This window comes from Galleria mellonella, unplaced genomic scaffold, assembly GCF_026898425.1.
Source record: "Galleria mellonella isolate WM207_F2 unplaced genomic scaffold, CSIRO_AGI_GalMel_v1 utg33, whole genome shotgun sequence".
Lineage (NCBI taxonomy): Eukaryota > Metazoa > Arthropoda > Insecta > Lepidoptera > Pyralidae > Galleria > Galleria mellonella.
In genome coordinates, this window is record NW_026442079.1 from 1,318,090 (window position 1) to 1,375,746 (window position 57,657).

At 30.9% G+C, this 57,657-nt stretch overlaps 1 protein-coding gene across 2 annotated transcripts; it reads left to right on the forward strand.

Moving 5' to 3' along the window:
* The first annotated feature begins 9,086 nt into the window (after nucleotides 1-9,086).
* On the forward strand, nucleotides 9,087-57,234 carry LOC113521104 (gamma-aminobutyric acid receptor subunit beta-like). 2 transcript variants are annotated; one of them, XM_026906538.3, is made up of 10 exons: nucleotides 9,087-9,250; nucleotides 44,306-44,406; nucleotides 44,815-44,882; nucleotides 47,429-47,655; nucleotides 47,737-47,819; nucleotides 48,224-48,361; nucleotides 48,606-48,890; nucleotides 49,400-49,581; nucleotides 49,960-50,112; nucleotides 50,368-57,234. In XM_026906538.3, exons 1-10 carry the CDS (start codon nucleotides 9,162-9,164, stop codon nucleotides 50,530-50,532), a joined length of 1,491 nt encoding a protein of 496 aa, XP_026762339.1. In that variant the 5' UTR covers nucleotides 9,087-9,161; the 3' UTR covers nucleotides 50,533-57,234. The 2 variants fall into 2 exon arrangements, with proteins under 2 accessions (XP_026762339.1, XP_031767357.1); XM_031911497.2 differs by lacking the exon at nucleotides 44,815-44,882 and adding an exon at nucleotides 45,094-45,161.
* Nucleotides 57,235-57,657: the final 423 nt, after the last annotated feature.

Below are 57,657 nucleotides of genomic sequence, written 5' to 3' on the forward strand. Positions count from 1 at the left end.
AAAGTGGAGTGATGACCTAGTCCCACTTACTAGATAAAATAGTAATTGGTTGAGCCGCTAAGGCGGTATAAAATAATAAACAATTAACTTTATAATATAAGTCATATTTATAATATTAATAAGGATTGTAAGTATATTTCTAATTACAGCTAATTACTCTCAGTCCAAGAGAATTAGATAACGGAAGTTAGGTCTTTAAAGCCTTATCTATTATTATTTTGGATTACATGTACATTTTACGTAATTTTTTATCTAATACAGTAAGCGCTCTACATATATAAGCAATCTCTCTATAAGCAACATTCCTTGTATTTTATTTATTCTACCCAGTTTAGTTAGTAAAAGAAATAAGTAAAAAGATTTTCCAAACAGTAAAGTATTTTTATACTTTTTGCCCTATAAGCAACTGTTTTCAATATTTTTTTTTTTATTTAAATTGGTAAAAATGAGTTGCTTAAATTAGTTCAATGTATTAACGTCGTTTCTCTGTCAATATACGCTGAAGAAATAGGTACCAGTAAGTATTGGTAGGTAAGGGTGAAGTCAGATCAGTCAATATTGCCGAGAATAAACAACGATGATTTTTAGGGGTTACTGTATGAAGATCAACCAGATAGAGTATGTTGCTAGCAAAATTGTTAATGTTACAGGAAGATCAATTCACGTCATCACTTACAGGTGCGCCGGAAGAAAATTCTTATAGGAATAAGCTTACTTTTCGTCAATTTCTTTTCCTTGTCTTGTATATAATAAAGTATAAATAAGTAGGTCACGGACAAAAGTATGGAGCGGCTCTAATGCGCATTATGATAGCATTATTCTAAAATGAATAAATAGCCTAATAATATTACAATTGTGAAAGCCTGCAAATAAATTAAATGAACATCAAAATACCCAAATATCTTTAGAGACATATTAATCTGATATCTTTATGCATTCTCTTTTGTTTGTTACACAATCACGTTTATACAGTTGAATAAATTTGAATGACATTTGGTATACCGATGGGCCATGTTCACAATAAACATATAGTATTACATTAAATATATATAATTACATGAGTTAAGATAAAGCATTTTAGCTCATGTAAGCAAATCTGTAGGATACAGCTAGTACAATGGCATCATCGAAGTATTAGTCTCAGTACAAAATTAGGGCTCCCCCATAATAACCTTAATTCAATCCTGATTTTCAAAACCTGATGACAACACCTGTTAATGCAAAGGTAACATTATATCAATAATAAAGACCATTACGCCGAAATGAGACCGATATTAGATCAGAATTTTCCTTTTTGTCGCATTCATTTTGTCGCAAAGTATTTAATTAGGTTCGTAATTATGTCTTAATTCTAAGAAAGGAATAAAGCTGGGAATTTTATCTATTATTAATTTATATTCAACATGATACAATGAAAATTAAATATCTAGAAGTTATCTTTTATAAGTTACTTATTGCGGTCGTTGTACTATGTATACTTTTATTATGTATACATCCAAATATTAAAAAGAATAATAGTTAATTTTAAACATTCACGTTGTTTACACTTTTTTTAAATTCACGATCGGCATTTAAGCACTACTTGATTACAATTAAATAATAATAATTTTTACTTCAGTCCTACTACGAAACGTTGGCAAAAAAAACCGGTATGTAGGTATTATATACCCGTAATGGCGCCGCGTTAAATCTCGTTCGTGAATTAAAATATTGCTATAAACCATTGTTAAATAGTTTTACTTGCACTCATCGTAAAGACATATATATATATATATATATATATATATATATATATATATATATATATATATATATATATATATATATATATATATATATATATATATATATATCTTTACGATCTCTAAAAACTCAAAAGTCATATCTAAAGCCTCCTAAACCATTTTAATTTTTTAATATTGTTTAAAAATTATATCATTATTAAAGAACATTACGTTAATCAACTCTTGCGTTCTAGAAAAGTCCAACATACCGTGTGGCCCCGGTATAAAATGAGCCACCCCTTCTTTTCCCGTAGTTCTCATAAGAGGTGAGCATGGGAACATAATGGTCAAGACATGGGCAGCACACTAAAGCCTCCTAAAACATCACTAAAGCCTAATTGTGCCAATCTACTTACCAAGTGTGACAAATATTGGCAAAACACACCAATAGGAGAAGGCCTATGTTCAGTAATGTACAGTTAACGGTCAAAATAATAATAATGTCCAACATGACAATAAAAATTGTTGGTTTATTTTTATTTATACTTGAAGTTAAAGGTATCGAACTAAATTGAAATAGTTAGTCAATTAAAAGACTGCATGCAATCGAATTAATACGAGTGGAAATTAGGTTAGTAGGTAGTGTCTGCATTGTTTAATAAAATTTATAGTTTATTGTAAGAATAGTTAGATATTGCTAATATCTATTATACAAACTAGAATGCAGTTTTTAATATATTAAAAGCAATAAGCTATTTATGACAAAGAATACATAAATAAAAAAAATTATACCTAAAAATTGTTGGTTTATTTTTATTTATACTTGGAGTAAAAGGTATCGAACTAAATTGAAATAGTTAGTCGATTAAAAGACTGCATGCAATCGAATTAATGCAAGTGGAAATTAGGTTGGTAGGGAGTGTCTGCATTGTTTAATAAAATTTATAGTTTATTGTAAGAAGTGTTAGATTTTGTTAATATAATACAAACTAGAATGCAATTTTTAATATAAAAAAGGAAATAAGCTATTTAATACAATGAATTGTACTTTCTGCCATTATTTATCAATAAAACTACCTTTTTATGTCTAAAAAAATTGCCCCCTATCAAATATAATGGTAAAAAGAAGATACTTAAATTTAACGCACGTTATACGTTTTCAAATAGACATTGACCTACAAGTCCAATACTATAAAATATTAAACTTCCTGAATCAGTAATAAAACAAAGCGACTCTGAACTCTAACCTTCATGAGAGATTATATAAAATATTCAAGCGCTAATGCACATGCATCAAAGCTGCCAATGTGTCGATGAATATTAATAATAATATTTGAGTATACTTGACCTTGTGTCGGGATGGACCATTGTTTATTCAATTGATAAGCTTAGAATATACAATAGATGCATCTAAAGTAGGGTCTACATTGGAGGTACTCGGGGGAGCTCAAGGAGTCACCTCAATTTAAGGCACACTGCAACTTGAGGTAACGCGGGGAGACAAAGGAGAATAACTGGAGTAACCATCTGTGTACCCTCTAAATAAACATAAAAGTCTGCGCAAACCATGGAAATTTAATCCGCAGACAAAATTTCCCTTTGCGTAATCCCTATGCATAACATAACGCGTGTACGTTGTAGCATGCAATTTTAGATGTTTTATTATGACAGATTAAAATGTAATCGGAGACTCTCTCTCATCATACTTAAAAGCCTGAGTAGATGGAGCAAAACATAAAATGAAATGTCTGCACAGAAAATGTTTCAGGTCGTAAATGATCGAACGTGTAGTAATTAAATTTGTAAAACTAATAAATTGCATTCAACAGTTATTATTTTCATTAATACACTTATAAAAGGTAACTGCAATATTAAACCTTTTTCAGTTCGTATGAATATCAATCATGTAATGAATTATCGTTTTTAAGTAGTAGTACAGATTATTATTAATTATAAAATATATTATTTTTGATATTTTGCTATAATTAAATTTTAATTCTCCTATCATTGGTTTACTGTTATTTATCTGTTTATATTTATCCAATAGGTTGTTATGATGATAATGATGATGAGTTTATTTTCTTTTTCACTTATTTGCATGTTTTTATGATTCTTAGAATCGCAAATAAACTGACGGTCTACCTGAAAGAAAGTGGTTACCGTCACCTATAGATATAGACAGCACCATGGGCATCACAATTTATTCTGTGATGCCCATGACACCCCACATGCGTTGCTATTCCTAAGGACGACGGTACTATGCCTACGTGTTCTGCAATTTCACTGCCATATCTTTCCTTACAAACCGAAAAATATCCATGCAAGCACGGTCTCAAGTCACCGCAGAAACACGAGTGGAACAAGCAGACGACTTTTGTACAAAGTATCTTTTTGAAATATGCCTCTGCTCCAGTTTTGACAGTGAACATCCTCAGCTTGCCTTAAGTAGAGGCTACTCGTTTGAAGGCTTCTCAAATGTAGACCTACCTTAAAATTATACAACTTACATTATATATCAACAGATAAAGTATTTAATATTTATGTACTGTATAAAATAGTATTAAAGCAAGCGCATTTAGGTGTTTGACATACGGGCCGGGCCAATGCCGCGTTTCAAACTTTTACTACGCTGTAAGAAAACCAGGGAGTCAGGCGTCATCTAAGACGATTGATAATCTAAAATTGTACTGAAAATATTATAGTGCTTAAGATTTCGTTCAATACCTAAACAATTAAGTAAACGTTGTTCTCAAGAGAACTTTAATTTACAATGCTGTAACAATATTGAAAAAGAGCTAAAAAAATATTCAATAACTAGCGATCTGACCCGGCTTCGCACAAGTAGACAGAATTTTCTAAAATAAATACATACAATAAAAAAAGTGTCAGCCAATTCGACTAATTGGTTATTTAATAGCATTTTATATGTGATTTATTAGATTGTTATAACTTTTTTATTTATGAACCGATTGAAATAAAACTAACACTAAATGTTAAGTGGAGCAAACTGCAACGTAATGAAAATCATATTAAAATCTGTTAAGTCATTTCTGAGATTAGTGTGCACAAATGACAAACAGACAAAAATTCTAAAATTCATTGTTTTGGATTCCATTACGTTCATAAAGCCCTCCCTATAATAATTTTTGTTTTATATATCTTCCGTGTATCGACAGCGACCAGTTACGACTTTATTATATATATTAATTAAAAAAAATAAGAATAAGTTTATATAAAAATCGTTATGATCACTGCAAATATCTCGAACATTTTTATAAATAACATATAGCTTTTTAATCTAGCTAGCTAACAAATCAATTTACACATAATATACTAAACTAATACGAGATAATGCTTATAAATTAAAAAAAGAAGTTCCTTAACCCCGCGGGTGAATTAATGGTAAACAATCATTTTATACTAAAAACATTTTACAATAACTTGCTGAATGTTATTACTTATTATTATATTAAATGAAATTATATATGTATATTTATTTCGATATATTACAGAAATAAAATATATTAAATAACTAATTAATCATTGCTTTATTTGTGTACTTAGCTATTCTGACAGCATATCCCCCTCGATTTTAATTACGATACTAATACAAAATATTTTGTGGATTCGGCCACTTGTAATTAACATCACAAGTTTACAAGTGGTCAGAAACGCCGTTTAGAAATTGGCAAGATAGGCAAACAAAGACATCCTGCAATATACAGTACGACGACGGACTAAGAATGGAGAGGTGCTGCGACTGCATTGGAATATAATCCTTAATGTCATATCGGTACAGTTCACCGCTCTTTCATCATTGAATCCGTTACGACGAATTTATGGGCTTGTGCGAACAGAGCGAACGACCATCGGCCGTCAAAACATTTTATTCCATACTCGTGTAATAATAGGGTATATTTTACATAATAATTGTTGTGGCCGTCAATTATACAGCATAGTGTAAACAGGATAAAATACAAATCATTAGCATGCTTTTTAAGAAAATGTTCTACCAGTGAACTTGAATATTTTTCGTAAAGGATTAAAAGTTTTTATCTTCCTAATATAACGTTATTCAAATTACTTATGATTTTTTATTTCAACCTGTTAAAGATTATGTTATAGTTTTTAAAACAAATCGTTTTTCTTTTTTTTAATGGATGATAATGAAATGGTAACCTCTCCTACGCTGTTGGCAGGGCACCAGTGAGGGAAGTAAAAATGAAAGAGTAGATCAGTTAGCCCATCATGAAAATACACCTGGAATTTAGCACGATGGTTTTCAGGAGGGACCATGTGGAGATCGACCTGATCGGGTTTTTTCCTAGCAATGGGACTGGTAGTTTGCATTACTAACAACCCCACCCCCCCGTTTTTCTTTTAGGAGTATAGAGCTCTAAATTTCACTAAAGGAATATAATATTTTAATTGAAATCACAACTAGGTCGACTAGCTGTGATTAAACCGCTTAGACAAAAAACATTGTTTTTTTTTATGATTTGATACAACGACCAACTTTTTCTTCTTTTGACTTATAAAAGCTAAATATTATGAAAATGAAAAGTATATGTTTGCATTTTTTTTTACACAGTTACGCTATTTGTCCGGTGTGCAAACTTAAACGGTGTGTTACGTAACCAAAGAACAGACTTACGGGGGCCTATTACTTTCTTTAAATTCTTGGTTTAGGTCACGTGACTTAAATACATACATACAGTACATATGTTTTATTTATATGTTTGGTATTCATTTACTGAACAGCTCAATTTAATCTGTAGAACTGTCTGGTTTTAAAACACTCATAATAAGCCTTGTGGATTCGCCGCTTACACCTGAGTCAATTAAAATGTTCGTTTTCTAAACAGACCCGATCTAATATAGCCGTAGAATCCAAGATTTCAGTTGCATAAAATAACATCAATATCTAGTAGTATAGTTTCACTTAGTATAATAATTTCCAATATTATTTTATTAAATATTTTTGCGTGATAGTGTTGTTGGATATTTTCATTTACTTAATTATTCATAATATATAAATATATATTTACATTTATTCATTCAATTGTTCAATTATATTTTGAACTCCATATCTTATCATTAATTATTATGCAAAATGGTTTTTATTACTGTCACCATTCAGCAAATTTACGCCATAATTCCTCATTACTACCTCATGTCATTTGCGATTTGCCAATGTGGAAAACTATTGATACGTTTTTAATGAAATTCTCGCGCTTTAAAGTCGGATAGATTATCTAAAAATGGGGAGTGATAAAAATTATATGGTGAGCTGGATTTGAACATTAGAGTTGAGAGTACCTATTATATTTTTATAAAATAAGTTATTAGGTAGATAAATAATCCTTAATTTATCTTTTAATTCTTTTATATATTTATTAGATTTCCTAGTACATATATGATCAGTACCATAGTTATAAATAATAATAAAAATAAATAATACGTAGTGTATCTTTATTCTAAAAAAATGCTATTGAAATTCTACTTGGTACTTATATTTAGCGAATAACAACCATCACTAAAAGTATTACATCCTTATTTCAAAATCGCTATACACCACTGTATACATAAATTATTGCATATGTTCAGCTTAAGTTCTTTAATAATGTTCATCTAATTCTGTCGCTAATCTGATGTAGTAATGCAACAGTATTTAGTGTTTTCCTCATTTGGTTGTCTTAGTCGGTTTTTAATAACATTTATAGAAATATTAATAAGAGATAGAATTAAAATGACAAGTTTTGCATTCAATTCAACGATAATAGTTGAAAAATGCCTCTGACGTTATAGGAAATTATCGTTGTAAGCATATATATTTTTTTTAATTTAATATTATAACTTTTCATTTTTACATATGTAATATACATAACATTGCAATGTGGTTTCACTCCTTCCTTTCCCGTGGGTGTCGTAAGAGGTGACAAAGGGAACATAATGGTCTAGAGATGGGCTACAGTATACCTCTTATGACATTACCAAAGCCTAATTGCGGTTGCCAATCCGCCTTCCAAGCATGGTACTTACAAAATCTCCAATAGAGGGAAGCCTATGTTGGCCACTGGACGATTAACAGCTGATATAATGATAATGAATTTATATAAGCTTGAAAACGTAACTAGTTTTTAGAAATAAACTAATAAAGTTGTTTGTAGACAAAAAAGTAAAAGAAGGCTCGGAAATATTTGTTATTAGCTTTCAAAATAAGTTTACGCAAAATGAATGAATACACTGATTAGTTTTACACTGAAACACTTATTATTTACATTATTAAGCAGCCAAGTTATTGTAAATTGTAGCTTTAACATTACTATAAAAAAGTTTATTAGAAATTAAAATAACTTTAAACTGAAGTATTGTGATACTTTGACTAGAGTTGAAGTCACAGGTACTGTAAAATACGAATAAAATAAAAAGAAATATATCGATGAAATACATATATGTATCTCAAAATATTTGGCAACAATGGACGCAATAAGAATAGTTACGTCTCCTTCTATAGAAGTGCTTAATAGAATACAAACAAATAGCTTATTAAATTATTGCACTATTATAAGAATCAGCAGTCGATGCGATTGATGGAAATGTCTTAAGAATAAAAATACGCGAAACGAGATTTTGAGAATAAATTATAGTTGCTTTAGAAATAAGTATTCGCAAAATGAAAACGAAAGTGCAAATAGTAGAAGAAATAGATTAAAACATTTTTGGATTTTATATTTGCGCAGAATGTTAGCGGTGGCGAACGCAATAAAAAGCATCATAGATGAATGCTTTATGACATAATACAATCAACCACAATGAGCTTGCTAAACTACCTGTGCTTTTATAAGAACCAACACTAAGTACTACTAGCGGGAAGCTTTTGGATACGAGAAATGTGATTCCGGTGATAAATGTTGTCTGCTTTTGAAATAAATATTTCTAGTGAAGTAATTGGAATTGTTTTGCATCGAAACATTTAGTACATGTATTATTAAATAGCCATTGAAAACTGGCTTATCTTTTCAATTGAATAAAGTCTAATTTTGATTATCATTCCCACACCTACAAAAAATGCTGATGTCTCAATCTCATACTCATAATAAGGATTACCCCATTCGATTGCTTTCAGAATTTACAAATCGTGAGGTGAAATTGAAAATATCGAGGTGTTAATAAAACATGAGCGGTGGCGAAAAGTCGGTGCGTCCTTGCGTCAAGATAGAGCGTTTAGTGTTTGTCGCTCAATAAGGCTCCAGTGAGGATCTGAGCGTCGTCATTGCGAGCGGAAGGAGGCGGCCGGGCCGCGGTCGATAAGTGGTCGGGCGCAGGCGCGGGTCCCTGCTGCCTTAGGGGCTGGGACAAACGGCAGTCCGCCGGCAGCGAGGTACGCCGCCGCCGGCAGCAAGCGTCCGCCGGACGCAAGCGGACGCGCAAAACATGCATACGAGCCGTCCCCGCGGCGTGCATAGCATCGCTCTTCTGGTGGCTCTCGCGATCGCATGGTTGCCGCACGCCGACCACGCCGCGTGAGTATCAGCATTGCCATCACGACCGTTCACCACGTTCATCTTACATCGATGATAGTAACGACGCTGACTCGTGCGCGCCTCACACGCATTCGGGAAGCCATAGCGTGCGTGTAAATCTCTTAAAGCCGGGAGTACACATTGCTTGACGGGCCTGATTTGTTTATAACACGACCTCGATGTTAATCCCCTATGTGTAATATAAAAAAGTATTCGGTAGACTTTCTGCCATTACAGATTCTATATGCAAATCTCTGTAGCCATATTAAAAGGTTTTCAGTTTCTTATTACAGATAACGTATCTAATATTTTTATATGTAGAAAATCTGATGAGATTTGAATTAAGAACTAACTCTAAATTTCTAGTAAACTGTAAGGGTAATAAGGGAGGCAATACGTGAAAATCGACCTATTACGGTATAATATTTCTGCGACAGTATTGATTGTCGTTTATTTCTTAAAAATATAAAATTAAAATTTTTTTTTTTAGATTAAAAAAGACAGGTTTTAAAAAAATAAATATATACATAATGAAACGACAAGAAAATCCACAGATAGTAAAAAGAAAGAATGGGGACATTTTGCGTCAAAGAAAATATTTTACTACGGAAAGATAAGAGATAGTTAACAAATGTAATCTATTCAGAAGAACGGAGATACTAGTACTTAAAATGAGGATATTGCTAATAGGTTATATTAATATCTAAAATATAATTAATTTTATATGAACAGGATAGAACACTATTCGTAATTCATGGCATTGTTGGGAAAATTAGACGGTCTGAACTATGCTTGTTGGTCACATTTGTGGTATAAAAGAATAGACTAAAAATATCCTATTAGTACTTAATATATATTTGATTTATTTTATCTATATCAGTGTGATTAAAAAACAATTATTTTACTAGTTTTCATATTTTTAATATCAGTAGAAATAGGATATTAAATAATTATTAATTTGTCAAGTATATAAATTTGTATTATCATGATATATATTTTATAATATATTTATTAATAACAAGGTAATAAATAATAATATATACTAATTCTTTTTCAATACCAATTCCTCATTTCCAAAAACAATAACATCGTTATTTGAAATCAGAAATATTATTTTTTGTCAATATATATGTATTATTCATTCCTAATGTAAACAAATTATAGTCATATTTTATTCCTTGGAGTACATATTTATATTTCGTTATTGGATTATATATAGACGCATTTATTAATATATATCTAGAAATACTTAGCGTTAGTTAAATATCCTCTTCTTGACGTCAAAAAGTTGAGTACAAGAGATCTTTAATTGCTCGAATAATAAAACCTAATGAGATCGTTTACCTTGTAGATGTCGGATTATTTCAGACACTTAAGTATTCATAATTTATACAAAGTCCCGAGCATCCTCGATTAAAACCTCATCTTTCATGTACATGGCTGTTAATTACAAAACTTACCTTCAGATCGATGCTAATTCGTCATTAATATTTACGAGTATCCCCCGTCTCCGTTGAAGTAAACTGTCCAATTAAGTTGATATAAATTTAAACAAATGGAGACTTTAAAATTATAGTAAAAGGCAAATTTTATTCTATGAAATTGAAATATTGGAATTGAAGGTGACTATCGCCGAAAGTTATCTCAAGTATTATTATTTTTACACTTCTAAACATATACCCGATTTCAAGTTTCAGGAACAGGACTTATAGAGCAGCAGCTAATTTGATGCAATTATTTTTGCGTTAACCTAAACAAACAAAACAGACAGATAAAAAATCTTTTGTGTTGCTTTTTTTTGTTTTGCCTTCTGTCGTTTTTATAAAGACCTCTATATATATTTTTTTAATATAGGAGATATATACAGATATCTTCCGGTTACAATTTTATTATATGTATATAGAATGATATTTATTAACATTTATTATATTTATATAATTATTATTTATAATTATATATAAACATTGTTTACTGTCATCCATATGTTTGAAAATGATAGTATTAGAGGCAAGTGTTATTGTATTTAGTAATGCAGTCTGCATTACTAAATACAATAACACTTGCCTCTAAACTGTTGAAATTTTTTTTATGTCAATAAAAACAATGTTGATTTTTTTAGAACTAAACGACAAACTCGAATGTCTAAACTTTAGTTTTTGTTACTTGCCTGTTTTTAGTTTGCCAACATAAATGTCAATGCAAACTACAATAGTTTCAATTGTTAATATTATAGGTATTTTATTAATATATTTAAATAAGTCCTGCTGATAAAATAGACTGAATTTATCCGACGGAAGTTTGTTAGATATTAATTTACGCCGTAACGGTTGAATGTATTTGAATGAAATTTGAAATCTCCAGAGATGTATTCCAAATTAATACTGGCCAAGTATAACTATCCTGCTACTATTATAAACAAGAAAGTTTGTGAGGATGTCACGCAAAAACTATTGAATAGATATAAATCCGTTTAGTATTTATATCCTCACTTAAAATATAGAGTATATACAAACTCATACGAAAGAATCCGAAGAATACAGCTAATAATACTACTCGTAACTAATAAATTCCTTCATATCAACAACGTGAACAATATATTTTATCACTGAGAATTGTTACTCTACAAATTTTCTAATTTGCCTTTGTCCGATGCTGACCTTCATGACACTTAACAGTTGGTCTCAATAATATTTTTATTTATCATTCTAGTACTAGAATATTAAAGTCTATCTTTGATACAGTTGTTGAACAAGCATTTAGGTAGCTTCATTGATCAAGTAAAACCCTACCTAACTACATTAGAACGATAGATTTAATTCAATTGTGCGGCACAAATCGGTTATAGGGGGTAACAAACTAAATAATCTGCAGCCTATTTCACTTTCTAACCTAAAGTACTTTATTCAGAATGGATATTTGAGAACGGGCGCCACTTGCACACTTAATCCGTAAATATGTTGCATTTTGTTTTTGTGTTGGTGAAAACACAATATAAAAGTTGAGTAACAATAAATATTATTTAGTTAAAAATTATTTTCAGGATCCGTTTAACTATTTTGAACTTTGGTGTTGGGCATTTTTTTTATAAATATATTAAGTAGGTTATTTATTTTGATAACTAGTCTGGTTATAAATACTGTCACGTAAAAACTTTTCTTTTAATCAACTTCTTAATTATTTTGAATTTGGAACACAGAATTTATTATTTTAAAAACTTTTTCTATTTCGCGCCATTACACATATTTTTTCGTGTTCATTATCAAATTACAATATGGAATAGGGTGTTAAAGAAAATAGGATTGCAGTGATGGCCTTGCACAGAGTGGGTATGGAGCTGTCAGTCATATTCCAGACTCTTCAAAAGCTTGCTATCAACCGTATGATATGATATATGAACATATCATACTATCAACAGATACAACAATACTTATTCTGTCGAAAACCAGAAAAGATTGGGGCGGCTGCCTGCTGTTAGAACAACAAAGGCTATTAATGCTGTTAAAGCTAGAATTCGTCGAAACCCCATTAGGAAGCAAAAATCTTATCGCGAGAAATGAAGATTTTCGCTAGGACTTTGTCGCGTATTATAAAACAAAATCTGAAGCTCGGTGCTTATCATCCATATTCAGGACATTCCCTAAATCAATCTTTACAATTAAAGAGAGTTGATCGATCAAAACGTTTTCTGTCGCGATACGCAGATGAAAGGCACAGAAATATTCTTTTTACCGATGAAAATATTTTCACGATTGAAAAATACTACAATAAGCAAAGTGATAAAGTGTACGTTCACAGTTCTATAGAAGCTGCTCAAGTGGTCGGAAAGGTACAACGTGGTCATCATCCTGCGTCAGTGATGATTTGGTGGGGCGTGTCTTATCGAGGAGTCATAAAACTACATTTTGTGAAAAAGAAGTGAAAACATCATCCAAAGTGTACCAAGATACAGTCTTGAATCGTGTTGTGAAACCTATTAGCAATACATTTTTTAAAATATACCATGGACTTTCCAGCAAGATTCTGCACCTGATCACAAGGCACGAACTATCCAAGCCTGGCTTGAAGCCAAAGTTCCGGACTTTATAAGAGCTGAAGGCTGGCCCTCATCTAGCCCATATCTCGACCCTTTAGACTTCTAATTATGGTCACTTTTAGAGCATAAGACTTGCTCTAAACGACACGGCAACATTGAGTGTCTTAAAAAATCTTTGGAGCAAGCAGTGGCTAAATTTCCCTTGGAAACAGTGCTTAAATCCATAGATTCGTGGCCAGACAGATTAAAGGCCCATATAAAAGACAATAAGGTGGCCATTTCGAACAGAATATTTTTTTATTAATTGGTAAGACTTTAATAAATATGTAGGTATAAATTTTAGTAACATTACATTACTTCATACAAAAAAAAAATCGTTTTTACTTGTAACAGAACTTATGGCTATACTAGGTATTATAAATTGTAAAATAAAACTCTGTTGTTATTTTGTTTCTTACTGTAAGGTTATTCCTATTTATCTGTAAATGAATATCACATTTTTTTAATATTTAGTATTAACATTCATAAAAAAAAAAACCAGCTGAATTCGTTTTGTGATTTTATAACATGAAAACACTTCATAATGATACAATAATAAAAATAATCATATAGCCATTTCTTTCTCGTATTATATATATAGTTACTTCATTTGAATTTTATTGCTGTTATTAAAAGCAGTTGTACTTTCCTACTGTTTAACTGTCTTAAGATTTTTAATCTTTTGGGATAACTTGCAATTCAATTATTTAAAATTAGTTACTGGCATATGGCATATGTTGGTTTTACGCATGACAAGATTGAAAAGTACACCATATAGGTACTAAGAATAAATTAAATTTGGCAATAATATATAGTCAAGAGGCAACAAGTAAACAAATAAACTTAGACTCTAATTACATACTTAGAATGATACAGATATACTAGACATAATTGCGACTAGGTCCACGTGGCAATCAAAAGAATCTTTATTTTTACAAATAACTTGATAATTTTATTAACAATATTTTGTCAATATTATAAACAAAGACTAATAATAATAATAATTAATTAATTAATAATATTATATGATTAATAATAATTGAATAAACTAATTAATTGATGTAATATCTATATTATAAATATTATTATTTCTATATATTTTCAAGTAGTATATATTAGTCTCATCTTCATGTACAATGTGTAGTATATCTCATATATGTGTAAATATATTTATTATTTATATATATTTATTTATTTAAATATGTTAATTTTAGTATGTACATATGTATATCAATTATTACTAGTGCTGCATTCAACTATTCTGTCACTTCCTTAAGGTAGACTGTGACAGTATGCTTTAAATCTGCCATGTGCCCATACATGTACTAATGAATAAATAAATAAACAACATTATTTATAAACAATTTCTACACTCTACGTAACTTCATATACTGCAAGAATGTTATGATTTGTTCTACCGATTCTGAAAAAACAAAACATAGGGGAAGAGTAGCATGAAAGAGCAAAATATTATATTTGTGTTAGTATTTGAATAAGTTACGTACGAATTATAACTTTGAGGTAGTTAAATCAGTGTTTTCCACAGACATTTGACATTTGACCGAATATAATTGGCGTTTGTACAACGAGATGGAGAATTTTTGGTTTTTTAATAAGTTTTTGTGTTTATTTAATTTGTTTTCTGATATACACTTTCAAGTACAAAACTGACGGCTTAATAATTACACTATAGTTTCATGAATATATGAGGCCTTGTAAAAGTATAAATAGTCTTCAAGCACAGCTTTCATTTTATATAAACAATCGAGGTTATGTGTTTTGGACGAATCTGTTTAGAAACTACTGGACTGCAAGTGTAAGTATAAAGCTGGGGGTTTCACGGCCTATGTTTATTAATTATGTGAACAATTAAATTATTTATTTGAATATTTGATTAAAATAAATCGCTTGCTTACATTACAAAACAATAGTATCTGAAACAGCGAAGCCAAAGAAACGTAAAATACTCGCAACATGGAATTATTTTGACGAAGAATGTTTTTAAAGTTTTTTAATTATTTATTTTATTGTCTGTTATTAATTACCTAACTTTATATGTTCTTAAAAAGACTGAACATAGTCAATATGCAATGACAGATCTCCACAGTTGATTTATTAAGTTTTTTAGATTTAAGTAAATATCTTTATAAATTTCTTTTATCTATATATATATATTCAATAATATCTTCATTAAATTTGTAATAAAAATTTGGCTCTTTCAAAAATTTGTTTGGTTGTTTTAACACTAATGTGTTATGAATAAGCAGTAGCTTGTATTGTATTAATTATAATTGAACTTTAAATTGTATTGTGTAGAAATAAACAATAACTAATACTAAACTAACTACTAGATTTTTTTAGCATTTTTGTTAACGCGATCATTTAAGTAAACTGTGACAATTCAATTTTCTAAGCCATTTAAATTTCCCGAAAAGAACTGTGTTTGGATATATATTTTTATTACCTCAACTTTTAATATTATCTTGTGCTAGGTGCACTTATACAATTTTTGGTGTTTATGAATGATTGAAACGATCTTATTTATAGTCTATATCTTGTTTAAGGGGATGTATCTAATATCCTGTTCAGATATCTGAAAAGGCCAGTCAGTGAAGTGCAAGCGTACAAGTATAACCATAAAAGCCACTAAAGCTTTAAATATTAAATTTGGTCAGTAGTTTCATTTCATGATATAATCTCACTGAGAAAGCATAATTTATAAAAGAATACTTACTTCTACCTTTTATACCTATATGTAACTCCTACTATAGGTTATTTTATATGTTCTACTTAGAGTGAACAAGCTGACGGGACACCCGATGAAATTTTAAACCATGACTTTTATTTGAGTATGAAGAGCACATGAACTACATTGTAATGTCCATGGCATCCCTCATGCGATGCTACTGCTGAGAATTGTTATACCTTCGTATTATCTAATTACAGTGCAGTGATATCCCATAATTCAGACCGAAACACAGCCGTACCAGCAACTACTTGTTTTTACTAGAAATACTAGTAAGACCAAGTAAGTACTACTAAATAAGTGCACATGATTTGTACTTATAACTATTAATGTAATTTATTAAGTAGTTCTGTATTTGTTTGAGGCATAATTTATTTGGCAATATACATATATATTGCAAAGCACATCACATCCACACTCAGTCACCTTTATACAGACAGATTACAGATTGTACAAATTAGTGATTTTGTGTTTGCTTCACTGTGGCTTAAGAGGTATCTAAACGGTGCAAATAAATATTTTTATACATATTAAACTTACTGTAATTATTGCTACATTTTTTCTATTATCTCTCCCTTTCCCCGTTTGTATTGTCTATCTCCCGAGGGGGTTCGATCCCCGCACAAACATTTGTATTCATGAGAATATCTATTTGTATTGGGTGTTATCTATATATAATATGTATGTATTTAGAAAAGAATTGTGTTTACAGTTCTCTAGTAATCACAGAACAAACTTCATTTAATTTAGGAATATTGTAATGTTTCCAGTCGCAATTTATTTATATTTTGGTCAAGCTATCATACACTTATTTGTAACGCAGTATAATTCTCGTTATGAAATGCCATTGTTTATTTTTAAAATTAAGGGTGAAAGATATTTTTACAACGCTACCTAACAAAGGTCCCCGTGGGTTTTATGCAATACACTTTTATGGTGACGTTAATATTGATATTAGATAATAATATTACTATTCCGTTTAGATTATAAGTAAATGTCGATTTATTATTATTACTGACTAGCGACCCATCCTATCTCATTTTTTTACAAATAAAATACAATCCATATCAATGTAGAGTCAAAGATTAAATCGATTAAAATTATTTTTGAGTTTATCTATTACAAATGGAAAATGTTTTCTTTTTATAATATTGGTCTATATTACGACGTTTACTTTTTTTATGCAACCTAGTATGGTAAACAAGCTGACAGCCCATCTGATGGAAGGCGGTTAACTTCGTCTATAGATATGAATAGTAGCATGGACATAACAGAGTATACTGTTTTGCCCATGATACCTCCTATACGTTGCTATTACTGAGAACTATGGTGTTATGTTACTGTACCTTACAAATTCATTGCCATATCTCACACTTTAAACCGAACCGAAACACAACCATGCACAAACAACTACTTCGCAGTAGAAACACGAATGGGACAGAGGTAACCAAGCAAAGGACTTTTGTATAGTCTCCCTCTGGTAGAATTATTATTTATTATTATTAATTCTATAATCTAAGCTAGCGGCATTCTAAATTGTTCTTTTGTATATTTTCAAAAGGCATCGCTTAGTATGCAATGTATTACGATGGTATGAATGACAGTGATTGCACCTATATTACTTCGTGAAATGCCTTACAAAGTGTTATTACATCTTCTTTGTAACATTTTCATTTTTCATCTGCATATAAATCGACATATTATCTAATGTTGTATCTTGTAATAGCAGAATGTGATGTCACGTCGTATAACTGCGGTCTATTTGAAGGTATCTGTTAGATAAATTGATAAGTATTAGTGATAGCTAGTAGGTGTAACTAGTGATTAAGTTGTTTTTCTATATCGATTTTTTTATGCAACTTAGAATAGCAACCAAGCTGACGACCCACCTGATGGAGAGTGGTAACCGTCGTCTATAGATATGAGCAGTACCGTAACCGTCGTCTATAGATATGAGCAGAAATAACAGACAATACTGTTTCGACCATGATACCTCCCATACGTTGCCATTCTTGAGGACTCAGATGTTATTCATCTGTACCCTGTAAATTATTTAAACTGAACCGAAATACAGCCATGCAAACACAACTGCTTCACGCTAGAAATACGAATGGGACAGAGGTGCCCAAGCAAACGATTTTTGTATAAAGTCTCCCTCTGGTAATTTAATATGACGATAAAAATAAAGACTACTGAGTGTTTTAAAATTGAGCACTTTTTTTATAAATAAAATGCGTAATTGGCGTTCATAAATAATGAATACTAGTTCATATCGGTTCAGTCTACCTTTTTGTTAAATTATTGTTTAAACCTTATTATTAAATTATTTTTATTGACTTTTGTAATATTAGATAAAAATGTTATATTTAGAATTTGTCCATTTAGAATCGCCTATTGTAACTAAATGTTCAAATATCTGATAACATTTCCGGAACCAATTACCGGAAATAATGTGGGACGCAACACGGTAACTGATTAGTTCCGTAGGGAGATTGAATACAGTTTTGGCCACCAAACGAGTTACACGCATCCACATAGACATAGTTCATAACAAAGTGATGTCCATAATATCGTGAACTTGTGAGTTCATCAACCATTATTGAATATTGAGAATTATTATTGTTACTTTGTAAATGAGATTAGAGACATGAATATTTCTATAGAAGTTATATATTGCCTACCTTTAGTCACATGCATCGTTTCCTTTTTTTTATAATAATCCATGCACTGTTTGTCTTTGGCAATTGCGTTACAGTTTAAAATTCATAATTACACAATTTCTTATTTAATATTTACACAATAAATTAAAGACTCGAATGTGAAAAATTTGTCATTGGGGGTAAACATAAATGCCAAATATTTTATAATATATCCAAATTTCTATGAAGAGTTTGTAGTGTTATTTAAATAACAATCTGTAATATAGAAGAAACGATGACGGTAAACAATTCAAAAAAGTAAACGCAGTAAGCTTATACAAAGAAAAAGGAGCGGTGTTGGCTGTAAATACTCGTAAGTGGCAATATCTATTTCTACAAACTATAACGTAGAAGGATAAAACATAAATAACCGGATGAATAAAAATAGGACGGTATACGTAACTAATTATTTTTAACAGTTGGTTCTATATAAAATTCTTACATCGTGTTAAATTGTGAATTTTAAGGTTTGAAGGGTGGGATATGGCAATGAATTTACAGGGTACAGAGGAATAACACCTGAGTCTTCAGGAATGGTAACGTATGGGAGGTATCATGGGTGAAACAGTATTCTCTCTTATTGCCATGGTACTGCTTATGTCTATAGGCGACGGTTAACATTTTACATCAGGTGGGCCATCAGCTTGTTTGCCATTCTAAGTTGCATAAAAAAAAAATTGTACCGACTCGTAATGTCATTACATATGCTTATTTTAAAATTAATATATCATGTCAATAAATGGTAAATAAATATGAGGTAAGATATTTCGTAAACAATTTTTTTTTATGAGTGATAATAAAATGTTAACTCTGCCTGCACTATCGGTATACGCTGCCGGGGCACCAATGAGGGATGATTGGTGACGATGAAAGCAGGTCAGTTAGCCCACCATGATGAATTCCATTAGAATTAACCACGATGGTTTCCAGGGGGAACCGCGTGGAAATCATTCTGTTGTTAGCAATGGATCAGTTAGACCCCATTACTAACAATCCCTTTCCCCCCTCGTAAACAGATTAGGTTAGAAATATATGAATTTTGAATGAGTGGTATATTGTTAGATTTAACTTCGAATAGTGCATAGAAAAATGCTTTAAATCTGCAAAACAACACAGAAATAAATGTTATTATTAATTTTGAATTGACAGCTATATCGTCTAATGTATATTTAAAAGATACAAATGTATCTTTAAAGTAGTCTTCTCTTTTTGGTTGTCATTTAAAAATGTTATTTTACTTTGCTGAGCCTGAAACATAAACGGATATAGATACGCAAAATCAAATTGTTTACATGTCCCAAGAAACTTGTAAGGGAATGGAGAATGCGCCGTGAACATAAAATGAAACCAATAAATTTGAACTCGCATGACCTTTCGTGTGCCTTTATCTCGCACACTCCAATCGAAGTAGCCAAAGCAGATGATAGAGAGATGCTATAAGCAACGACGCTACGAGCTATCTTCCTTTTCGTTTACACTCAGCAGCGAAGTTGAGACAGAAAAATGTGACGTCTTTCAAGGTCACATCTAGTAACATAAAATCTGTTTTTACTTTCTTATCCCTATTTGGTTTTAAGCTTCTATTCCTGTATAAACCGACAAAGAGGAAGATAAGTCGAAGAGAGACGACCAATTACGAAAGTGGCCGAATGGCTATTACTGTAACTATTCCGAATATAATAATTAACACAATATAAAATATTTTATTCCATGTTTATTTACAAATAATGTAGAGTATTGAGCACGTTTACATAATTTTACATGATAATTTGTAAAAAAAATAGTCTCAATCATTTTATGACCGTGGGGGAAAAGGATTGTTAGAAGAAAGAAAGAAAGAAAAATATTTTATTCAGTGCAATGTAAAAAATACAATATAAACAACAAACGAGAAAAAAAATGAGCAAATAAAATGTACATATAATTAAACTTAATTTACCATAATTAAAAATAAACATAAAATAATCATTTTTACATCCAAAAATGCACTGAAATGGCTCCACTCAGCTTTAATGTATGTCCTAGGTGAACATACAGCTGGTTTTCAGTGGCACCAAAATATATATATAAAAGGGGGGGAGAGAGAGGGCACTATTTATAATATTCATGATAATAATTAAAACAAAATTACAACTAATAAATACAAACCAATTACATATACTAGAAAGAACAAAATAGAATAAAATAACATTAATAAATATAAACATTAAACATATATATACAACTACTTTGCCGTAAGATTTATAGGTTAAATAGTACATAGATAATTCTTGTATAGTTTTTTAAAGGTGAATAATGATTTGGCGTTCCTAACTGGCGGTGGAAGATTATTCCAGCATTTCGTAGCAGCGTACTGGAAGCTACCACGAAAAGCAGCTGTTCTGTATCGTGGACAAAGTAAAAGAGAATTTATTCTTATGTTACGCTTTGAAAAATTTAATTTATCATACAGATATGAGGGCTTTTTACTGTGTATTACGCCAAAAAGCAATGAAGCAAAATGTAAATTTCGACGTGCTGTCATATTTAACAAGTTATTCTGTTCCAAAAAGGGAGTGATATGAGCACGACGAGCAATAGGAAAGCAAAATCGAGCAAATGCGTTTTGGATACGTTGTATCATTTTCTTAGTTCGAGCTAAAAGGCACTCCCCAAACACATTATCAGCTTAATTAAACTTAGACAACACTAACGCTTCGCACAGTTTGATTCGAATATCAACAGATAAGAATTCACGCAGCCTGTACAGTACTTTTAGTCTGTAAAAACAATTACGCATGATATCCAAAATATGTTTTTCGAATTGTAATCTCTCGTCCATAACAAGACCTAAATTTCGTGCATATGTCACTTGTTCTATATGATTTCCAGACAAAACGATTTATGGTTTACGTGCATTAATATCAGTTACTTGACGTTTGGAGCCCAATAATATGAACTTCGACTTACTGGGATTAACAACTAAACAATTTTGTTCACACCAAGAGGCTAAGCGATTCAGATCTTCATTTATTCTATTTACTACAGACTCAGTTGTATCCGGTTTTACAGATATGTATAATTGAAGGTCGTCAGCATATAAATGATAATTACAATTTTGAATAGTGTAAGTAATATCAGTCGTATACAAAATAAAAAGGATAGGCCCTAGTGTAGATCCCTGTGGGACTCCTCTGTTCACAGATAATGTAGCAGAGGTTGACACATTGCCACTGTCATCATTAGTTTCAACATACTGTGTGCGGCCGCAAAGATAGCTGGCAAACCAACGCAAAGCATTATTATCAAATCCATAAAAGGCTAGCTTTGATAATAGGAGTGAGGTATTAATAGTCTCAAATGCACGTGAGAAATCTAGCAGTGTTAATATTGTACCATTACCACCATCCCGCGCAGTCAAAATATCATCCACCACATCCAATAAAGCAGTGGTAGTACTACGAGACTTTCTGAAACCGGATTGTTTTTTAGGTAAGATACTGTTTGATTCGAGGTATCTTGTCATTTGTATACAAATAGCCTTTTCAACAACCTTAGACATAAAAGGTAGAACATTAATAGGCCGTAAATCTTTAAAATCCTTTGGATGTTGCGTCTTTGGAATAGGTCTAACTTTGGCTAATTTCCATAAATCAGGAAACACACCGCTTTCAATACTTTTATTTACTATGGCAGTAATTATATTTAATGTACGGGGTAATGTAATCATAATCATATCCAAAGTTATACAGTCAGCGCCTTGCGCATTCCATGAAAAAGATTTAATTATATTGTAAACTGCGGTTTCAGTTACTGTTAGTGATGGAGACTGAGAATCCCATTGCTAGCAATATACCCAACCAGGTCGACCTCCTCGTGGTTCCCCCTGGAAACTATCATGGTTAATTTCTGATGAATTCATCATGATGGGCTAAATGGCTTGTTTTCATTCTCATCTATCACCCTTCACTGGTGCTCCGCCAGCTTAAAAAAAATCATATTATGACCTTCAATGATTTGACTAATAGATCTTGTATCGCGATTGAAAAGAGAATACCTATCGTCCTTAAACAATCTGCTATATGTACATGTAAGTACTATTAGTTTTTCCCCGGGACTTTGTCTTCGCGACTGAGATATGCTCACTGACCTGGATAACAAGTAGCTTATATCCTTCTCCATCCCATGTAGTACGTCTACACCAAATTTCATGCTAACTTAAAGTGGTTGATAATTAAACAAAATTAGATAAGAAATGCTAGATGGTTCTGTAATAGAGACTTGTGGAATTTGTTGATTATTTTGTAATTAAAGAGAATATGATGTAAAATTTCTAAATTAGTGAGCTGTTTTTATTATTAGATAATACGCAATATTTACCTGAATAAATTATATCCCACACAAACACATTGTTTCTTGTTAATGTGTTTTGTTTTTACAGAGTTGTATAATACATGAGCATTATTATATATACTAATTAAATATATATTTTTTATTAATAGATGATAGTGGAATGCTAAATTCTCCTGCCTTAACGGTTTATGCTGGTGAGGTACCAGTGAGAGATGATAGCTGAGAATGAAAAAGACAGGTCGTTTAGCTCATCGTGATGAAATACACCTGGAATTCAACACGATAGTTTTCAGGGGAGACCACAGGGTTGACCTGTATATTGTCAGCAATTGGCTTTCCCCCCAAGTTGAATATATTAGATTTTGTACTAGAAATATTTATTGTAATGAATGAATGATGAGATCTGAAAAGATACATATATTTAGAAATTAAAAAAGAACGAAGACTTAACAGAGTCAGACTTGTTTACAAGCTAATATCTATCTACTTATACGTCTACCTATAGATCGTTATTTGTCATCAAAGTACCAGTAGATTTGATATGTTATTATTCAATGAAAAAAACATTAGTTGCCTATTGTAGATGTTAGTACTCGTATTACTGTCTATTCCTGTCTATTCTAATGATAGACAGGCGTGGCAGATATGTGTGAATGTTAACATGTTAATGAATTCTGTGTACGATTTCACAGCATACGAATATATTAATTCAATACATTTGTAGACCAGGTAACAGTTTATTGATTTAATTAAATTTATTAAAAGGTAAACTCAATATATCGAAATAAATTATGTTCATTTCTATAAAATATCGTTTGATATTTAGTGAGACTTTGTTCATTTAAAAATCCGTTTATTGTACACAATAAAAGGCAAAAGCAAAGATAATAAATAATACATCGGCAGTATTCACAGGAGGCATATTATTTTCTAGCTATTACAAAAGTTCTCTTTTTATGCAACTTAGAATGGTAAACAAGCTGACAGCCCACCTGATGGAAAGTGGTACCCGTCGCCTATAAACATGAACAGTACCATGGACATAACAGACTATACTGTTTCGCCCATGATACCTCCCATGCGTTGCCATTCCTGAGGACTCAGGTGTTACTCTTCACGCCATATCCCACCCTCCAAACCGAAACACAGCCATGCAAACACAACTGCTTCACGGTTGAAACACGAATGGGACAGAGGTACCTAAGCAAACGACTTTTGTACAAAGTCTCCCTCTGCCCCGTTGCTAGCAATACTCCCTGTCAGGTCGACCTCCTCGTGGTTCTCCCTGGAAACTATCGTGTTCAATTCCAAGTGAATTCGTCATGATAGGCTAACTGACCTGCTTTTTCATTCTCACCTATCATACCTCACTGGTGTCTCGCCAGCGTATACTATTAGCGCTGGCGGGGTTACCATTCCATTATCATCTACAAAGGCTGGTAGCCTTTGTAGTTTTAACAGTACGCGGTGGCCCCGATCTTTTCTGGTTTTCAACAGAGGTAGTGTTGTTGTATCTGTTCATATCAGTACGATATATGAACATGTATCTGGAATATGACCGACGGCTCCATACCTACTCTGTGCAAGGGGATCACTGCAATTCTATTTTCTTTAACACCCCATTCCATATTGTAATTTGGTAATGAAAACGAAAAAGTATGTAAAATGGCGCGAAATCGAAATAAGTTATTAAAATAATAAAAGTGTTTTAAGTTCAAAATAATTATAGAAGTGAAAAAAGAAAAGTTTTTATATAACAGTATTTATGGCCAGACTAGTTATATGCAAATAAAAAATAAAAACAACTTATTGCTCTGCTATAATTATATATTATTATACTATTAATAGTTTAAAAGTAACTTTTTTTCTAATAGTGTATTTAATAGTGTTAGTTAATCTTTGACATCAAATATTTATACCGAAACCTGATAAACCAGCCACCATGGTAAACCAAACCGTCAATTACCGAAATACCTGCTAGATATTTGCAATAATACAAGTAGCCTTCTGACCTTAAGTCTAGGTTAGTTGGACCAGCTATATTCCTACGAACAATAACCCAATCAAGGCTTAGTAAGGAAATTCTCGGACAAACTAATTATAATATATTCCTATGAATACAGTAGTATCGTAAATCTATATTAAATTCACACTCAGCTGCACTCTAAAGAGAGACGAATCATTTCAATTGCTAAAACAGGTTAATCAGAACTCTTTTGAAGTTTTCGTGAATAAGAGGAAAATACGTTTTTAAATTTTATATATATTTTTCGATTACAGCAGTGACACGGTTGTACGTACAATATTCAATCACGATTAATCCAGTGAATTCATTTCCTTTTGTCGTATTTGTTCATCGCTCAAACACAATGAGCCTTGTATAAATATCAAGCGTACTAAATCTCTGTACTTGGTTTCTGGCCAATGGTTTATTGTTGACAAAAAGCCAGAAGACTTTAAGCCTTAATATCATAGCGATGATTAAGGGCGTTCATACTTTTGCTAATCGAAGTACGACATATTTTAATGGGTGATAATGAAATGGTAACCCCACCTGCGCTCTCGGTATACACTGGCAGAGCATCAGCAAGAGATGATAGATAAGGATGAAAGCTGATCAGTTATCGTAATACATTCCATAAGAATTAACTACGATGGTTTCTAGGGAGAACCGTGTGGAGGTCGACCTGATAGGGTATACTGCTAGCAATGGGACAATTAGGTCCCACTATTGACAATCCCTTTCCCCCCAAAATCGAAGAACGATAACGTGACAGTTATCTGTCAATTTTAATTACCAATTGAAAAATTTTCAGTGATTTTGATTGATCAAAATGAAGTGAAAAAGTGCTCTGTTAGCGAAATGAAATTTGAATTCTAGATATACAACATAAATCTACTACTAAAAATTTTGAGCCTACTTCATATGTTGCTTTGGTATTTTCCAAATATTTTTTTGCAATTAAAATATATATTTTTAATGATATATTATTAAGAATATAATTTAACGTTTTATTTCGCTACCAGAAATTTTGTATGTTAATTTAGTTTTTATAAGTGTTTGCTATAATTGATTACGTCGATCAATCAATAGTATCTTAGTCAATTATAATTGAATATATAATATAATATTACTAATGATCCGCCCCGCTTAGCACGGATGCAGTATTTCTGTATACTGTATTGTAGTGTATGCAGTATTGCAGTATACTGTTCAATACATTTTAATAAGGTTTGTATTTTGGCGTGTGTGAAAGTACTGCATTAATATTCTCTAAGATTTTAGAATGAACGGCCTATTCAGAAATTTGATGTGTGCCTTATATAGTTCCTCCTGCGCCTTGCACCGCGCCCCCTCTACTATTCTCACACGGCTTGCGACAATGCAATATTTTCATCGGCTTATTATTTCATATTGACTTCTGTCTTCTACTTTTAAGATAAAAGCCTATTTTTTGGGTGAGATATTAGACTTAGCTATACAGTGTCGCGCACTTTTTCGTAGAGTTAAATGCAATGAATATTTTTGTAATAGATTTTATCCCTTTATTTCAAACCGTTCAGGCAGCGCACGCCCATATTATAGAATTTTTGCTGACTTCAATTGGATTTATTGTAATTAATTATTAAAAATATATGTGAATGTTTCAAAATAAAAAGAAGTAGTAGCACTCAAAGATATTACACCTTTCTAATAGTGAAAGAATTTTTAAAATTAAATCAGCAGTACCGGAGATTACCCCGAACATCGAAAATCAATTATAAAGAGGTAAATTACCTCTTTATAATATTAGTACAGATTAATTATACAATCGATTATTACGTTATTTGTGGTTCTAATCGTACTGTCGATTAATAATAATCGATGCATAAAGACCGTTTTACTCAACGCCAGTTTATATAAAACTATCGACACGGCCCTTAACTTCAGTTCTCTATATTATTCAGCAAGGTTCCGTCTATGAGCATCGTTTTATTCCTCACGTTTCTCATATGTATAATGTTATTTATGCACATAAATTTTTATTTACCGAATGAGATTTCATTGTAGATATAGTGCGAGAATACGCTGTAAGGTGCGAGAGTAGGCATTTCTTCACACTTTCTTGGGTGAAAACAAAAGATTTGTATTAGGCGTGATGACATGTGCACACGTATTGTTGTTAGCTAGGCGGCCTCATGCACTATTCGTTTTTTATTTTTGACTACTTCTTTTTTGTAAGAGCCATTTTGCAATAGAATTATGAAAGTCTTTTTTTATTAGAAAAAAATATAAAAGCCACCAATTAGTAGTACCATTCCTGACACGTCGGATTTAAATATACTGGAAGTAACGTGCGTATAGGGATTGATATGTTCAACGTAATGGCCACGATCAACAAATTTCTCTTACTACAGTAAGGATTATATATCATCATTAATGTTTAATTTTGCCCTGTGGTCCCGGTATAGAATGGGTAACCACTTTCATTCCCGTGGACACCCACAGGAGATGGTTAATTAAGCTTAGGAGACGACTAAGGGAGCTTAATGGTCGAGAAATGAGCAAAAGTGTGTCTCTCTTGAAACATCAATAAAGTCTAATTGCGGTTGCCAACTCGCGAACCAAGTATGGCAATTGCTGGCAAAACCCTCTTATAGTACTCTATAAGAGGGTTTTGCCAGCAATTGCTACTAATTGTCCACTGTTGACCATATGACAGGTTTATGGTAGACAATTAATGGCTATTACGAAATAGTTAATAATTAAAGATTGTATTTTACAAAAAAATGACTTTAATTGTGACAAAACCAGTTATAAAATAACTGGTCTAAAAATTAAACTACTAAATCTATGTTGATAAAATTGCTATCGGATCAATCTGTAAGTATATTATTTCAGATGATAAATAATCTTTCAAGTTAGTTTAAAACTAATGGAGTTATGAGGCGATTAATATAAAAAAATATAACCGCAATAAATATCTTTTAAGTCTGTTGAAAATAGATATTTGTTTAGCACTAGCATAAATCTACAAAACGAAATGAGACGAAATAAAACGTTATTTAAAGTTAAACAATATATATATATATATATATATGAACACATTACTTACAGGTAATTCTAAGTATCGCCTACGAAATCGCAAAAAAAAAAAATTATATATATTTGATTATGTTTAATTCCCAGCGGAACTGTCGTTCTATGTTAATCGAAGAGGCATCCCTGTGGGCCTCTGATGAATACTCGTAACGAGCTCTAGCTAGTGAATAACAAATTGAATTATATCGTAGGGTTGCCATATGACATTAAAAACAAATTTAACCGATTTAAATAATCAACATCCAACCAAAACTCAAAAACATTTTTAAATTGCAGGTTAATTTTTTTTTATCTTCAGAGAGTTAGAATAGACAATAATTTTAAGAAAAATAATATGTTAACCATATAGTAGGTACTCTTTCTATAGAAAAATTAATCATCAAGTTCAGTATATAATTGGTGTGGTACAAAGATGTCAAATCGATTTATCGGAAATCGAATCCAAAACAGAACTTCTATTTAGTTTTTTCGAAGTTGGTCAAAAAGAAAACGTTTTCAATTTGACTGTATTTTTTACGTAATATTATCTGCGATCCGTAATATTCTCTGTGAGGTCCCGGCTTAGAGTAGAACACCCGTTTCTTTCCCATGGGTGTCGTAAAAGGCAACTAAGGTGGGGTAAGGGATGGGCAGCAGCATCCCTCTTAACATCTCTAAAGTCTAATTGCAGTTGCCAATTTGCCTGGCAAGCATGGCATCTACTGGAAAAAAGCTGATATGATGATGATATAATGATTATCTCCGATTAACGTCATGTATTCTAAATGCCCCTCATATCGTTACTAATATTGATCGACTTATACTAAATTAATGGCTACATAATGACTTGCTTTATCATACCATATCAGCCAGTTAATATTAACATTTAATATTATTATAGTTCTCTTATTTCAGTCCAAAATTTAAAATAACCTAGCAATAAATATATGTCTGTAGATATTCATTTTTACTTTCCAAAGAGCAGGATTTTAACGTTTTCCCTACTTACTAAAAATGACACTTGATAGACATAAATAATATTTCAGTACACATATCGCAATAGCTATTTTACTGAGCACGTATAAATAGGTGAGACAGATGGATGGCATGTACTATTCAGATTTAGCTTATAAATTAATTCATTTCGCCGATTACAGCGCGTATAACCCGCATTCACACGGACTTTGGCGCAGAAACAAACAAAACTTATTTACCAAAAACTAACAATAGCTGTAAACAGAATATTCAGATTTAGTTTTGAATACAATAAACCCACTTTAACGAGCGTGTCTTCTGTTTAGTTTATGCCTCTTAACTAATTGATATTTCTGGTCTGATAATTGGATGGAATTGTTTATCTTTGTTTATTCATTAATACAATTCTAACGATTTCAAGAAATTTTCAATAGCTTTCTGTATTATGTTTACATACTATTTATTTTTGCACGGGTATTAGATAAATAAATATATATTACATAACATTAATTTTAATAAGGAACAATATTTAATGCTAAATGCGGTATTACATTATTTAAAATGTAAACTACTAAATTATTTTTAATATTTTTTTTATATAACTAGGACTATGTGAAAGTAGGACCTATTTTAGTATTACCAGTTAAAAAATAATGAATTTTTCGTCTCTTTATAAATAAAGATGTTTTAAATTTAGAACTTCCTACTTTTTAAAGTCAGTTGAAATAAAATTGCCACATTATATTTATTAGTGAAATATGTAAGTATTAAATTTTGTATAAAACAAAATATTATCCTACATATTCTCTGTTTTCCGTTTTATATTCTTTTTAGAGTTGTGTGCCAAAAAGGTACAAAAGGTATCCTTATATTGCGTTTTTCTCCGTCTGTTAGTTTGTTTATCACTGCGTTATATGTTCAAGAATATTTTTGGCTCACATATTTCGAATAATAAAATTAATTGAAAAAACATTTTTATTTTCTCTGGTAGGGGGTCCAAAATGTTCATTTGTACATTATAAAGAAAACTTTATTTTGCTGTGCTGTACAAGTTTTGATTTAGACCGAAAATGTGAAAAAAAAACCATCTCTGAATTATTTCCAAGGTCTATAAAGCGAAAAATTTGAAATAATTAGAGTTTATAAAACTATCATAGATGTAGTGTCAATATTATAAGAAAAATAAAACAATGTTTGTAATTAGGTCAGTTTTTGAGAGTTTACGAAACATTTTCAAAAAAAAAAATTAATTTTTCAGTGGGGTTATTAGCTACTACAGATAAATATAAATCTAAATCTACTACTAAATATAAATCTCAATTGAAATAAAAATTATTGTTAGATGTCTATTTCATTGAAAAATAAAAGAAGGAGGTCATTTTATGTCATATAATTTTAATTTTTCAATACTTTTTACCGCTGTATTTATACAATATATGGGAAACTTTATATGTAAATTGCAAAATGATACTATTACAAGGAAATGTGAATATAGTAGCATTATACTTTAAATTACCGAGTGTTCCTGGCATAGAAGAGGCGAATAAAAGAACTTAATGGTCAAAAGGTGGGCAGCAACATTCTTCTTAAAATATCTCCAAGGTCTAACTTCAGTTGATAGGGAGGAAACGGATTGTTAGTAATCGAGTCTAGCTGACTCATTGCCAACAATGCACCCTATTAGGTCAACCTTCATGCGGTTCCCCCTGGAAACCATTGTGGTTAATTATAGTGAAATTTGTCACGATGGGCTAACTGACCTACTTTCATCGTCACCTATTAGTCATCTCTTACTGGTGTTCCACCGGTGAGAGATGACTAATAGGTCACACAATTCCTCCTATCACCCATTCCTTTATCACCCATTAAAAAAAACTGCAGTTGATAACCCGCCTGCCAAGTGTGGTAACAGCTGGTCTAGGAAATAGAGGAAGATCTATATACGGCATTGGACGATTAACGGCTGATACAGTATGATATATGGTATAGTCTAAATGATTTTCTCACGTACGTATGTAATAAACAAAAATCAATATGTATTTTTGTTTGTCGTAGTTATAGCGATCTTTTAATACGCTCGTCTCCTAATGAATAATTGGTTTTATGTTGTAAGTTCAACTTTCATTTGACAGATTTTTTCATTATATCTGTTTTTTTTACATTTTATATTATAATTATATTTTATTACAATTTGAGATTGACGATGCGATCGTGTAATAAACCCACAAAATGTAAAGACGTATTGAGAACCTACTCCTATTGGGAGTCGCTTAAAAAGTAAGAGAGGGAATCGTGCGGCTGTAGGGCACTTAGCTTGGGTAGCGCATCGAGAGCCACTCGTGTTTGCCGTCTTGTGATTAGCTCTCCAGATACTTCCTTTTATCTTTAATGAATAATGAACAACAATATTTTGAAAACAAGGCAACAAGTGGAAAATTCGGAGTAATCGAGGGTAAATTAACAGTATTTAATTTTTTTTTTATGTAATCATCATCATCACTTCAAACTTTAACTGTCCATTGCTCTGTTTGCCTGTAATTGCCACGTTTAGTAGGCAGGTTGGTAACCGTAGATAGCCTTTGGTGATATTTTAAGAGGGACGCTGCTATCCATTCCTTGACCTCTACCCTTATGTTACAAAATTCAACTTTTTTTACATGTTCCTTTAGTCGCCTCTTGCGACGATGAATTTTACATTATATACGGGTTCTTATAGATATTATCAGTACTGTGTAGACTACATAATATCACTGTGACAATTAGTATAGGTGTCACAGTGATATTCCTCATTTTTTTTATACAACTTAGAATGGCAAACAAGCTGACGGTCCACCTGATAGAAAGTGGTAACCGTCGCCTATAGACATGAGCAGTACCATGGACATAACAGAGTATACTGTTTCGCCCATGATACTTCCCATGCGTTGCCATTCCTGAGGGAGGGCTCAGGTATTATTCCTCTGTACCCAGTAAATTCACGCCATATCCCACCCTTCAAACCGAAACACAGCCATGCAAACATCAAACCGAAACACAACTGCTTCACGGTTGAAACACGAATGGAACAGAGGTACCCAAGCAATCGACTTTTGTACAAAGTCTCCCTGTGGTTTTGCTGGTTCTGGACATGCTTTGCCATTTGTGAAGACTAAGATTTTGTGCTTCTGCAATTCTTTATGATCAGTTGGGTGAGCAGTGTTAGTACAGGATAATATATTTTTTTATTTTTTTTTTTAGTTTGGTAGAAAAAAGACACCACAAGTACTGAAAGGGACGCGAATGATTTCGATTTCGGCATGTTAAGAAGTGGATTGTCAATGACACTCTTGACGTTTGAGTTTCCGATGCGAGGACATTTCACAATGGGGTGCTTTCCGGACGTTTTAATGAGATTCGTCCACCACTTTGGTACTCGACTTGAAGAACTCTTCAACTGAACTTTGGGCAAATCCACCGATCTCGTAATTAATATTCCAACTTCTGAAAGGACAATGAAAAAAAAATTATCGAAATCGGAATACGCGTCGACTTAAGAACTTCCTTCTTTTTTTGCTGTTAATAGAAAAGTCCCGAGATGAGTTGGGGAAAAAATGTTTAGAGATTAATTCAATTAATTGAATGAACTATTAAATGAAATGAAGTTATAGAATTCTGATATATTTATTACGTACAAATTGAAATTGTTAAAGCGTGATAATTAACTAGTTTCACTTCAAAGAGACTACAGAAGTTCAACTGAAAAGGAAATGAGCGACATTTCAATATTAATCCTACGTTTCAATACGAGAGATTTTAATTTGTTTCGTCGCTTTGTTCGTATCGTCAAAATTGGTTTACCTGTAACACTGAAATTGAATGTCATCCATCAAGTTAGTTTCACTGGTAAATTTAATATTGTTGTATTTGTATGAGAGCAGTTATTTTATAGAAACGTTATTTTTTTCATATTTTATATAAAAAAAATAGTTTCATATACATAGATATCAGTAGGAAAACTTTTAAACCTATATATATATATATATATATATATATATATATATATATATATATATATATATATATATATATATATATATATATATATATATATATATATATATATATATTCAGTAGATCATATCTAGATAAGGTATCAAGATAAAACTAAAATCAGATTTTAAGTTTTCACATATCTGTGAAAACCGTGTCCAATTTGGTACAACCATTTTTGTGTAGTACTAGAAAAAACAAAGACTTTTTTTATACAACTTAAAATGGCAAACAAATTGACGGCCCACCTGATGGAAAGTGGTAACCGTCGCCTATAGACATGAGCAACACCATGGATATAACAGAGTATTCTATTTCGCCCATGATACCCCCCATGCGTTGCCATTCCTGAGGACTTAGATGTTATTCCTCTGTACCCTGTAAATTCACGCTATATCCCACCCTTCAAACCGAAATACAGCCATGCAAACACAACTACTTTACGGTAGAAACACTATTGGGACAGAGGTACCCAAGCAATCGACTTTTGTACAAAGTCTCCCTCTGGTAAACAAAGATAAACAGCTAAAATTTCATAAAATTGTTATTTAGCACCTATGAGTCTCATAAAGTCATAAAAAGATCCCTTATATATATATTTTTTAAATATTGCCAATGTAGAGACATCGGATATTTACATTTTTATTATATTAGAAAGATGTGTATTTTATTATTATTATTTCAGCCGTTAACTGTCCACTGCTGAACATAAGCCTTCCTCATAAGGGAAGTTTTGCCAGTAGTTGCCACACTTGGCGCCTGCCAACCGCAATTAAGCTTTTACAGATGTAAGAGAGACGCTGCTGCCCATCCTTCCACCATAAACTCCCTTAGTCGCCCCTTACGACACTTATGGAAAAGTAAGGGGTGGCTAATTCTATGCCGGAACCGATACAGCGAAAGATATGTATAGTCGGTTCCAATTTGAAAGATATGATAGTTTAGGATTCTATTTTCCAGATAATTTACAATGTAAATTATCTACATTATGTTTTATCATTTATTGGAGTGTATGTATATTTATAACTGAAGTCGCTTCTTCTCGTCGAACAAAATAACCTACATGTTTATAAAGCATAAAAATAAAACGGCAACTCAGGTACGGGTGATCAATGAATAGGTGAGGATGAAATCAGAACAGTTGGCTCATCGTGGAAATTAGCTACGCTGGATTATAGAAAACCAGGTGGGGATCGACTTGAGGGGTTAAAAATACGCGTTATACGAATCGTATCTAATGTGCACGATGCACCCTTTTGGTTTCCTTTTTAATTTTAATATTAATAAGATTTTTTTTTTTGTAATATATAGCAATTGCCATACTTTGTTTGTTTCTTTTCTTTATCTCTTTTGCTCTGTATATATATTTTTATAATTATATTACTTTCTTAAAGATAACGCATTTCCATATCAGCTTTTCGCCCACACCTAATATGAATTCTTTTATATAGCTTGCCTAATAAAATCTATATTAGTCTATTAATATTTATATTACGTCTTTAATATGAAATGCCTATTGAATTTGGTGTGTTAAACGAAATTAATTGCATTAGATTCGCGTAATACGAATTTATAATCCACTATATACTTAGAAATGAGGTCACTAGTTCCCGTTACGAACAATCTCCCCTCTCAGTAAAAAATAAAAAAACATTAGGTAGAGTGCAAAAGAGAAAACGAGATAAATCTTATATCACACCGCATCGACAGCGTGATAATAACATGATTTATGCGAGAAAAATGTGTCCAGTAATTATATACATTTACATATATGTACCTATATTAAAAATATTCAATATGAAGTTAACAATTTCCCGTCCCTAAAGTGGAAGTTCAAAATTAACTGTATTATTAATATTTAAGCAGTGAGTATTATCTCATGAGAGTACACGGATCATGACACAGCCAAGGATTAGAAATCAACTCATTTCACTTATACGGTATTGTATTTGTTATATACAGTTACTCTAAAAATGTAAAGCTTTTATTATAATTTCATATTATTTATTGCACTTTTTTTTTTAATGGATGATAATGGTTCCAGTATAGAATAGGTTTTCTTTTCTTGTGATACAAGGATGGGCAGCAGCGACCCCCTTACAAACATTTCCAAAAACCTAACCGCGGTTGCCAACCTGCTTGCCAAGTGTGGCAACTACTGGCAAAATTCCCTTATGGAGAAGGCTTATGTTCAGCAGTGGACAGTTGATAGCTGATAATCTATATAATATTGTAGTATATGTGTATAATTAATATTTCATTTATCAATTTATTTCTACCTTATGTGTTAGTATATATGTCTTTCATATAGCACTCATGCACTAAGCTCCCTCCTAACTACATCAGGTTTGTTGGAAGAGATCTCTTTTAGAGATAAGTTCACCTTTGCTCACAATATTTCTAACTTTATCTATCTTATCTATGTAATTTACAAATACAACAAAGGGGGGGGGGGGGGTGAATGGACTGTTAGTAAGTGGGCTTAACAACCCCATTGCTATTGCCCTTGCAATATCAGGTCGACCTCCATGCGATTCCCCCTGAAAACTATTGTGATTATTTTTGTTTTTAAATTTGTCACGACGGGCTAACTGACCTGCTACATCTCCCCAATTAATTGCAATTCAAGGAACAGTTTCAAGCCACCTGCTTCCACTAACACCCTTCAATGCACTTGAGATCTTTGCTCCATCTAGAGGAGATTCATACTATATTGCGTTTGCCTTTATGGGTCACCACTTTTTTCTTCCCCATTGTTAAATACATATTTAAATAGAATACCTGCCTACTCATACAAAAGAATTTAAAAAAAAAGAAGAATTTAATAAATAAATGTACCACCTTTATAAAAAATTCAGTTTGATGACTTGAAGATATGATAGTTACTTTATTTAAATATTTAAGAAATATTTAGTAATAATAAATTAATTTATACTCGTATAGTCTCACAATTAGGCCATATTATTATTATATTTGCCATTATTTTTTGTGTAGCTGCTGGCCATAGGCTTCTCCCATAAGGGGTATGTTGCCAATAGTTGCTACGCTAGGCAGGTAGATTTCTGGCGCAGTTAAGCTTTTTTTATATTTTAGTGGAATAGTGCTCCGTTTACGCTAACAGCATATACATACGAGACACCAGTGAGGGGTGATGTGTGAGCATGAATATATATATATATATATACACCGATAAACTGCAAGATGTTTCTTGTATAATATACACTTTGATTACACACGAGAAATTTGTAAATATTCTGTATTGTAAATATTTGAATTAGGAATATGGAACTGCGTACTGCGTATGTACTTTGAATAGCAACAAACAGTTCTATGTCACGAAATGGAAATATAACAAAAATGGCAGTAAACTATTTCAGAATTGTTGACTTAATAATAAAAAAAAATCAATCTATATGAGAACTTTTTTTGGAAGTAGCTTAAATATATTTAATTTATTATGTTTTAATTTATATGACTCATGAATTGTATTAAAAAAGGCTCTTACATCGACTGCCATTGAATTAACAAAATCGGTTTAAAATTTACTGCGTAATCGCATCACTTAACATAGACATAAAAATGCAGTCGAATTGAGATTTCCGTCCTTTTTTAGTTTGCTAAAAACTGTATCGTTAATTAGAAGGTACGGTTTGCTAATTCGTTTAATAACGAGTCATCTTATAACATTTATCTATGACAGAATAACCGCCGTACAACATTGTCAATTATTCACAAGTACAAAAAAAAAGTTATATTTCTTGGCTTTCTATTCTAATGCTTGAATTTTAATTCCAAATATCGAAAATCACTCAGTAATTCATTTTTAACTGTTAAAATTCGGTTTTGTTTAATTTACGTCGGTAAGTACATATTAAGTATTTGTTTATATGTATTTAATGTATGAAAAAAAAATTACAACAAATTTGTAGCTTTGCGAAGCTTTTGAGGCCTATAACCTCATAATTCGGAATCGAAATAAGAAATGGGCTTTAAAAGACTTTATCCAACGAAAATATAATAAGAGATTACATTTAGGGAAATACGGGAAAGCTTATAGAAACATAAAAGGTCCACTAAATCTATTATTTTTTTAACTTATTTTTTAAGATTACAATTCTTGAATAAAAAGACCTTACGTTCAGTAAACACTTGTAATTCTAATTTTAAATAAAATTCCAGAGAAAATCTTTATTAGACAGCAATTTTTTGATAATTACAAAAATTGTTCTAATTTCTACAAAAGAAACTTTGATCACAAAAAAATGTTACATTATTAATAATGTAGAAGAAACTAAAATTTCAATACATGCAGAAGCTAGACACAAAAATCAAGTTGACCGGTGTTATTTATTCACAACATTTAATATTTGAATATATTCTTAGTGATATATTTAACAAATAGATGGAGTTGTTAAAATTTAAAATGCGATTGCATAAGTTTTTATAAGGAATATTAAACTCCTAGCAATGCACATTTATTGTAATATTAAACTACAAACCAAGCTATTTTTGTATATATTGCCATTACTTAACAGTTATGGCAATTTATATCAATCAACACCTTCATGTTTACTTTGTAGTATTCGTTTTCAATTGGCTTGGAATATTTCACATGTCACAAGTGAAATTTTATATGCTATGCACAATCATACGTCATTCTAGTTACGTCGCTTCACAAAAACTGCTACAAATTATTTATTTATACATTATTATTCATTCTACAATGAAATCGAAAATACTCACTGCTTTCGATTTTATTTGTAAGCGTCAGTTACGCTCGATCAGCATTAATTATATATTATAATCGCATCAGACGACTATTTCTAATAATTACTGTTTTAGTTTCTACAGCTGTTATTAAGATTCCTCATCTGATTTATTTTTAAATTTCTACCATATATATATATATATATATATATATATATATATATATATATATATATATATATATATATATATATATATATATATATATATTCTAGCACCGTGTGAGCCGTGCTTTCCCGTGGGTGTCGTAAGAGACGACTAAGGGACGTCTCTTACGAGACGACTAAGCCTGACTGCGGTTATTAATTCGCCTGCCAAGCGTGGCAACTACTAGCAAAACCCCCCAAGGGGAGGCTTATTTTCAGCAGTGAACAGTTAAAAGTAGATATGATGATATAAGAATTGGGCCACTTTCATCCTATATCTTTTTATTCATCCAGCAATTTTTTGTCTGTATTTATTAGTAATTTCTTGAGTATTACAACTGTAACTAATAAATATAAACTGTGCTTAGTTTGGAACCAAATATAGCATAGCTGAACAACTGGCATATAACATTCTCAATGATTATTCAGTATTGACCTTTGTAGGTCCATGGTAGAATATAAAGATAAACAAATAGACCTAGAATTTATCGGTAAAAATGACATGAATACCACGTAGATAGGCAAATAGGGTCAAAGATAAAGTTAACTGGGAGAGAATGCTATTTAGTACTAAGTCCGCCTTTTGTACCACATTCATTGAGTTATCAATTAAACTTTAAATAAATAAATAGATATTTATGGGAGCATTAATACTTTTTCGAACCACGACACGGCACAGTATGATTTAATTATCACGATATCATAGGAAAGCAAAATTTATGCTATTATATGACCTCGTCTTTTATTTTCCGCAGACGATAATGTAATTCCGTGCACGTCCACAGTATCGATAAATTATAAAAGCATCCTATGGGCCGCAGCAAAAATAAAAATGCTCCGAATTAATTCACGATTCGGCGATATTTAAAAGAAGTATTTATATATATATGTAACTGGAACTGACAAAGGATGTGACAGTTCTGCTGATGGAATGTGGTAATCGTGAACTAAATAGACAAGAACAGCTCTGTACACAACAAAGCGTATACGCGATATCCATGATACGAGTACTCTTCATTCGTTTCCATTATTAAGAACTAAGACGCCTTCACTGCTAAAAATCAAAATCAACTATACACCGTGATATGGTAGTCAGAGAATATATATATATATATATATATATATATATATATATATATATATATATATATATATATATATATATATATATATATAATAGTAGTTATATACTTATATATACATATGTGTGTGTGTATGTGTGTATATATAATGTGGGTAATATGAGTATTATGTGTATGTTATTATTAAAATATTGTTTTTATTTTTTTAATTATTTGCTCATCACGTTGCACCGTCATTATATTTTCTGATATTCCTGTCTACGATCGACTGGTAGATAACACTATATTGTATTAAGTCCCACATTTACACCGTCCAAGTGTATTAAAGTTTAATAAATAAATATGTTGTTTGTTATTCTTATGTGGAATATAAAATTCAACACGTATAATGTAATATTATATAAATAATTAAGTTGCAACGAAAAGGAAAATTTGTAAACCGAAATTGAACAATAGTACGTACCCATTCATAACACCGAACTATACTCTCTTCATGAAACACGAGTCGTAATATGAAAACAATGTTTAAATCTTGAATTGTTACACCCTGCACAGAGCCCGGTAAATTAGATTCGCAACTTCCTTTTGTCTTCATTGTTATTCCAGATATAACAAGAGGCAGAAATTCGATATGTTAAAAGTATGGTTGGCGTTCAGAAATTATTCATTTTACCGTCACATTTTAATTGTTGTTGCATATTTTCTTCTAACAGTAATAAAAAACTATAAATTGAGTTTTGAATAAAAATGTTCTTGTCAGATTTTTATGTATTTTCAAACTTTATCTATACTACCATTATAAAGATGAAGGATTTGATGTACTATTCAACTGATTTTAAAACTTATTCTATCTAAAGAAAAATTATCTCATCACCGAATATTTTTTTTATACAACTTAGAATGGCAAACAAGCTGACGGCCCACCTGATGGAAAGTGGTAACCGTCGCCTATAGACATGAGCAGTACCACGGATATAACAGAGTATACTGTTTCGCCCATGATACCCCCCATGCGTTGCCATTCCTGAGGACTTAGGTGTTATTCCTCTGAACCCAGTAAATTTACGCCATATCCCACCCTTCAAACCGAAAAAAAGCCATGCAAACACAACTGCTTCACTGTTGAAACACGAATGTGTCAGAGGTACCCAAGCAATCGACTTTTGTACAAAGTCTCCCTCTAGTAACATGGGTTATAAATTATTTTCGTAAATTCTATCGGCCCGTGCGAAGCCGGGCCGGATCACTATTCCTTACTGATAATATAAATGTTAAAGTGAGTTTGTTTGTTACTGCTTTAACGGCTTAACTAATTACAATGAAATTTACTGTACTCGTACTATATGGAACGGAGAAGGTTATAGGTTAATTTCTTTTCAGGTCAATGAACATATATTGGTTACGTGGACAAAGCCGCGGGTTAAAGCTAATTTTAAATATGTAATTCTAAGAACGATATTAGTTATAAACAACATGAAAAATAATTAAATTTTAAAAATAATCACATGACTTCAATCATGCTATGATTAAGTGTCTTGTTTTTGATGTCATGTTAATTTTTGCCGTTGTGTGCCCCGGCATAGAATGGGCCACCCGTTCCTTTCCCGTGGATGTCGTAAGAGGCGACTAAGGGAGGGCGAGGGATGGCAGCAGCATCCCTCTTAAAATATCACTAAAAACCATAGTAATTACTGGAAAAAATCCCCTTATGGGGGAGGTTTAAGTCCAACAGTGGACAGGTAACGGCTAAAATAATTAAAAAAATGTTAAAGTATATAAAATGTTATTATATATATATGATATCATATATTGATGAATAATATGTATTTTAGAGCAAAACGAAAAATATTTTTTGACAATTAATTTCTTCTAATAAATAATGGGGTGGTAATGGATTTATAAAAGCCAACTCTTATGTATTCGTATTATATGTGGTGTGAATATACCTATTTCATGGATATTTCAAGGGGTTTTCTCAAAAATCATATTTCGTTTAATTCAGCTGAAGTAAGTCACCACTTACTTGATGTTTTAGCATCCATCCTAAAACATCAATGTTAAAAGATCGTATTGTAAATATAAGTAAAATAATGTAAATTTAAACCATTTAACACACATAATATTGATATTCGAGAGTTTATTTCACTCGATCTGTTTGACTCCTCCATGAAATATTTCGTAAATATGTTTTTAAATATAAGTTTGTTAACCATTAAAAAATGAGGAAAAAAACAATGACAAATTTTTATCTGACTTAAAATAATCGTACTTTCATCAAAATCATACAGAATAAAAATTGATGTCGTTTTAGGATTTATTCTGCGCACAGTTTTGAAGTATTGGTTTCGATGTTTAGAATTTTATGGCATACCGATATAAAAAGCCTTTTTCGGGTAGTTATTTTTGTATAATTTTATTAAGAGCACTGGTCTCGCTGTGACGTAGAAGATGCGGATTTAATTTCTCGCCCACTTCGAAATTTTACAGTTACTTAATAATTAGTGAAGTATTATTTTCATGTTTTAATAACATTTCTATAGTTACAAATGGTTTCGTTGTTATTATTTATTATTTTTCAAATTAATACAAAAAATTCTTTCATAATCCCAATTAAAAGCCGTATATGTACCATAAACACATATATATATATATATATATATATATATATATATATATATATATATATATATATATATATATATATATATATATTTATTTATATATATATGTATATGTATATGTATGTGTATGTGTATATGTATATGTATATATAAATACGTGTATTTAGATTTCATTCAAATATTTTAATACCCGTATCGATATCGCTAAAGTTATTTATATATAGTTAAGATTCAGAAATGATAAGTAAATATATTTTTTGTTTACTTGTCCTGAACAAATCAAAGCTTGATGATTGGAAAACTTTAGCTATTTCCCATAGCAAGGAGAAACTTTAATAAATTTTCAACCGTTGTATGGACATAATTTTCTGACATTACTAAGAATTTGAAAACCAGTCATTTTAAACTTTTTTAAGTAAGTTACAGAAAATATTTATTTTAAAGATTTTATTTTACAAAAACGCTAACTTATTAAAACTATATTAGGCGTCAATAAAAGATGAGTCTTAAAACACATGGGATATTATCCGCTTTCTCATTCATTATTATGTTTCAGTCCTTACTAGTAATATATTTTTGGCATTTCAATTGCTTTATCGTTCGTCATGAAATTTGAAAAATACGTACTAATAAGAATAGCGGCTTCCTTATCCTAAACATTGGCTAATATTTACTCGATTAGTAAATATGTGGTGTATACCAGTGGCAGAATTTGTGTAATAGTCGTTTACTTGGGTACCTCTGTCCATTTGTGTTTCTACCGTGTAGCAGTTGTGTTTGCATGATTGTGATTCGGTTTGAAAGATGGGATATGGCAGTGAATTTTCAGAGTATAGAGTTATAACACCTTAGTCCTGAGGGTAAAGGGATTGTTTGTACTGGGGTCTAACTTACCCATTGCCAATAATACACCCTGTATTATTGGCAATGGGTCATTCTGTCATCAGGTCGACCTCTATGCGATTCCCTCTGGATATCATAGTAGTTAATTCTAGTAGAATTTGTCACAATAGGTTAACTGACCTGCTTTTTATTTCTATTACTGTGATACTGATCATGTTTATAGGCGCTGGTTATCACTTTCCATCAGGTGGGCCAGCTTGTTTGCCGTTCTATGTTGCATAAAATAAATGTCCCGGTCACATAAAATAACTGCAGGTGAAGACTAGTGTTAAATAAAACAAAGTTTTAATGGAGTATTAAATCCAGACATCGAAACCGTGTTTTAAACAGAAATTAGCCTGATTAAAACTACTTTTTAATAGCCAGTTAATGTAAGTTTGTGTATACATTTTATTTAATAGATTATTACTATGACGTGTTTTATGCGGCCATCTAGAAAATTATTTACTACTCGACAATTAACTAGCTAGATGAAGAGTAATTATGTAAAATAAGCATATAAACATAGTAAATTTATTTAGTAAAACATTTTTTATTAATATTATATCTTATATCAATATAAAACATATAAAAAAACCCCAATAATTTTTTTTTAGGAAAACAAACTCGCTTGCGTCCCGCTTTTGGCTTAACTTTTAACGAATTAGGGGCAGATGTAGGAACATATATTAAAAATATTTTAAACTGTAAATTTTAAAATAACATTTTGATTAAAGTAAATACAACATAGTAGCAGAAATTAATTAATAACACTAATATAATCTGGTTACTATTATTTATATTCTTAATTATGTGATATATATGAACCAAGTATTGTATAGGAAAAATAGCGATTTACGAAAGGATAATATAATATCTTTATGTATAATGTTATTCATTTCTAAATACAAATTATAAGCTATAACTAAATTATATAGTTTTTCAATGTTCAATTTGCAATTTTCAATCACACAATAATACAAATGTCTGGATATTTTTTTTTCTCTATTTTTTTAAAGGATAACCGTACCTTGTCCTTTTAAAACTACTTCAAAGATAGGTTTTCTCGAAGTGATGTGGCTCTTTAAATCTTTTTGGTCGTGAATTAACTCAGGCCTGATTATTAAATATTAAATATCTATATTGCATTTTATTATTATTATTTTAGCCAGTAACGGTCGACTGCTGAATATAAACCTTCCCCGAATAAGGAGAGTTTGGCTAGTAGTTGTCACGCTTGGCAGGCGGGTTGGCAACTGTAGTTAGGCTTTTACAGATGTTTTAAGAGCTCCCTTAGTCCCTTCTTACGACACACACGGGAAAGGAAGGGGTGGTCGCCTATGCCGGGACCTACACTGCGATTTACCTATATTGCGTATTAATCTTTAATTAATCATGGCCCTATGTAAAAAAAATATGTTAGATACTATTATATCATTCCTTACAGAATGGGATTCAAGCTTCAGCTTATTTTTTTAGAGTAACATTGTTTAAATACACGAAAAATAGTATTGAGTGGTTAATAGTATTGTTCAAAACTATGTGTAGGCGATACTACCTTCCATTAGGTAGGCAATCTATTTGTTTACCATTTCTAACATTAAGTAAAGAAATCAAATACATTCAGCACTTTGTTTTCCAGGGGAGCGGGCGGAGGAGGAATGTTTGGTGACGTCAATATTTCAGCCATATTGGATTCACTAAGTGTAAGCTATGACAAGAGAGTGAGACCAAATTATGGAGGTTAGTATTCATTTATTAAATTAAATATTAGTCTTATTTCATCATAAATATTAAAATTTTTTATATTGCTCAGCTTTATTTTAATCTTTTTTTTAAGATAAATACTGTGCATGACCGAATAAAAACCGGTCAGCTCGAATGTGATGTTTGTCGACAATTAAACTGACGTTGCGATACATTATACTAACAAACGTTTTAGGTATATTTACTGGTGTATAAAGTAATTTATATATTTTCCTTTAAAAGATTTTAACTTATTTAAAATAGTAACAATAAAGAATGCACAAGAAGATGTCAGAATTACCAGAAATAAAGGCCAATAGCCAAAAAAGTAAACCTGTAATACAGAAGGCGAAAACAATAAAATATGGGAAATAACCAGGTAATGTAACCGATGTGATATTTCAGGACCGCCAGTGGATGTGGGAGTCACCATGTACGTGCTCTCCATCAGCTCCTTATCAGAAGTGAAAATGGTATTTAATAATGCAAAACTACTTATAAGTAGATGGTCATTTTAGTATGGGAAAAGACGAGAAGATTTTAGGTTAGCTGCCCTCGATCGAGCGAACTGTCGTTCTTCTATGATGGTGTGCGTTCGGTCGAGGGATCCCGGGCGTCACGTCACCGTCCTCTGGTTTGGTTTTCACTGCGCGGGGCGCGACTCACGATTGGGCTTGATTGCAGGTCCGCCAGTGGAGGTGGGCGTCACCATGTATGTGCTCTCTATCAGCTCCGTCTCCGAAGTGCTCATGGTACTCGCCACTGTCAGCTCACGCTTGTCTCGGTCGCTCCGGCCGCGCGCTGCGCCGCTGCGACCGAGCAGCCCCAGACACGAGGCTGCGAGCATGCCGGCGTTATGGAGCCGACCACCCGGAAGGCGACGCACCACCTTCTTCTATTTGTAATTTGCTATTTGTATTTAATGAAAATTATATCAATTGGAATACTCATGGTGGTGTGCGCCTCCGGGTGCGTCTTACTAAAGACATACTAAAATGTACTTTGTCATTAAGCATCCCTCCAAGCAAAACACTGTCGTAAATTTGCTCCATTGTTGTTTTTTATTTTAAGCTTTTTATGTTTTTGAGTAGGTATTTGTTGTGACTGTGGGTTTCTTACTGCTGTCTCTGAGAATGGCGTTCTAAACTTGAGTCTCGCCACTCGCCTTAAAATTTCTAACTTTAAGTAGTCTTGCTATGAATGTATTTAATGTTTGTACCGTTGTCCAATGAGTTCCGGTCGGACGTGGAAACTTTTTATATTTGCTTTAGGTTGACTGGTTTTTTTTTGTTGTTATTTTATTTTTGTAGGAAATAATACAAACATTACCTATTTCTGTTGATATGTTTATTTCAATCATAAAGTGATATTATAAACTTTCTCGCTTCTCGAGGAGAAAACAAATAATACACAATCATAACATAATAAAAAAATGTGTGTATTTAAAAAAAAATAAAATGTCGGATAATGGCGGACCGTAATTCCATTGTGTGTAATTGTAAAGTGAGACGCTGATATACCCTTGATAACGGTTCCAAAGAACGAATATTAAACTGAGACCAGGGTGTATGACCCCTAGTGGAAACCAAATCAAGGGGACTGTTAAAGTCACTTCAGGACGTGACCAATATCCGGACATTAGTTATAGACCCTAGATATAGTGTGTATAATAAAAGTACACCATAGTGGTGTGAATATTTTAATGGTTGCTATAAAAAAAAATCTGATGATTAAAAATCAATATTGTCTAATTATGGGTGTACTTTTATTTTGTTTCTTAAGTAAAATAATACAATATTTTACCTGAGAACCGGCAAGATAACTTTGAATATAATTGAAATATATAAGAAAAAAAACACAAAATAATAAAGTTTCGTTTAAAGTTAGATATTCTTGTGCCTTGATATGGTGTGGACAGGATTTTATCTTTATGAACTTTTAAGCCATTTTGTATAGACAACAGTTTAGATATATTTGATTTGAGATAATTAATTTGTTTTATTATATATTTCATTTTATTGTTTATTACATATCATTATGAAATTATAATTCCATGGTGTCAATTATAAAGTATTTTTTTCTTTTTAAAAGATGACATGCTCGTAAATTCATTATTAATATAAATTATGAAACTGCCTATATTTTGGTTATAATTTACCAAATTAAAATATAAAATTATTTTATAACTTCAATTCGTGTACCAAAGCTTCCATACTATTATAGTAGTGTATATACTATTATGTGTGTAAATTCTTGCTAATAGTAAACAATAAATATTTTTTGGCACACAGTATATTTACTAGTAAATAGAAATATACTCAATAGCACTAGCGGTTTAATACGAGTATATACACAAATATTATCAAGGCACAAATATTGATTGAACTTCAGCAGTATAATTATACTTATTAAACAAAAAAAAAAAAAAAAGGAACAGTTTATCACTTGCTAAACCAATACTTTACAAATATTTAAATATATACTTTTTGTTTATTAAATGATTGAAATACTAGTCGTACACAATTTTTGAGTAGTATTGGTAAGAAAGTGATAATATATGATAATGTTTACTGTGAAATGTATGTCATATAAAAGTCTATGGATTTGAATGATTGGTACCAACATCAATTGGAATAAAAAAAGAATTAAAAATATTATTCAGTTTATCATTAAATTATTTGGATAATGATAAAATTTATATGTGAATTAATTTTCATGTCATAGTCATCCAGACGAAGTCATAATTTAATTAAAACGAAAATAATTGACGATAATGGACAATAATACACAATAATATAAGTGAATCAGTCGAATCTATAATATAGAATAATACATTTATTTTCCGTAATAAGGATGAATATTTATATCGGCAATGGATTAAATGTTTTGAGTTCATTCTTATTTTATATATATTTTACAAAAAGGCAGTACATGACTGCGATTGCCGATTAAAGTTCATCAGATAAAATTATTATAACCTAGTGGCTTTATATATTTCACAACTATAATAAATTTTCAGGATTTCACACTGGATTTTTACTTCAGGCAGTTTTGGACTGACCCAAGACTGGCATATAAGAAGAGGACCGGTGTTGAAACACTCTCTGTTGGATCAGAATTTATTAGGAATATTTGGGTACCTGACACTTTCTTTGTGAATGAGAAACAGTCATATTTCCACATTGCCACTACAAGCAACGAATTCATCCGTATTCACCATTCCGGATCTATAACACGGAGTATAAGGTGAAAATATTAAACGTGACATTTGAAATACAACTGTACAAAAACTTTCGTCTAATTCTGAAGTGAGATTTTTTTTTACAGACTGACTATCACCGCTTCTTGCCCTATGGATTTGCAGTATTTTCCAATGGATCGTCAATTATGCAATATAGAAATTGAAAGTTGTGAGTCAATTACACATTTTTTATTGTGAACTTTATTTGGCTTATTAGTTATAAAGTTTACAATAATACCCTATTTCAATTAAGTTTCTTATCCTGTGCTTCACGAAACAAATGACGTAATATATATACATATATATTTAAATTTACTTACTGTCACTTAAACAAACTGCAGACCTATGAAGCTTTTATATTTGGTAGTAAAAGTCTAAGACAGTGTTGAAAATGCTTCCAAATTTTAATTTTCGTCGTACGTCTGTCGTATTTTAACGCCGCTACTATTATTATGACACTTTCTCACTTTTGGTAGTATATAGGCTTAATCAGTGCATTATCATCAAACAATATATGAAAAACCCAGTGGAATGGGTGCTTATTTTATCGTTCCATATCTCTGCATGGTACAGTCGGCTACACCATGCGGGACATCCGTTACAAGTGGAACGAGGGACCCAACTCTGTGGGTGTATCGAGCGAGGTGTCCCTGCCGCAGTTCAAAGTTCTGGGACATCGCCAGCGAGCTATGGAAATCTCTCTCACCACAGGTATCATGCACCGATGAAACTCACTAGTGTCCCTATTACCGGGCATTGTAATTATAATCAAAGGAAAGCCTAATTCATTATATCATGCACCTAGGATAAAAGTACCAGTTTTTTGCATGTGTTTGCTTTATATTCTTACATCTTTCGTTTCTAAATTGAAATGAAGTTTTGCTTATGATACTTTTTATTAAAGATATAATAAATGATATAAAGAGATTGGTAGTAATGAAAATAATTATTGCAGGAAATTATTCGAGATTGGCGTGTGAAATACAGTTCGTGCGTTCCATGGGATACTATTTAATCCAGATTTATATTCCGTCTGGTTTGATCGTGATTATTTCATGGGTATCGTTTTGGTTGAACCGGAATGCGACACCAGCTCGAGTTTCATTGGGCGTCACAACTGTGTTGACGATGACAACACTCATGTCGTCGACGAATGCCGCTTTACCTAAAATTTCGTATGTGAAATCTATCGACGTGTACCTGGGAACTTGTTTCGTCATGGTCTTCGCTAGTCTTCTAGGTAACAAAAGTAGAATTGATATTGAAATCCAAATGACTGGATACCTTTTTTTCTTTTGTCTTAAATTTGACAATATTTGAATAGGATAATATTTTATGCTGCTTATAACGGAAGATACCATAATGTAAAAAGTTTCGGATTAAATTAAAAACATAAAATAAAAAAACTCAATATTCAAACGTAATGTTTAAAATATAAGAAACGTTTAAAACAGTAGTAAAAACAGTATACAATTGAGTTTAATATATATCTTCTGTTATGATTAATTAAAAATCAGAAAAAAAGAATAAATTTATAAATCTATTCTGTATGATAAATAGTCTTAATCTATTTGACGACAAGGGTAACTATATTATTATTTGTAATGACCAATTATTGCTAGTAACGGATATTAAAATAATGAGTATCTTATAAGTGACAAAAATATGCGACATTTTTGTTAATTTTTTTTATGCTCGGCGATTTTGAGTTAAAATTTAGTTGAAGTTCATAATAAAAATTTATTACAGAATATGCAACTGTTGGCTACATGGCAAAACGAATACAGATGAGAAAACAAAGGTTTACGGCTGTTCAGAAAATGGCTGCCGAAAAGAAGATGCAAATCGATGGCCCACCAGGAACATCTGAGCCATTGCCTCCACCGAGAACAAGTACATTGACAAGACCACCGCCACCTAGTAGATCTTCAGTACGTTTATTAGATTAATGTATAGCACATCAAATCTCTCAAAATATAAATACTGTTTATTGTTCTGTCCAAAAAATTATAGTAATAAGGTTAGCAAAATCAATAATACAAGAGAATTTTTCGACTTCACTTTTGGATGGAGAGAAGTAATTAGGTATTAATAATTTGTTAATATACTGATTTCCACAAGATGTATATAACTCTTCCTTACAATAGTTACACGGACACGGCAGAACTATGCACTCTGAGTTAATTTTGGACCATTATATACTATTTTATCATCATAAACATATCGTACTATTATTATTCATATAATATTACTGTTAGGTAATTGCATAGTTTCAAAATTGTACTTAAAATTTTTGTTTTTGTGTACAGGAAATACGATATAAAGCTCACGATCCAAAGGCCTATTCTAAAGGCGGAACACTGGAAAATACAATTAATGGAGCTCGAGGTGCGGCAGCAGCTCCCGCCCCACAACCAGACGAGGAAGCTGGTCCTCCCCCTCATTTGATTCATGCATCAAAGGTACACAAAGTCATAAAATTATGAAATTTTCTTTATTTCTATTTGTCGATTAAAAGATCGTCAAATAGGAATAATTATTATTAATAATATGATATTCATGATGCGAATGTTATATTGTGTTTTTTTGGGCGAAGGTTATTTACGTTTTTGTCTGCAAAAGCGAATAGTGTTGCCTAAACAAATTTTAAATTGTTAAATATAAAATGAACCACACTTTCGATTAATCGTCAAAGTCAAGTTAAACCATACTTTCAGGGCATCAACAAACTGCTGGGCACTACTCCATCAGACATCGATAAGTACTCCCGCATCGTGTTCCCCGTGTGCTTCGTCTGCTTTAACCTAATGTATTGGATCATTTACCTTCACGTCTCCGACGTAGTGGCCGATGATTTAGTACTTCTCGGAGAGGAAAACTGAATTTAAGCTAACGTAACAGATCAAGCACTTACTAAATTTGACTTACTCGTATGTAGGGCGCCCAACAACAACTCTCTACAAATTCGAAGTGCTTTTAAAATTTAGTAATTTGTAATCTCCCAGCACCGTAATGATCTTTTCGAAAATAGAAAGAATCACAATACAGTTATACTCGTATTATACCTATTTTATTGTAAGTGACACAAAAGATCAAATTTATAATAAACTCTGATAATGAGGGAAATTAAAAAGTTCAAATGTATGTCAATCAATATTCTTGAAATCGATAAAGAAGGTATTAATAAAATTTTATTATTAGGTATATCTTTTACATAGTAAAAATTGCCTGATTTAAATAAAAAAAAATTAAAATAGTGTTAAAATATCAATAAAAATTATTACAATGTACTAAATTTACTTATGTATTGTTTTAAATTGATGTTGATATTAAAAATTAGTTAAATTTATTACTTATGTGTTTGTTAATACATTGCACCAAAAATACTTGATAAATATTCATAAAATTTAAATCTAATCTCGGTCAAATATTTTGATACTTTTATTCCGAATCTTCAAAGAGTTATTATTATTTGTACCACCCAAAATATAGTCACAGGTATAATTACTTATAAGCCAAAAGCATTTTTCATAATACTTTCATTAATTAATTATTTTTATTTTATATTAACGCAAATGGATTACTTAACGAGCACGGAAAAAAAATTAGAAATGTGTATAGCATTTATTTCATTAGATATTTTTAGTCACCCAGAAGAGAGTAGTAACTAGATTTGATATATAACATTTCAATGGGATCTCCATAGAAAAAAAAAGTTGACACAATTCTACAGTACGAATTCTATGTATCAATTAATGTAAAAAGTTTTTAATCACATATAGACAGATCAAATAATTAAGATATCATCTTTAGTACTAGAAGCCATCCATTAAGGTCATACAACATGGTTTTACCACAACCAGTACGAATAGTCTGAAAGTGACTACGTACAGTTAAATTATGACAGTAACTCATTTAAGCAGTTTGTATGTAATATATGTTTGAGTAGACGATAGACAGTTCCAAATGATTAGTGCCTCCTCTTACAGTGATATCTGAAAGCACTCTTGAATAAAAATAAATCTGTATAGTTCCTTCCGTCAATATTGTATAATCAGGAATGTAAGGAAAGATTGTTAAAAGTAATTATATAAATGAATGACGGAATATGAAGAGGATTTGAATGTGTAGTGTCTATCACAGGTATAAATATAAGATAAAATGTAAATATTTATACATACATACACATATATATCTATATTATATATATATAAATATACGATTATTCTAGTTTTTTAAAATAAAATTATTCAGTTCCATTTACCAAGTTAACACCGGTATTAAGACACTTCAATATTAATTCTAGTGCACATGTCACTTTTTCTACGTAGTTTAAAATATCACGTATCAACTCAATGTCTCCATAATGTTTTGCAGGGTGAAAACTACTTTCATTCAAACTGACTATTAATTTTTTTTCAATGTAATCAGATATTATGGAGACTCTAATTTCCAAACGTAGACAAATATATCGACTTTGTAATAATAAATATATGTAAGACATACTAAAATAGCGGACGATAATCTATGGTACATAGAAAAGGTCAATAATACCATTATATCTAAATTTATTATAGTGTAAGTGCAATAATTATTAAATATATTAGTTGATGATGTATGGAATGTGCTAGGTTATAATTATGCTGTGACTACATTGATTTATGTAAAATAAAATAAGGAATTTAGACAAACATTTGATAATGTTATGATCTCAATTATTCAATATTCAATTTTATTTTAACTGTATGCTTTTAAAAAAGACATGTAGTTATTCACGATGACCAACTCAAAAGCAACTAATTTGATGGAATTTTGATTTTTTCATCTAGTTTGAATTATATTTCGTATATTTCAGTTGTTAATTATTAAATTCGCTAAAATAGATTCTGATATAATAATAATTGAATTACTTGGACACCTTTTCTTAACCCTAATAATGCTTTTAAATATTTATGTATATAGTTGGTAATTTCACTTCACATATCATACATTTCATAACCATTTTTATTATAGTATCAATTATAATTAAATTTCAATTTTTATGTTGCTATTTCTGATCGACAATATGTTATCTTGTATATTGTATATAATATGAGATATAACTGTGAGCTACCTTTTACTTGAATATTATATATATTTTTTTCTGAATTTGCTCAATGTTATTTAAAAAGTTTAGTTATATAAGTGGATGGATATAAAAGAGTCGTCTAGTAGGAGTTGTAACAAATAGGCTAGGTAGGTATATTTTTAAATAAATATTATGATTTGCCTCCTATTTTATATGTTTTGGACTATATATTTAGGACTAAATACTTTGTTATGAATTTCTTATAGCGGACGATCTAGTTTTCATGTTCGTATTTTTCTTTTAAATGATATAAATTACTAAACATTTCTTGTTTCGAGGTGAAAATTTTATGAAGACTGAGTCAGTATCTTTTGAGTTCCTTACACGACGGAATTAATAATGCCGTACACAGTACGCCGATTGACACAAATAGAATCTGACTTGGAAATTTTATTATCGTTTCACATTCGTCTATCAATTATAAATGGTGTACTTGACACAAGAGTTTATCGAAAAAATTCAGAATTTGTTATCATAGAAAAATGTTAAGTTTGTACTTTAGAAAAAAAATATAATATTGTTGTCTTACGATTAGTAGTAACAAACAGCCAAATTGATAAGTATAACTTATATAATAATAATTAGACTCACTTCAGAGAAAAAACTAAGAATTAATAAATGTACATTATGAAAATGAGATAATTATGTAAGATGTGAATTCGCATTATATTGCACCTAGCTAGTAAGGAAGTAGCGTAGCTTAGCGTCTGGGGGAACGGGCGATGCGCGTCTTAAAATAATATACTTCAATTTTTAATCAATGGCTTATAAGGTGTTGATGATTTAGTGACCAAAGGAGATAAAGGTTTTTGGACCATAAAATCTAATAATGCCTCCTACGAATTTATTCAGAATGAGAAGATAAGTAAGTATAATATTGATACAAGACAGAAGAACGCGTATTGCCCGCAAACCTCATACGCGAAACCAAATTCTAAATCACATTTAAATAAAATATAGTATAATTAAAAGTATATTGTGGGAGTAAAATCAACTTAGAGATATTAAGATAATTTATTATAGGTATCAGATGAAATTCAGTGGCGTAATATCACATTTCGTATTCATCGATTTGGAAAAGAAAATTAAAAGAAATAATATTTCTATAGGTTGATGCACATACTTGTAATAGTATACATTTTGCAATCGATTAACATACAAGCAAGTGACTGTTAGTGTTCACATGAAATACAATGTTAGTATAAATCAAGATTTATGATACCTTATATAAAATGTGAACATTTCTTTTTTATTATTTATTTATTCAAAGCAACATCGATCACATACCGTCACTTGCAGAATATCCGTGTACCTTTCTGATGCCTTTCAATTTAGATTCTAATGGTAATAAAGAATAAATTTTTTCGGTACATGTTTGAAGTTTTGGGCCTGCAAAAAGCACACGGAGTTATATGAAGTTCATCTGGCACACTTGAAATTAAACTTGTTATTTCGTAATATACATATATATTAATGATATTACTGTACAAATAAGCATACATTAAGTTGTGATCTAAATACATACGCGTTTCTTTAGGATTTTGCCAGTTAGAATGTATGTATTTACAGTAATTTCAATATCCCTAATTATAATTGTTTTTGAGTGCATGATGTACTTGTTTTTAATGATTTTAGTGAATGAATATGATTATAAACTAATAGTATTTATTACTTTCAGAGAAAGGCTAAAGGAAAGAATAGAAAGTATTATTACGACGTATAGAGTCGAATATGTAAGTAAAGCGTGTAAAGTGCCAACTAAAAATTTACAGCTACATTTTCGCTGTAATTTTTTTATTCACTTTTATTAAAAGTAATATAATATGAATAATTTTGTGTGAATTCTAAAGTAGATTGATAATAAATAAATTATATTAGAATACTGAGTTCAATATTGACATATTCATTAATCTGTTTCACAGCATATCAGTTACTTTCACATAAAATTAAAGCTATAATTAAAGTTAACAATCTTGAATTTCTTAGTATATTATTAATTATTATAGTTCGAAACAATAGAACAGTATAACTATTTGTATGATACTAAATATCATTGACGAAAGTACTATTATGGATTTACTAGTTGAAACTAATTGCAATAATCTAGTTTTATTTAAATATTAAGATAATAAAGATATTTTCAGTATCTCATATTAAGCGCATACATGATTACCCTATAATATATTTAAATTACAGTATTGTTTATATGTGTTATCGCATATGTATCATATGCACTAATGCATACAATATCTTGGAAAAAGAAAAGGTAACATTTCTGAAATTTCTAAATAGATTAAATTATTACAAACCAATATGAAATAATACTGTACTAGAAAATTATAGTTTACATTAATTATTTTGTTGTAGAAATAAATAAAAAAAGGATCTTAGGGTTCTTATTTTAAAAAATTAAAAAAATATTTTCTTATTAAAATATGTTACGCTGAATAGTTGAAAGTATTTTATGATGAATGAATTTATAAAGCAAGAGTTTGCAGTGAGACATGGCCGATAATCGTATCCCATTGTTGCGGCATTTGCATTCAATGCTAGGCCAATGTGGTCTTTCACTTGTGGCAAATAAATATGTAATGGCAGTCTATTCCTGGTATTAAAACAAATAAATAAAAATACTTTTGATACAGATATCCAGATTACAATGTTTTATTTAATATTTATCCAAGATAAACATGTAATATTGCTGAAAGTATTTACATAAGATAAACTTAAATAAAGAAAAAAATTATAACATTCTTATTATGTTTCCTTGTTTTAAAAACCTATAATTAAAATTCGAATGGCAGATGTAATTGAGATTGAATGAAACGTTGATTTTTTTGTTATTTATTTATTACAAAGTTCTAAATTTAGAGGTTATACAACAACAAAAGCCATCAGAATGCTCAATCTTATAAAGACCATATTCGTTTTTAAAAGCTAATTTTATATTTTTTATATACTTTCTTTTTTTACATTTATGGATTACCTAGAAATTTTTTAAGAGCCCACATAAAACTTAATAATAATGATATTTATTTAATCAGACTACATAAGGCCCATTTTGTTAGTTATAAATTGACTTAACCTATGTTAGTAAATGAGCGGTCATAACGCTCTTGCATTGATAACCTGTCCCACATAATATTTTAGGATGGGACAGTCCATTTTATCAGCAATTACCCAACAGCGAAACAATTCGTTTGCGCTGTATTGCGTCAAAATCATCCGTACATCCATTAATAACATAATAAGAATTGGTGTAAATATCTTCTGATAGAAAATATATGTTACTTACAATTTTCGTTTAAATAATTTTGTCTGTGACAATTCCTGTTGTAAAAGCTCTAAGTAATTAAAATGTTGAAACCCTGAAAGATGATTTGAATAGTAATACTGATATTATATTAACTACTTATATCCCAATAACAACGAAAATTGCTGTAATAGTGATTGATGGTCGCATGTATGAAGTTTTTAGTTTTACTATGTAGAGCAGCTCCAACCGGACCAATTTCAAGTAAAAGAATGTTTGAAAACATCAGTTTTGTGAAGTATAGGCGACTGATTTTCAATCAACTCAATTGTGTAATAAAGATGACAGATTACGTATTAAATATACTGTGTTACTATTTGTGGTTGTATAACATTATACTACACCGTCCGTTTCATAAACCTGACATGCGAATCAGGCTTTATTGTATATGCTTACTAATAAAAAATGTGTGTCCCATCATCAGTATTATATATTTTGAGGAAGTTTATCTCTTGGTCGATGTCAAATTAGATCATATTAAAAAAGTCTATTTATTTATATTTATTTCAATGATGTACGTGCAATTTGTATTAGTAAGCACAATGGAAATTATCATATTAATAATCATGTAGCTTTAACTAGGTTAAACCTATATATAATTTATGTTTATTAATTTGTAATTTTATTTGTTATTTGTAATCTGCAACGTTGCTGTAACATTATAAAATATCTGTTCGATTAATTCGCTGTTGTTTATTTTATAACAATGGCTTCTAAAATAATTCTCGTATGAAATACTATTTAAACTAATCAGTTTAAGTGACTAGTAGAACAATTTAAAACTGTGCTGTTTGCAGTGCTTTACTTCCATAGATCATTAGATCACATTTTCCAAGAACGAATTAACTATTTAGCAATACATGGTAAATCTACAGTTATTGCTCCTATATTATGATGAGTTTGAGACTGAAAGTTCATAATAATAAAAAAGTTATCTCATTATTTACAATATAATTCGTTGTGCCATGTTTATTTGTATAATTTGTATGTTTATGTCTAAGTGAACTCCTTCTTCCTCGTCGCAAAACTAAATTTTATGGTGTTGGTGTGGTTAATGATGTTGCTCAAACTGAATAACTTTAAAACATGTAGTTACATTGTACGAAATTTAGTTCTGTGATCCAATAAATTATATGATCTGTATTATTGTTTTAATTCCATTCCTTGATAAATTATTGTGATAGTTTTGGTAACGTTTATATCTATAGTCGAATACTAGAGTTTCTAATTAGTTAGGCAATTGGCTATTAGTCCTTTGTGATCTTCAACATCTACATCATATCGGCCGTTAACTGTTCATTGCTTATAAGCCTTCCTTATGAGGGGAGTTTTGCTAGTAGTAGCCACGCTTGACAGGCGGGTTTTTTTTATTGGTAAAGATGGAATAGTAACCCTGCCTGCGCTATCGGTATACGCTGGTAGGGTATCAATGAAGGGTGACAGGTGAGGATGAAGGTAAGTCAGTTGGCCCATAGTGATCAATTGAACAAGAATTAACCACTATGGTTGGGGGGAAAGGGATTGATAGTAATAAGGTATATTGCTAGCAATGGGATTCTCAGTCTC

Coding starts and splice junctions, on each gene's coding strand:
- LOC113521104 (XM_026906538.3), top strand. CDS start 9,162: ATGCATACGAGCCGTCCCCGCGGCGTGCATAGCATCGCTCTTCTGGTG. Junction 44,407..44,814: donor AGTGAGACCAAATTATGGAG/GTTAGTATTCAT, acceptor GTGATATTTCAG/GACCGCCAGTGGATGTGGGA. Junction 48,891..49,399: donor GGTCTTCGCTAGTCTTCTAG/GTAACAAAAGTA, acceptor AATTTATTACAG/AATATGCAACTGTTGGCTAC.